General features: G+C 45.1%; 1 protein-coding gene and 1 long non-coding RNA gene across 6 annotated transcripts; one reads left to right on the top strand and one right to left on the bottom strand.

Annotated features, from left to right (window-relative positions):
* Nucleotides 1-19,532: 19,532 nt before the first annotated feature.
* On the bottom strand, nt 19,533-59,597 carry tp53inp1 (tumor protein p53 inducible nuclear protein 1). Of its 5 annotated transcripts, XM_085992626.1 has the most exons (5): nt 59,182-59,597; nt 46,375-46,651; nt 42,005-42,347; nt 24,069-24,203; nt 22,191-22,279 (listed from the first exon to the last, which is right to left on the bottom strand). In XM_085992626.1, exons 2-4 carry the CDS (start codon nt 46,490-46,492, stop codon nt 24,092-24,094), a joined length of 573 nt encoding a protein of 190 aa, XP_085848752.1. In that variant the 5' UTR covers nt 46,493-46,651; nt 59,182-59,597; the 3' UTR covers nt 22,191-22,279; nt 24,069-24,091. The 5 variants fall into 5 exon arrangements, with proteins under 5 accessions (XP_085848753.1, XP_085848749.1, XP_085848750.1 ...); XM_085992627.1 differs by lacking the exon at nt 24,069-24,203 and having other exon boundaries at nt 19,533-22,279; nt 42,005-42,152; nt 59,182-59,593; XM_085992623.1 differs by lacking the exon at nt 24,069-24,203 and having other exon boundaries at nt 19,533-22,279; nt 59,182-59,592.
* LOC147114737 (uncharacterized) lies at nt 58,287-63,066 on the top strand. The gene is made up of 2 exons (XR_015078981.1): nt 58,287-58,663; nt 58,814-63,066. It is a non-coding gene; the product is annotated as an uncharacterized LOC147114737 (long non-coding RNA).
* Nucleotides 63,067-72,089: the final 9,023 nt, after the last annotated feature.

Below are 72,089 nucleotides of genomic sequence, written 5' to 3'. Positions count from 1 at the left end.
CCAAGGCTTCTTTGGCAGCACCTCCCAAACCCGCGACCTCTTCCACGTAGAAAGACAAGGGCAGCAGGCGCATGGGAACACAACCACCTCCAAGTTCCCCTCCAAGTCACACACCATCCTGACTTGGAAGTATATTGCCGTTCCTTCATTGTCGCTGGGTCAAAATCCTGGAACACCCTGCCTAGCAGCACTGTGGGAGTACCTTCACCACACGGACTGTAGCGGTTCAAGAAGGCAGCTCACCACCACCTTCTCAAGGGCAATTAGGGATGGGCAATAAATGCTGGCCTTGCCAGCGACGCCCAAATCCCATGAACGAATTAAAAAAAACTACGGCTGTGAATTTATCGGGGCCCATAGTCTTTGCTGTATCCAATGTGCTCAGCTGTTTCTTGATATCACTTGGAATGAATCAAATTGGCGAAGGATCCCATATGCTTTTGAGCAGCCTTCTCAACTTGTCCTGCCATCTTCAAAGACTTGTGTACATACGCCTAAGTCTGTTCCTGCACCTCCTTTAAAATTCTACCATTTAGTTTATATTGCCTCTCGTCATTCTTCCTACCAAAATGTATCACTTCACACCTCTCTATCTTAAATTTCATCTGCCATGTGTCTGCCCATTTCACCAGTCTGTCTATGTCCTCCTGAAGTCTATTACTATCTTCATCATTGGTAGCGATATTATTCAGCAATTTTGTGATGACCAAAGAATTTAATCCTGTTTATTATACAAAGCATTTTTAGTAAAATCCACTTAACTGACCTAATTCTAGAACAGCAGGTAAGGCTGCCTTGCATTGGAGTTCCATGGGGTCTTCATAAGGGGCAGAGTCTCCACCTGGGCCAGATCCCATTTCAACTCACTGAAATTAGCCCTCCCCCAGTTAAGTAGTTTTACGCTTGATTGTACCTTGTCCTTTTCCATAACTATTCTAAACCTGATATTATGATCACTGATCCAAAAATGATCTCCCACTGAAACAGGCTCCACTTGCCCCAGAACTAGATCCAGCACTGTTTCCTTCCTCATTAGGCTGGAAACACACTGGCCAAGAAAGCTCTCTTGTACCCATTTCAGGAAATCCTCCCCCTCTTTGCCCTTTACACTGTTACTATCCCAGTCTATATTAGGATAATTGAAGTCCCCCATTATCACTACTCTGTAGTTCTTGTGTCTTTCTGTAATTTACCTGAAAATGTGCTCCTCAATCTCCTTTCCACTATTTACTGACTTGTAGTATATGCACAGTATCGTAATAGCTCCTCTATTGTTCCTTAAATCTAACCAATAGATCCTGTCTTTGACCCCTCAACTACATCATCCCTCTCCAGTACTATAATAGTTTATTTGATCAATACTGCCACCCAACTCCTTTTTTGGGGGGTAAGGTACTGACTTGGATAGAGAACTGGTTGGCAGACAGGAAGCAAAGAGTTGGAATAAACAGGTCTTTTTCCAAGTGGCAGGCAGTGACTAGTGGGGTACCGCAGGGATCGGTGCTAGAACCCCAGCTATCACAATATATATTAATGATCTAGACAAGGGAACTAGATCTAATATCTCCAAGTTTGCAGACGACACAAAGCTGGGTGGGCGTGTGTGCTGTGAGGAGGATGCAGAGAAACTCCAGTATGATTTGGACAGGTTGGGTGATTATACTGCATCTGCCATGCATCTGCCCAATGTGGATAAATGCGAGGTTATCCACCACTTTGGTGACAAAAAAAGGAAGGCAGATTATTATCTGAACGGCAATAGATTGGGAAAAGGGGAAATGCAACGAGACCTGAGTATCCTTGTGCACCAGTCACTGAAGGTAAGCATGCAGGTGCAGCAGGCGGTTAAGAAGGCAAATGGTATGTTGGCCTTCATAGCGAGAGGATTTGAGTACAGGAGCAAGGATGTCTTGCTGCAGTTGTACAGGGCCTTGGTGAGACCACACCTTGAGTATTGTGTGCAATTTTGGTTGCCTTATCTGAGGAAGGATGTTCTTGCCATGGAGGGAGTGCAGCGAAGATTCACCAGACTGATACCTGGGATGGCAGGAATAATGTATGAGGAGAGGTTGGGTCGATTAGGCTTATATTTGCTAAAGTTTAGAAGAATGAGAGGGGATCTCATTGAAACTTATACAATTCTAACAGGACTAGACAGACTAGATGCAGGAAGGATGTTCCCGATGGCGGGAGAGTCCAGAACCAGGGGTCACAAGCTAAGGATAAGGGGTAAGCCATTTAGGACTGAGATGAGGAGGAATTTCTTCACCCAGAGAGTGGTGAACCTGTGGAATTCTCTACCACAGAAGGCAGTTGAGGCCAATTCATTAAATATATTCAAGAAGGAGTTAGATATATTTCTTAAGGCTAAAGGGATCAAGGGGTATGGGGAGAAAGCAGGAACAGGGTACTGAATTTGGATGATCAGCCATGATCTCATTAAATGGCGGAGCAAGCTCGAGGGGCCGAATGGCCTACTCCTGCTCCTATCTTCTATGTTTCTATGTTTTTCCTTCCCTAACTTTCCTGAATACCTTGTAGTCATGGGAACACCACCACCTGCAAGTTTCCCTCCAAGTTACACATATCATCCTGACTTGGAAATATATGGCTCTTCCTTCATCGTCGCTGGGTCAAAATCCTGGAACTCCCTCCCTACCAACACTGTGGGAGCACCTTCACTGTTAGATCCGTGATTCTGAGAGTATGATGTTCTTCAATAACCACACGGATGCTGTAACTTAACAATCAACAGGTATTTACTGGAGTAGGGTAGTCTCAAGACTGGGGTACAGAGGCATACTCAAGGCTTATATACAGGTGTGGTCACTGCCGGTACTACAGAATACAGGAGCTGTAAAAGTAGTTCTCTCTTAAAGGTACATACACTACAATTCCTCCCCTTTTAGATTAGTAGTACCCATAATATTCAAATAACAATTAACACTTTAACATGTACATTAAACAACAATAGTCCATTTATAGATTCAGTCTTTGGGGCGGCTTCCTGATCCTTTCGGGATAGCGCCTTTCCTGAGGTTCTTGTTCTTGCTGCGGAGGCGATTCTGGCCCCGTTTCATCGGTTAGTTCATCGGGTTCCACTGCTACTGGTTCGGAGGTAGATGCTACCGGTATGTCGGGTTCATCCCCAGGTACGCAAGACATGGGGTTGACTCGTTCCTGTGACGCTAAGATCTGATCAACGTGGCATCTCACAATGGTCTCCCCGACATCCACTGTGTACATTAATGGCCCCTGCCGTGTGCATATGTAAGAATTTGCAATAATTTACAGTTCTGAAGATCTATTTTTTTGATGAAAGAATCCCTGGGCGTAGTGCTTTTAAATTTCCAGGGATAAAAATGGCTGTCGCACCACATGGCCGAAGACAAAGGGGCTTGGAATCAGCTTTCTGTGTCTGGAAGTAAGGTTCAATGGAGACAAAATGTTACCACAGGACAATGCTTTGTTTACAAAGCAATTGAATGCTATTAGCATTTGTGTGTATATCGAGTGGATACATCTAAACTGCAGAAGAGACTTTTGTATCTTGAATGGGATCCGTTTAAGAACTGAATGGGTCTAAATCACCTAGCATTCTGGACAGTAGAGCAGTTGTATTTCCCTTTTGTTTCAGCCCAGGGAGCTCCGGAAGACACATTAACCCAGTCCAACCACTCTGAGTTAGCCAATCACAGCTTTCTCTTGTGTATTGGACCCTTTGGGCGGGGAATTTTGCACACAGCCCTTGCAGGGCAGAACGGCAGGACCTCACCAGGTATAAAAGATAGCTGCTGAGAAGCTCTCTCTTTTTTTACTTCGCTGGACCACAGGTGAGCAGGGTGTTCTGACTCCTCGGCAAGGCAACCTAGCAGGAGTTTGGGGTGGTGATTTAAGGGAATTGCTAAGATTGTTTAAATAACATTGTAGTCATTTCATCCCTCGTTTTCCCCGTCTGCAACCCCCTGTTATATAGTTTTACTGTAATTACTGTGTTCGTGTGGTACAGTTTATTCTTTTGATTGTAGTTTATTTAGGTAATAAAACTTGATTTTTCTTTCATCCAAACCACTTGTTCCGTTTTAATATCATTAATGATAAGTTCCTCCACTCAGAACTGAAGGAGGGGTAGCGATTCAAAACCGCTGTTTGTAAATTGGTTTAGAGTGCAGCAGCAAAAGGCTGCTGGCCAGGTGAATTACCGTAAACCAGGTAAAAGGTTGGAATTGGTCAGAGCTCAGAGGCAAAGGCTGCTGGCCAGGTAAATTACCATAAACCAGTTAAAAGATGCCCCCCTTACACATATCGTTCCGCGTTGCCATTTCTCTGTTCGGTAGTCACGGGCCAAGACTGGTTGTCCTACATTGAAGCTCCTTGTCGGCTTCTCATTGATGTGCTGGAATTGTTTATCCTCAACAATTCTTCGCACATTTGGTCTAAGCAAGTCCAGACGAGATCGCAACCTTCGGTTAAAGAACATCATGGCCGGGGTCTGGTTGGTAACTGCATGTGTCGCGTTTTGGTAGGCTAATAAGAAATTGTCCACCTTATGCTGTAGTGGAATTTCATCGTCACACATGGCCTTTATCGCCTTCTTAAAGGTTTGTACGAACCTCTCAGCCAATCCATTTGTGGCTGGATGATACGGGGCGGATGTATAATGCCTTACCCCATTCCTTCTCATAAATTTTCAAAACTCTTCGGGCACAAACTGTGGTCCATTATCAGAGCAAATCTGCTCTGGCAAGCCGTTTCTGGCAAATATGGTCCGTAGGACTGCAATCATTTTCTCTGTAGTGGTTGAGGACATTTTTATCACCTCAGGCCACTTCGAATGAGCATCCACTGCTATTAAGAACATTGAGTCCATGAATGGACCAGCAAAATCAATATGCACCCGTTGCCATGGGGAGGAGGGCCACTCCCATGGGTGTAGAGGGGCATGTGGTGGTGCATTTTGGACCTTCTGGCATCCTGAGCAGCTCTTGGTTAGGTCTTCGATTTGTTGATCGATTCCCGGCCACCACACATAAGCCCTAGCAAGGCTTTTCATTTTCACTCCCCCCAGATAACCTTCATGTAGCTCATTTAGCACTCTCTCTCTTAACTTGGGTGGAATCACCACTCTGGATCCACACATCACTGTCCCCTGGCATACTGACAGCTGTTCTCTTCTGGATGAGAATGCTGGCAACATGAGTCGCCATGTGTTGGCCATCCCCTCACCGTCAAATCATATACCCGAGACAGCGTCGGATCATTGCGGGTCTCCTTCTCTATATCCGCGTTCGTTACTGGCAATCATTCAATTATTGACGAATAAAATATCTCGATACGGTCCACTGCTGGTGCTTCCTCCACAGTAGGCAGTGGCAGGCGCGATAGCCCATCAGCGTTTCCATGCTGTTTCGTGCCTTTATATTCTATTTCATATTGATTTGCCCCTAGAAACAGGGACCATCTTTGTAACCGTTGTGCCGTCATCACTGGAACGCCCTTCTTAGGATTAAAGATGGAGACAAGTGGTTGGTGGTCAGTCAGCAAGGTGAACTTCTGCCCATGCAGATAGTGGTTGAATTTTTTTACTCCCCATACTAGGCTGAGGGCCTCCCTGTCAATCTGGGCGTAGTTGCGCTCGGCTGAGGTTAGTGACCGAGACGCAAAGGCTACTGGCCTCTCCAACCCGTCTGGGAATTTGTGCGACAGCACCGCTCCAATACCATAGGGTGATGCATCACATGCCAAACGAATTGATAGTGCTGGGTTGAAATGGGCCAACACCTCTTTTGATGTGATCAATTCTTTACACTTCTGGAAAGCTCACCTACGTTCGTCATTCCACTTCCATGGTAACCCTGTTTGCAGTAGGGTGTTCAGTGGGTGTAATACCGTGGACAAATTTGGTAAGAACTTATGGCAGTAGTTTACCAGCCCAAGGAACGACCTCAGCTGTGACACATTTTCCGGTGCTGGAGCCTTGACTACTGCCTCAATCTTTTCAGGGGACTTATGTAACCCCTCTTCATCGATGACGTGGCCACAATACGAGATCTGCTTCTGGAAAAACTCGCACTTGTGGCGATTAGCTCGTAGCCCATATTCCTTTAATCTGGTGAGCACCTTCTCCAAGTTGGCGAGGTGATCACTGTCATTTTCGCCCGTGACCAGGATGTCGTCCAAATAACACTGGGTCCCTGGAATCCCTTGCAGGACTTGATCCATCGCCCTTTGCCAAATAGCCAGAGCCGATGCTACCCCGAACACCGGCCGGTTGTATTGATAAAGACCTTTATGAGTGTCAATCGTAAGGTATTGTTTCGAGGCTTCTTCTACCTCCATTTGCAAGTACGCCTGGGCTAGATCAATTTTGGTGAAGCGTTTACCTCCAGATAGCGAGGCAAAAATATCCTCAATTCGTGGAAGCGGCTATTGTACCGTGTGAAGGATTGGGTTCACTGTCACCTTAAAATCCCCACAGATGCGGACCTTCTTTGGTTCCCCAGGCGTATTACTCAACAACCTCTTCATTACAGGAATGATGGGTGTAGCCCACTCGCTCCAGTCTACTTTGGACAGTACTCCTGAACGTTCCAACCCTTCCAACTCTGCTTCGACAGCTGGTCTGATCCCATAAGGCACTGGTCTGGCCTTAAGAAACTTTGGGCTTGCATTTTCCTCTATTTTAATCGTTGCTGTTATGCCTTTTAGTGTTCCGAGTCCCTCCTGGAACACTTCTTTTGCATCAGTTAGCATTTTTGACAGTCGTCCAGGTGTGACGTCGTCATCCTTTTTGGCCTCAACCTTCAGTGCCTGTATGGAATGCCAATCTAATTGTATCTTCCGGATCCATTCACATCCTAGCAGTGGTGGTCCTCCATCTGGCAATACATATATATCCATTTTAGAAACATAGAAACATAGAAACATAGAAGATAGGAGCAGGAGCAGGCCATTCGGCCCTTCGAGCCTGCTCCGCCATTCAACGAGATCATGGCTGATCATCCAAACCCTACACCCGGTCCCTACACCGACAGCCATCCCACACAAGCCCTATCCCCGTAACCCCACGTATTTAATCCCCCCGAACACTAAGGGCCAATTTTTTATCATGACCAATCAACCTAACCCGCACATCTTTGGACTGTGGGAGGAAACCGGAGCACCTGGAGGAAACCCACGCAAACACGGGGAGAATGTGCAAACTCCACACAGACAGTCACCCGAGGCCGGATTTGAACCCGGGTCCCTGGCGCTGTGAGGCAACAGTGCTAACCACTATGCCACCGTGCTGCCGTTAGGTATTTCCTGGCCTTTATATATCACTTTCGCCCTTATTTTTCCTTTGGGGTAGACTTTTTGCCCCGTGTACGTCTTCAAGACAATCTCTGTAGCTTTCAAGGGTATATGTGAAAATAGCCGCTTGTAGTCCCTTTGGTTTATGACTGTTAGGGCTGATCCTGTGTCCAATTCCATTTTCACTTGGACTCCGTCTATCTTGAGTGTAACCCAGATAGTCTGGTGATCCTCCATTTTGGTTACCTTATGTAGTTTCAGATAACCCAGATCCTTGCTTCCGGAGTCTGTGTCACTTTTCTGTTCGTCTGAACTACTGTCCATCACCTGGTGTACTTTTTTGTACTTCTCATGTGGAGATTTCTTACTGTTGGTTTTCTTCCCAGACCTGCAGACTCTTGCTATGTGTCCTGCTTTTCCACACTGTCTGCACACTTGGTCCTTGAACCAACAATCCTTCTGGTCATGTGTTGTTCTGCCGCAGCGATAGCACTTCCCTGTTCCATAGGACATTTCATTGGTGCCATATTCTTGCAGTCTCCGTTGTATCTCTGCAGCGCCCCTTGCAGCTGCTTCATGTGATACTGCCATACTGAAAGCCTTGTCCAGCGTAAGATCCTTTTCTGATAGAAGCCGTTTCTGGGTTCCTTCACTTTGCAGCCCACACACAAACTTGTCCCTTAATGTATCTGCTACTCCCGCTCCAAACTGGCAGTGTTTCGATAGCTTGTGCAGTTCCGTTAGGTACTCAGCATTGCTTTCGTCTTTGTGTTGGTTCCTTTTATGGAACTTAAATCGTTCTGCTATCAGCAGCGGTGTGGGGTTTAAGTGGTCCTGTAGGATTTCTACTATTCTTTCGAAATTCTTGTTCACAGGCTTCTCTGGGGTTATTAGGTTTCGCAATAACCCATATGTTTTTGCACCCATGGAATTTAACAAAACCAGTGCTTTCCTAGCATCTGGCACTTCATTCGCCCTGCAGTACGCCTCAATACGTTCCACATATGTCGCCCAATCTTCGACTTCATTGTCGAACGTAGAGATACTGCCGCTCTTCGGCATCCCTGGGTGTGATTTCACTGTCAAAATTGGCATCTCCCGCGCTTCCTCTTCTTCTCCGCTGGCACAAAATGGCGTCTCCCGCGCTTTCCTTCCTTCCCGCGCTCGCCCTTCTTCTCTGCTGCGGCTTCTAAAAATGGTGTCTCCCGCACTCTTCCTTCTTCTCCGCGGCTCAATGGCGTCTCCCGCGCTCTCCCTTCTGCTCCCCGCGGACACTGTTCAGCCCTTGAGCCCTGGCTGTGCTCTGCGCATTTTTTTTTGTTTGTTTTTGTGCGCCTTTCCCGTTTCCGCCGCTCGGTCCTGAACCCGGCTGTTGCTTTACCCTCTCTCTCTCCATTTTGTTTTTCCTCGACGCCGCTCGGTTTTCAACCCCCGGCTGCGCCCTGTGCGCTTCACCCTCTGTCTTACCCCGTCGACGCTGCTCGGCTTTATCTCCGCCGTCGGTCGGCTCCAGCCGCCGCTGTCCGGGAAGGGTCTGCGCTGTACCTGTCGTCAGTCTATTGCTGATCGTCGTGGCTGGGGAACCAAGCCCGGCTCTCCACAGCCTCCCCTGCGATGTTCACTCTCTGCCGGACGACTGGGTGGTTGCTCGTGGTCGACGCCCGTGTTTCTGGCCTCGACTTTCTTCCACCGCCCTCCCGGAGTGAATCCTTGAAGGGAAATGCGGAGTTGCAGGTAGATTCGAATCGACACTCGTCGCCACTGTTAGATCCGTGATTCTGAGAGTATGATGTTCTTCAATAACCACACGGATGCTGTAACTTAACAATCAACAGGTATTTACTGGAGTAGGGTAGTCTCAAGACTGGGGTACAGAGGCATGCTCAAGGCTTATATACAGGTGTGGTCACTGCCGGTACTACAGTATACAGGAGCTGCAAAAGTAGTTCTCTCTTAAAGGTACATACACTACATTCACCACATGGACTGCAGCAGTACAAGAAGGTATCTCACCACCACCTTCGCAAGGACAATTAGGGATGGGCAATAAATGCTGGCCTTGCCAGCGACACCCACATCCCAGGAATGAATATTTAAAAAATGACATTCCCAATCCTCCTCTTCCTTGAGCCAGGTCTCTTTTATTGCCACTATATCATAGTGCCATGTGGCGACTATCCCTGCAACTCACCAACCTTATTTACCATGCTACATGCATTTGCCCACGTGCACTCTATACCCATCTTGCACTGCCATGCATTTTTTTCTGTCTGATCCCTCCTATTCCTGAACTATTATTTACTGTAGTACTATTTGTCACCCCCAGTCCTCTGTGCACTTCGTTTCTCCTCTCCAATATCCTGGAGCCCATCCCACTGTCAAATTAGTTTAAATTCTGCCCCACAGCACTAATTAATCTTCCCACAGGGACATTGGTCCCAGCTCCAAAAAGGTGCAAGCTGTCCACCTTGAACAGGTCCCTCCTGCTCCAGAACTTGTCCCAATGTACCAGGAATCTGAAACCCTCCCTCCTGCACCATTTCTCCAGCCACACATTAACCTGTCTTATCCTACTGTTCCTATTACTCATTAGCGAATGTCAATATTCCAGAGAATCTGATGATGTGGAATCTGTATGGGTAGAACTGAGAAATACCAAAGGGCAGAAAACATTAGTGGGAGTGGCGTATAGACCCCCAAACAGTAATGCAGAGGTTGGGGATGGCATTAAAAGGGAAATTAGAGAAGTGTGCAATAAGGGCACAGCAGTCATCATGGGTGACTTTAATCTACATATAGATTGGGCTAACCAAATTAGTAACAATACTGTGGAGGAGGAATTCCTGGAGTGTATACGGGATGGTTTCCTGGACCAATATGTCGAGGAACCAACTAGGGATCAGGCCATCTTAGACTGGGTATTATGCAATGAGAAAGGATTAATTAGCAATCTTGTTGTGCGAGGCCCCTTGGGTCGGAGTGATCATAATATGATAGAATTCTTCATTAAGATGGAGAGTGAAGTAGTTGACTCAGAGACTAAGGTCCTGAATTTAAATAAAGGGAACTATGATGGTATGAGACGTGAGTTGGGTAGGATGGATTGGGTAATGTCACTCAAATGGTTGACGGTGGATAGGCAATGGCAAACATTCAAAGATTGCATGGATGAACTACAGAATTTGTTTATCCCAGTTTGGCATAAAAATAAATCAAAAAAGGTGACTCAACCGTGGCTAACAAGGGAAATTAGGGATAACATAAGAGCCAAAGAGAGGACATATAAATTGGCCAGAAAAAGCAGAAAACCTGGGAGCAGTTTTGGATTCAGCAAAGGAGGACAAAGGGATTAATTAAGAGGGCGAAAATAGATTATGAGAGTAATCTTGCAGGAAACATAAAAACTTAATTTAAAAGCTTTTATAGATATGTGAAGAGAAAAAGATTGGTGAAGTCAAGCATAGGTCCCTTACAGTCAGAATCAGGGGAAGTTATAATGGGGAACAAAGAAATGGCAGACCAATTAAATACATATTTTGGTTCTGTCTTCACAAAGGAGGACACAAATAACCTCCCAGAGATGTCGGGGAACATAGGGACTAATGAGAGGGAGGAACTGAAAGAAATCAGTATTTGTAGGGAAATGGTGTTGGGGAAATTGATGGAATTGAAGACCGATAAATCCCCAGGGCCTGATAATCTACATCCCAGGGTACTTAAGGAAGTGGCCCTGGAGATAGTAGATGCATTGCTGATCATCTTCCAAAACTCGATAGACTCTGGAAGAGCACCCATGGATTGGAGGGTAGCTAATGTTACCCCACTATTCAAAAAGGGTGGTAGAGAAAAAGCAGGGAATTATAGACCGGTAAGCCTGACATCGGTAGTGGGGAAAATGCTAGAGTCCATTATAAAAGATGTAATAGCAGAGCACTTGGAAAGCAGTGACAGGATCGGACAAAGTCAACATGGATTTACAAAAGGTAAATCGTGCTTGACTAATCTACTGGAATTTTTTGAGGATGTAACTTGTAAAATAGATAAGGGAGAACCAGTGGATGTGGTGTATTTGGACTTTCAGAATGCTTTCTATAAGGTCCCGCATAAGAGATTAGCTTGCAAAATTAAGGTACATGGGATTGGGGGCAAGGTATTGACTTGGATAGAGAACTGGTTGACAGATAGAAAGCAAAGAGTTGGAATAAATGGGTCATTTTCCGAGTGGCAGGCAGTGACTAGTGGGGTACCGCAAGGATCGGTCCTAGAACCCCAGCTGTTCACAATATATATTAATGATCTGGATGAGGGAATTGGATGTAGTATCTCCAAATTTGCAGATGACACAAAGCTGGGTGGGAGGGTATGCTGTGAGGAGGATGTCGTGAAACTCCAGTATGATTTGGACAGGTTGGGTGATTGGGCAGAAACATAGCAAATGCACTATAATGTAGATAAATGTGAGGTTATCCACTTTGGTGGCAAAAACAGGAAGGCAGATTATTATTTGAATGGCAATAGATTGGGAGAAGGGGAAGTGCAAAGAGACCTGGGTGTTCTTGTGCACCAGTCGCTGAAGGTAAGCATGCAGGTGCAGCAGGTGATTAAGAAGGCAAATGATATGTTGGCCTTCGTAGCAAGAGGGTTCGAGTACAGGAACAAGGCTGTCTTGCTGCAGTTGTACAGGGCCTTGGTGAGACCACACCTTGAGTATTGTGTGCATGTTTTGGTCGCCTTATCTGAGGAAGGATGTTCTTGCCATGGAAGGAGTGCAGCGAAGATTCACCAGGCTGATACCTGGGATGGCAGGAATGACGTATGAGGAGAGATTGTGTCGATTGGGCTTGTACTCACTGGAGTTTAGAAGATTGAGAGGGGATCTCATTGAAACCTATAAAATTCTGTCAGGCCTGGACAGACTAGATGCAGGAAGGATGTTCCCGATGGCCGGGGAGTCCAGAACTAGGGGTCATAGTCTAAGAATAAGGGGTAAGCCATTTAGGACTGAGATGAGGAGGAATTTCTTCACCCAGAGAGTGGTGAACCTGTGCAATTCTCTGCCACAGAGGGCGGTGGAGGCCAGTTCATTAAATATATTCAAGAAGGAGTTGGATATTTTTCTTCAGGCTAAAGGGATCAAGGGATATGGGGAGAAGGCAGGGACAGGGTACTGAATTTGGATGATCAGCCATGATCTCATTGAATGGCGGAGCAGGCTCGAGGGGCCGAATGACCTTCTCCTGCTCCTATCTTCTATGTTTCTATGTTAATACTAGCTTTCAGGTGTTGCTATTTAATTTCCTCCCAAGCTCGTGCAACTCTGACGACGGGACCTCAACCCTTTTCCTTCCTAGGTCATTGGTTCCCACATGGACCATGATTTCTGGCTGTTTCCCTTCTCCCTCAAAATGTTCTGCATCCTCTCAGCAATCATACTTGTAGTATATGTGCCTTTAAGAGCCCCATGTGTACTGTAATGCCGGTAATGGCCACTCGGGCTATATAAGCCTGTATATTGTGTTGTATCTGTTAGTTCCCCTCCAGACTTTGTTTAGTAAACACCTATCAAACTAACTCCTGTCTTCAGTGTCTCTATCAACACACCGACACAACAGTGGCGATGAAGAGGAAACGGACTTACCTGCAATTCGGCAGCACCTCAAGGACATCGATTCCTCTGGCGTCCAGAAGAATCAAGAAAGTGAAAGAAGCTGTGGTTTCACCAGCTGGCCAAGCTGGTGGCAGGTACTGTGCTAATCCTTCCTGGGCGTCAGGCTGGGGCTCCAGCGGCTGGCTCTACAGCTGGGCCAAGCAGCGAAAGCGGAGGCAAGCAGTAACAGACGGGGAGGGAGCACTCGGGAGACGGCCGGCGCTGCAAGCAGGTCAGCGTTCAGACCTAGAGAGAAAAAGTCCGGCGGGAACGAGTCTCCAACGGTAAATAAAAAAAGAAAAAAAAAAGAACGGAAACCGCGGGAAACAGCGTCGTCATCGGCAGCAGTGGCGGGAAAGCGCCATATCTTTTCTGCAGAAAAGAAAAGCGCGGGAAACGCCATATCTTTTCTAAGATGCCTAAGTCTGGCAATATTCATTCTTTTGATAACGAGATAGAGGATTGGGCCACATATGTGGAAAGAGTGGAGGTATATTGCACTGCAAATGGAATAGAAGATGAAAAAAAAGCTTCAGTACTGCTAAATCTAATGGGCGCAAAGACATACGGGCTGTTACAAAATTTAATCATTCCAGCCAAACCAAAGGACAAGAATTTTAAAGAAATTGTTGATACCCTACAGGAGCACTTAAACCCAACACCGCTGCTGATCGCGGAACGATTCAAATTCTTCAAGAGAAATCAACACAAGAATGAAAGTAACGCTGATTACCTCACCGAATTAAGGAAGCTATCAAAACACTGCCAATTCGGGGCAGGACTAGCAGATTATCTTCGAGACAAATTCGTCTGCGGTCTCTTAAGTGAAGGAACACAGAAAAGGCTGCTTTCTGAAAAGGATTTAACACTGGACAAGGCTTTCAGTATGGCTGTATCATACGAAGCAGCTGCAAGAGGAGCTGCAGAGATACAACAAAAGACACAGGACTTTGGCACCCATGAAATGACACAGGGTTTCGAGAGATGTTATCGCTGCGGCAGATCCACCCATGACCAGAGGGACTGCTGGTTCAAGGACAAAGCATGCAGGCAATGCGGAAAGATTGGACACATTGCACGGGTATGCCGATCTGGACAAAATAAATCCACAGACAGGAAAAAAAAAATCAATAAAGAAGTACAGAAAGGTACAAATGATGACGGACAGTAGCTCCGAAGACCAGAAGAGCGATAGCGACTCCGAAAACAAGAGACTAAGCTGTCTCAAATTACATAATGTACTTGCCAAAGATGATTACCAGACCATTTGGGTTACCCTCACGATAGCAGGGTCCCCAGTTAAAATGGAGCTAGATACAGGATCAGCTCTGACCGTCATAAATCGACGGGATTATGAGCGGCTATTTCCGCATATACCTTTAAAAGACACATCCATTATCTTGAAAACATATACGGGGCAGAAAGTATACCCCAAAGGAAAAATAAGGGTGCCTGTTGTATACAACGGCAAGGAAATACAAAAGTTGTATTTATACATTCTACAAGATGGTGACCCACTGCTGTTGGGACGTGAATGGATCAGGAAAATACGTTTAGACTGGCACTCCATTCAAGCACTGACGGTGACCAGTAAGAAAAAAAACGATGATGACATCATACCTGAATGATTAAAAGACATCTTGGCCAACGCCAAAGAAGTGTTTCAAGAGAAACTAGGAACCTTGAAAGGCATCACCGCCTCAATAAAAGTGGAAGATGCAGCAATTCCCAAGTTTTTTAAAGCAAGACCGGTGCCATACGCAATTCGTCCAGCAGTTGAGGCAGAGCTGGAGAATTTGGAAAATGCAGGCGTATTATCCAAAATAGATTAGAGCGAGTGGGCAACACTCCAGTCATGAAGAAAGCATTGAATAATGATAAATCTGAAGAACAGAGAAAAATTAACATCTGTGGAGACTTCAAGGTGACGGTAAACCCGGTCCTTCACACGGTACAGTATCCTCTCCCGAGGATAGAAGATATTTTCGCCTCACTATCCGGAGGGAAACGTTTCACCAAAATTGACTTGGCACAGGCATAGCTACAGATGGAGGTTGAAGAGGCCTCTAAAAAATATCTCACGATAAATACACACAAAGGTCTGTACCAGTACAATCGACTGGTTTTCGGAGTAGCATCCGCTCCAGCTATCTGGCAAAGAGCTATGGAGCAAGTCCTCCAAGGGATTCCGGGGACTCAATGCTACCTAGACGACATCCTTGTAACAGGAGAAAACGACAACGAGCACCTTGCCAATTTGGAGCAGGTGCTCACTAGGCTGAGAGAACGGGGCCTACGAGCAAATCGCCCCAAATGCGAATTTTTCCAAAATCAAATATCATATTGTGGCCACATAATTAATAAGGAAGGGTTGCATAAGTCACCTGAAAAAATTGAAGCGGTCATAAAAGCCCCAGCACCTGAAAATGTTTCACAATTAAGGTCGTTCCTGGGATTAATAAATTACTATCATAAATTTTTACCAAACCTATCAACTCTTCTACACCCTCTTAATGAACTGCTACAAACAGGAGTAATTTGGAAATGGAGTGAAGACTGTAAACGTGCCTTCCATAAATGCAAAAACTTAATCACGTCCAAAGAAGTTTTGGCTCATTACAACCCATCACTGCCAATCAGACTAGCGTGCGATGCATCCCCTTACGGCATAGGAGTAGTATTATCGCATAAATTCCCTGATGGCTCGGAACGGCCGATAGCTTTTGCATCACGCTCATTGAACTCAGCTGAGCGTAACTATGCCCAAATCGACAGGGAAGCACTCAGCCTGGTATGGGGAGTGAAGAAATTCAACCATTACCTACACGGACAAAAGTTTACCTTGTTGACTGACCATCAACCCCTCATCTCCATATTCAACCCTAAAAAGGGTGTTCCCATTATGACAGCGCAAAGGCCACAGAGGTGGTCCCTTTTTCTAGGGGCACACCAATACAACATAGAATACAAAGGATCAAAACAGCATGGGAATGCTGACTGTTTATCGCACCTACCGTTGCCAACGGTAGAAGAGGCACCTACAGTAGACCCAGTGGAGATGTTCCACTCAACCATAGTGGAATGTCTACCAGTAACAAATTCTGCCATTGAAAAGGAAATGAGAAATGACCCGACTCTCTCACGAGTCTACGACTTAACGGTGAAGGGATGGCCAGCACATGGCGAACCACTGTTGCCAGCATTCTCGCAAAGAAGAGAACAGCTGTCAGTATGCCGAGGAACCTTGATGTGTGGATCCAGAGTGGTGATTCCACCCAAACTCCAGGATAAAGTGCTAAAGGAGCTTCACGAGGGGCATCTGGGTGGAGTGAAAATGAAGAACCTAGCCAGAGCGTTTGTATGGTGGCCAGGTATCGATGGAGACATAGAAGAAATGACCAAGAGCTGCCTAGGATGCCAGAAGGTCCAAAACGCTCCACCCCAAGCCCCTCTACATCCATGGGAGTGGCCCCCATCTCCCTGGCAAAGGGTGCACATCGACTTTGCTGGTCCATTTATGGACTCAATGTTCTTAATCGTGGTTGATGCACACTCCAAGTGGCCGGAGGTAATAAAGATGTCCTCCACCACCACGGAAAAAACCATCACAGTATTAAGGACCATATTTGCCAGGAATGGGCTGCCGGAACAGATCTGTTCTGATAATGGACCGCAATTTGTGTCCGAGGAATTCAGGAAGTTCTTAAAAAACAATGGGGTTAAGCACTACATGTCCGCCCCATACCATCCCGCCACCAATGGATTGGCTGAAAGGTTTGTCCAGACCTTCAAGAAGGCCATAAAGGCCATGGGTAATGAAGACATAAAACTTCAGCACAAGGTGGATAACTTCTTGTTCGCATACAGGAATGCAACACATATGGTTACAAACCAAACTCCCGCCATGATGTTCTTCAATAGAAGCCTAAGATGCCGGCTGGATTTGATCATGCCCAACATCAGAAGGGACGTGAAGAACCGGCAATTTCAAGGCATGAATGAAAGGCCAACTAGAACCTTCCAGATAGGTCAACAAGTTTTGGCCCGGGACTACCGTACCGAGAAATGGCAGCCTGGAACTATCTGCACACGACTAGGACCGCTGATGTATACCGTGGACATCGGAGAAAGCATAATAAGGCGCCATGCTGACCAAATCATAGAGTCATCCGAAAAGGGACAACCTACACCACAACTCTATACGCCTAACGATGAAGTAGAGATACCCATATCTACCTCCGATCCGGTGATACTGGAACCCGATGAACCAGACACTGGCATTCAAGCCGAATCAGCCTTGCCAAACGAACCTACTACACCACCGAGGCGTTATCCGGACCGAGTCAGGAAGCCTCCAGAGAGACTGACTTATAATTAATTAACTGCAGCAATGTGTATATTATTTTTCTTATAACATGTAATTAATAATTACTTAAAATATTATGTACTGGTTAGCTAAAAGGGGAGGAATTGTAGTGTATGTGCCTTTAAGAGCCCCATGTGTACTGTAATGCCGGTAATGGCCACTCGGGCTATATAAGCCTGTATGTTGTGTTGTATCCGTTAGTTCCCCTCCAGACTTTGTTTAGTAAACACCTATCAAACCAACTCCTGTCTTCAGTGTCTCTATCAACACACCGACACAATACTGAGACATAGGCCCCAATTTTCAGCTTGTGTGGGAAATGGTCGGATTTCCCCAAATATGGGGTTTCTGACACATAAAAAAGTGTCAGCCAGCTCCACGCAGTTTTCCCTCAATTGGCCAATTAATTCCCAGCATGTGGGAAGCCTTGCTAATTGTCCAATTCGAGTCAGAAATCCCCACAGTATGATGTCATCATTCGTGGTGCTTTCAAGATCCATAGCAAGCACTGCATCCTCTGAAGGCTTCCAAACAAGGCAGAGGAGGCTGCAGCAGCTGTGGCCAGTGCCAGACCCCGAGCTGCCTTCAAATTCGACGTTATTGGATGGGGTTAGGGCTCACAGGGAGGTCCTCTTCCCTAGGTCAGGGAGGAAGAGGCCTCCCACTGAGACCAATGCTGCATGGATGCAGGTGTCAGCAGATGCCAACTCGCTGGGAGTCACCAGAAGAACCTTGGCATTACATCTCTAACTCCTTTCTTTACTCCCCCACAGTACCATCCAGAGTTCCCGTCCTCACTGAAGAGGAGGAAGAGGCTATACAGCCAGACTCCTCAGAGGAAGCTCCAACCTCTGAGGGCACAGCATCAGCAGAAGTGCACCCAGCACAGACACTCACACCTCGGGGGGACCTTCGGGACATAGAGTAGTGTTGCCACCTGGTGTTTCACAGCACACAAGTGAGCCTCAGCAGATTCTGGAGACAGGGACAGCAGTGGAGAGTCCTCGTCGGAGGGCGCAGGACTCTGCCAGCTCAGCTCAGCTGCGCTGCATGTCGACCCTGTGCCTCTGGGTCCATCCGCAAGAGAAGAGGTGATGGATCTCCATGCAGAGATGCAGGAGTCTCTGGCAGGTTTTGTCTCCAGTGTCGCTGCGAGTGTGGAGCGAATGGAGGAGTCCATAGCGACCATGAGCAGAGCCTTTGTGGAGTCATTGGCGCATGAACGCATCACCATAGAAAGGTTGGCAACCTCCATGGAGGAGATAACTCACCAGGATACGGAAAACATGGTGAGTGCTAATAAGAGAATGACATCTCTTGAGGAGCGTTGGCCATCTGTTGAACAGAGAAACCAGATCTTCATGGAATTCCTTCTGAGTAGGACTGCCAGTGCAGAAACGGGTCCCCATGGCCCCCTAAAGCGCAGCAAGGTGCTCTCAAGCCACTTCCAAGCGCTGGCCCCTTCTGGCCTGTGCAGCTTCAGGTGAGTGAGCAGCAGCCTGGTGCTCCTGGTGCTCATCCTGCTGTTCCTGGTTCTGCTGCTGCCACCTCTGCTGCTGGAGATCCTGTAATGGCAAGAAGGGAAGGAAAAAAAGGCGTCCCATGCTTCTAGCAGATGCTTCCACTGAAGAAGCGCTGAGTGAGGGTGGCGAGAGGGGCTTCCCAGATCGCATTGGAGAAGTGTGTGAGGCTCCAACCTTCCACAGCTGTGCCTAAGCCTTGAAGAAGTAGCCCCAAACCTGCAACAACAAGGTCCTTCACCATACAAGTGCTGTTCCTTTAAATCGCAGCTTTCCCTGACCTGTAGCTGACAGCAAGCAAGCCGGCAAGCTTCACGCCAGGTCTCATCAGCAGGGTTCCCCGCAGGCGTGTTTGATGTGGGAAAAGCCCCAAAGTTGCAACGGCCCCGGAAAATCTTCTTCAACAAGGTAATTATTGGTCATTAGTGTGCCAACAACCAGTCCCGCCAGCGGCGGCCGGGACTGAAGCGAGTCGCGGGGAAACGGCGGTCCGAAAGTCGGACGGGGCAGGGAATCAGGCGGGGGGGGGGTTCCGACCCGCTTTTTCGGTGATTTTCGGCCCCCGGCCGCCTGAAAAGCCGCCCGACGGCGGCCAGAAAATTGACCCCATAGTGTCATATGATCTCACTGCGATCTCTTGTTTGTAGTTTTTGTTTTTTCTGCCCTTCAGTGTTTCTCCTATTAAAAAAAATGACAATACTCAAACTCAAATTATTACATTTATTGACGAATTAAACATTTCCACAGTCAATACAAGAAATCAATAACCAATTATTGGAACTTAAAACAAAAAGCACATTCCAGCTATGTGAAAGGACAGATAACTAGTTTTAAAATATCCTTCTTAAAATGTCATTTTAAAAAAGAATCACATTTTCACATAGTGCAAACTGCACTAGTTAACCTTTTGGATTCACTAATAAATACCTAGATCCTAAATTAGTAAATAAAATGATATCACTAATTCTACAAGTCTATAAAGTTGACACACTTATTTGGCAAAGTGCTGTATTTATTCTGTAAATTGGATTATGTTGCCGGTCAGCTGAGTGACCATAAAGTCCCAAAATGAGTTAAAACATCTCCAGGCTTTTTCTTGTCCATTATCTGGTACAACTGAATATAAAACTGTACAAAGTAACTCCACAAACAAGCTGTCTTCTGTGCATAGTTGGGTTGGTTTGTTATATTTACATCTGGCTCTTTCATATCTTCAAATTCTTCTTATGTAACACAAAACAATGTTTTCACATACTGAATTTACACTGGAAGGCACATAATTAACAAAACCAAACACGAATCCCTGTATGAAATATTCAGCAATCTAAGCTACAGCTTAGTATTTTTATATGTAACATACACTTTCTTACAGCAACATGTACAAGCTTTGTTCAAACTTTCAAGAAGGTTTTCTCCGTTTTAATCTCATCATCACCAACATAATCAACTCCTAATGCAACAATATATAAAGAAGCTTTTACATAAACACATTAAGTCAGTCAAATGTAATCAATCTGTACAACATCAAATACAGTCAACAACAATTTGGTTAGGATACATGTTAACCTTAATGTCCAATCACACTCGGCCACTATCAGTTTTCCATACAGCCTAAAACATCTGCAAATGTTTCACCAAGAACAAAGATCGAATTAGATTTTACCACAATGCTTTCAGTGATAAATATCTAACAAAATAACCATGCAAAGAAAAATATATAATCAGATTTTCTTCACCAGTGTTAAGTTTAATGCAGTTTTATAAAGCACTTTCAGAGATGGACTTGGTTATCAACTTGCAGTTTCCTAGACAACCTAAGAGGCATTAATGAGGCTTTTTACAGGATTTGCCAGACAGCATTGTCTTGAAATTTTCCTCTGTATGTTGTGAAAACAGTGATGTATGGCAATGTATTTGCAAATTTAAAAAGAAATCCTGAGGCAGGGTTGGATAATGTTCTAATACATTGAAGATTCCATTATATTTACTGTGATACAACATTGGGTTTTTCTTACTGGATGCAAAATCTAAATGTTTACTTTACTGAAATGCAGTTATTTATTCCTATTTTCCAATCTATTTCTTTAAGGTGCTTCTACAAAAGTAAAATCTTGCTGGACAAAAGCTTTACTAAGTATGGAACAATATACAGACATTTTTTCTTATTTTGCACATGCAGCAGCAGTTAGAAGTCAATTTAAGAAAAAAAGTCTGAATTGGGAAAAATGATGCCTCAGCGACTATCAGAATCCACACTTGCTCAACAGTCACATTTCTCCAAACAAGATTAAATTTCACAGGAACATCTTTGGAAAATGGGACAGAAATGTAGAATTAAATAGAAGCGTTTTATAACTAAAGCAGGTTCACTATTCTGTGATAAACATCACAGCCAACATAGTGTAGTAAAGGGAAAAAAGTAAACAAAAGCAATCCTTCATGTAAATGCACAGCACCGAGGTATCATCCAACATCAAAACATCTCAAAAATACAGCACATTTAGAAAGGGGAAAAAATGGATAACCTAGAAACACAATTTTATAGACATATGCAAATTGCTACCTAGAGGGAAGTCACGCATGTAGCTTCAAAGTTTGACTATTTACAAATATCCTGTAGCAATCATAATGATATATAACTGCCACCAATCCAAAAAGGCCCATTTTTTAAAAATGAAATATGCATTTACATAGGGCTTCCTTGCTGTCACATACAGATGTTTAGAAAAATTATACACTATATTGTCCCTGAGAATCTGTGTTTTGAAATAAGATGAGTTTCACTTCACACAACAAATCACAGCTGAAAGAGGCTTTCCATCTCCCAGGCAATATTTGTTAATGATCATGTTGACAGCATACATTTTTTGTAACAGTTGAATTTTGCACATGCGCGCGCACATACCCAAACATACATGCACAGACAAAATGGATCTTCATACTGAGATGGAAAACTTAACAAGCAAACCCTATATATTAGAAAGATTGCAAGGAAATTTCTAGATTTGAGAGTAAAATCCTATCAATCAGGACAAGGCATTTGGTGATACTGAGTTTAAGATTTTAAAGCACCCAGAAACTAGAATAGAAACCTTAAAATACTTATTCAATATGATTAATGATTCCTAATTTTGTTAAATATGGAGCCCTAAAAAAAGTTACATATAACAACATTGTTTAAAAAGTTAAAATTGCAATGACAATTAATAATTATACTGGCGCTGGCAAGGTTGGTGTAGAACGTGTCCACTGTGCTTAGTTTGTCGAGAGCGGCACTCCCTAGTAAGGTTTTGGCGGCGAATGTTGTTGCGGTTTATGAGGTGCTTTGCGCCATGCTCTTTTCCACGTCTAACATGACGAAGCTGATTGGCTTGTTCCACAAAACTGGTGTGGGCGGCTAGAGCAGCTGCATAGCAGCGAATATGGTGGCCTACCCGGTTAGGGGTTTCAGTTCTAGAATGAGAAGCAAAATATCAATGATATAACCTGTATTCATCTTGAGTTATCAAGCTAGCTCACTACGCAAAATCAAATTTAAAGTTGACATCAATATAATGCAGACTTTTCTATCAATTTCAGGTACCATTTTAAACCAACTATTTGATAAGCACAAAAATTAACTATTTACTGTGGCATTTAAAGTGCTAATGCTGGTGGCAGCCCCAAGTTTAAGAATTAGGAGGTGCTGTTACCACCACAGGCACCAAGGCACACATGAACTGTTGCCCCTCCCCACCTCCTCCCCATGCCTCGGAAGCAATATAAATGTTTACTGCACGAGTACCATTTCTCATCTTTTTGATCACAATCTCAGTGCTCGGCCCATCTGTACACACCAGCAATCCAGTGTCCTAATCTCTGGCATGTACAGTGCTTTTTCAGCCACTTTGAAGATCTGAAATGAAGTTATAACATTTTGGGCTAGAAATTCCGTCGGGGCACTAACTTTTGAAATCTCAGAAAAGTATCGCCAGCTGATAATCATTTTCTGGTCCCGGGAAATTGAGCTTTAGTGCTCCAAGAGGGAGCCAGGAGGGGGCTTTAGTGCTCCAAGAGGGAGCCAGGAGGGGGGATTTAGCAAGAGTTATGTGGGGAGGGGATCAGGGAGCAGGTGGTGGCTTTCATGGACAATAGGAGCTTAGAAATGGGGAGAAACTGCAGAAAACAAAGGTTCAAGGGTAGAGTGGGTGGGGGACGTGGACAGGAGGAAGCAGCAAAGGCAGCCACATGCTTGTTCTCATCCTCAGTTCCTGATCTAGGAAGAGAAGAGGGGGGAAAGAATCAGCAGTGTTCCTGCTTCTGATCCCTATCCAGTGGCTTATGCCGGAAAGTACACGTGTGGAAAATGGCCAGGTGATGCCCTCCAAAGTCAAATGATCTGCTGACACTCACTGTCTGAATTTACGCACAAGGAATGGATGAGGTACTGGTGGGAGCCTGGCCTAGGACTGCATAAGAGTCAGAAGTAGAGAAACAACTTGGGAGGAAAACCCATAACACATGATTTCAACTTGTCTGAAATGTTGTAACCTGCCTTGCTGACTGACCTGCTGCGTATTTCCAGCATTTTCTATTTTTGTCTGGTTTATTCACCATTCTCAGTTTAGCCAAAGGCAAGTAACCAAATAAAATAGGGTAGAAATGACTGTTGGCAAACTTATATGAATGTCGAACGCCCTTGTACCAAATTTGAAATAAACAGGTTAATGTCTCCTTGAAAATTGTGGAGACAGGAATCTGGCACAAACATGTTAAGCCTTTATATGATAATATAGCTGATAGCAAGTGCAACTCGATATTTAAACCTAACATTACTGGTCAAGGCTATTTAGTCAACAAGTCTGCCAAGTCCCCTGTGCTTGATTCCTTCTTTGCCAGTTAAAATAAATACTTTGCAAGATAAACCAGTAGATAGTACTAATAAGTCAACCATGCTCAATATAGCCATCAGATGACACATCTGTGCCTTGCAATTACTTCCCTTCCAAAGGTGTAGGAAGCACTGCAAAGCAGTGATATATTGTCCATTTTCAAAAAGGGAGACAGAGCTAATTACAGGCCAATTAGTTTAACAACTGTGGTAGTAAAAAATGTTGAGCTTTAAAGATGAAGGGGGAATAATTTGTGGCTGCCACGAGAGTTACCGGCAATTTGGATTATTGGCCGCTGAAAATGGGCACAGCGCTACCCAAGAAAAATTCGCGCGGGGGGGCTAAAGATTTTTAGCCCAGTGCTCACTTACTGTGTAACACCCTCCTGGTGGCATTAGCGCAGCTGTGGAACTCGAAGTTCCCGTCCTGAAGTGGCGTTCCAGCTTCTAACAGCCTCTGGGAGCGAGGCTGTGGAGTTCGCAAGGAATTGTGAGCAATTAAAAGGGCTACGAATAAAAGGGGCAATGCGTTCAGAACTAATAAAAATTAAAATAAAGTGAAAAAATGCAGTTATCAGCCCTTACAAAAAATTAACATTAAAAGGAAGTCCCAAATGGGAGTCTTCAGCACTTAAAGCTGAATTCCCTTCCGAACCTCAAAAAATGAGAAAAGTGCTTCAGCACTAACAAAAATGGCTCAGCAAGCCAGGGAAGTGGCACCCAGGGTCTTACATGCAGCACTCCAACTTTGTGCAGGGGGTCGCACAGCAAGAGAGGTCCTCTACCCGCAGGCCCTCCAGAAAGAATGCTGTGCGACTACATCACCGAGGCTGTCACTGCCAACAGTGTCGCCCCCACCACCTGGCTCCAGTGCCCAAAGAAGCTTCATGACCTTAGACCACTAGTCAAGGTCAGTGAATGCAACTTCAAAAGCCATCTCCTACCAACTGAATCACTAGCCTCACACGCTGCTCAATTCAGGACTCCCCCCCGCAACCACTCACCTACCAACAATCTGAATCAAACACGAGGCACATCTCCCTTTCCTAGCCTCACCTCACCCCCTTGGAGGAGACGGTGCAGACCTTTCTTGGTAGGGGCATGGCTGAGCCCTTGGCCATAAGCAGGGCAGAATGGATACAAGATGCTGGTATCCTCCTATGTTATCCTCCTTCTGTCATGTACCTCTTGCTTTCCTACCTCCCCCTCACTACAACTCCACTCTTATGCCTTCCTCATTTCACACACCCAAGAAATGCAGCCTGGCCAGCTAGTGGTTCGCCAAGAAAAGGGAGAGGAGAGGGAAGAAGAAGAAGAAACGCCGTCACTTGATTTGATACTCCCAGCCACTAGCTCCTCAAGTTCGACCAGCAAGGCCATTTACAGTGTCCCCCACTGAAAGTCAGCAGCCTTCCACCAGCCATGCTGTAGCCACTGGGGTAGCACTGCGTGACATCAGTAGGATAGGCAAAGGCACACACAAGACAGTCGCTAAGAGAATGCGTAAGATGATGAGTTGGTTTCTTGATGTCATATTGGATGGATAGATATATAAAGTTGGATTGGAAAGTTTGCTTTGTGGTGGCTTTTATTTCAGCATTGTGGCCAAGAGGGTGCTGTGATGGTTAGTAACAGAGGGAATGTAAGGGACTAATGTTGAAAGGGCAATTGGGGTTGTGGTCACTGGTACCGCAGGCGGATGATTCCATCCCGGATATCCCGGCCAGAAAGAGGCTGTCTGGGTTGCATCATTCCTTCAGCTACCTCCTCTTCCCTCTGCAAGCAGATGCTGCAAACCTGAAGTGACAGCATAAAATGCTGGAAATACTCAGCAGGTCAGGCAGCATCTTGACTTGAGATGTGAACTCTGTCTCTCTCTCCACGGATGTGGCCTGACCTGCTGAGTATTTTCAGCATTGTCTGTCTTCTCAGGGGTCTTCCTTTACCATTGGAGGCCTTGCAAGCATCCAGCAGCACTCCCTACACACTTAAAAAACTTTTAACATGTATTGCAGCAAACCACTACTACAGTAAAATCAAAAATGCCCGGTCTAAAAGCTTAATTGCAAACTTAACCTGAAAGATATGTGTCCCTTTAAGAGGTGCTGACAGCACCTCTGAGAGTCTGCTTGCATGCTGGGTTTACCTGGCATGCTTCGGACCCAGCGGTGAACTCTGTGCTAGGGTCAAAGTTTGCCGTGGTGACGTTAAGTCGGTGTGACGTCATCACTCTGCCATTTTTCTTTGCAGCGTGATACTTCTTAACGGCAGCACTACCGGGCCTAGGAAAATGAAGGAGACCGTGGGACCTGCCACCAGCTGGCGAAAGAGCGGCGGCCACCCTCTTTTCGCCATTTTTTGCCGGTAACGGGTGATGTTAAGCCCCCGAGTTTTTAGCCCCAAATTACTAAATATCCAGATGAAGAGAAAATAATTAGAAGCCGCCAACACAGATTTCAGAAAGGATAGGTTAAATAGGTGGTTTAAGGAAAGGGGAATAAAGGGATACGGATAGAGAGGAGGCACATGGGATTATGTCTATGGCTCGCATGAAAGATAAACACCAACAAACTAGTTTGGCCAAATGGATTCTTTTCAGGTTATCATTTTTATGTTTATCTATGACCAACTACCAATTTTTCAGCAAAATATCTCTGGTGAGGGAGATGTAATTTATATGCAGTGTGCTTTGCAAAGTAATTTTTAGTGGCAAAGGAAGCCATATATTGGAGGAGTTATCAGCATGACTGTCAATTATTTTTGAATTAAGTTTCACCATCTAGCCTGGAATATACACAACAAAAAGACAAAGGCCTAGAAATTGGGGGGTTTATCACCACCAGATTCAGGTGAACAAATGGCGGCCGCTGTTCTTCTGTCAGCTGCTGGCGAATCCCGCAGTGGCCACCATTTTTGGACGGCCGGCAGCGCTGCCAATATCAGCGATCGCTAAAATCATGTAGATGATGCAGATCGTGACATCAGTGAGTATGCAACGCTCACTTGACGTCCGATCTGGGAGTTTGGAGTTCGCTGTTCAACTTATTGGCATGCCTTAAGTGTGACAAGCTGAGCAAGCGCTGACAAGGAAGAAGGAGGCTCCAGTAGCGTTATTTAAAGGGATCACCAGCAACTACTTGAACCTGACATGTTTCTGCTGTTTGACTGGCTCTGTGCAACTTTCTGCAACTCCAGTAGCTTTATTACCTTCTTTCAAGATTCTAACCCAACAGGGAGTGATGTTGCAAGTGGAGAACGCCCTCATTCTTATTTAAAGGCTTCTGCTCACAACACTTTCTCAGTGTCATGGAGGCTCTACTGACAGTTTCTCTTGCACTTGAGTATCTTCGGGCGAGGGAGCGGAGGCAGCAAAGACGTAAAGATGCACGCAGAGGGAGGAGGAGGAGGCCCAGGACAGCTCTCAACAGGAGGCCTTACCCAACTAGGATCTTCAGAGGGCACTTCTCTTATATCCATTTAAGCGAGGAGCAGTGTATTAGGAGGCTACGCTTCACCAAGGAGGTGGTCACAGAACTCTGCCACCACCTGCAACCAGACCTGCAGAATGAGAGCAGGGCGAAAACAGCTTTCCCAGTGGCAGTCAAGGTCACCGTGGCCCTCAATTTCTTCACCAGCAGATCCTTCCAGTCTGCAGCAGGAGACATAGCTAACATCTCCCAGTTCGCCATCCATCGCTGCATCCGGGTGGTCACGGAGGCTCTCTACACCAGGAGAAGGGACTATGTTGTCTTCTCTCTGAGCAGAGAGAAGCAGGACGATTGTGTATGTGGCTCTGCCAGGATATCAGGCTTCCCCGTGGTACAGGGCGCCATCAACTGCAGACAGGTGGCTTTGCGGGCACCGTATAACAATCCTGAGATATTCCGTAACCACAAACGCTACCACTCACTTAATGTGCAGTTGGTGTGTGACCACGCACAGCGCTGCCTGATGGTCAATGCCCGCTATCCTGGCAGCAGCCATGATGCCTTCATCCTGCGCCAGTCTGGTGTGCCAACAATCTTTCAGCCACCACATCAAACTTGTGGATGGCTGCTCGGAGACAAGGGCTATCCACTCTGCACCTGGTGCATGACACCCTCCGCAAACCCACCACTCATGCCCTGCACTCCTATAATGAGAGCCATGCTTCCACCAGGAAACATCATCAAGCAATGGTTCCATTGCCTTGACTGCTCAGGAGCCCTCCAGTACTCGTCAGAGTCGGTGTCCCATTTCATGGTGGTCTGCTGCATGCTTCACAACTTGGCCATCATGAGGGCACAGGCATTGCCACCAGGGATTGCAGGACCACCTCAAGGAGGAGGACGAGGAGGAGGAAGAGGAAGAGGAGGTAGAGATAGAAGACGAGGATGAGGAGGCAGGGAGAAGGTAGGCAGCTAACTTCCCCCTTCTGGACGGGCTGTCCATGAACGCCTCATCAGACTCCGAATCCAATGAATGAAATCCCAGATCCCCGTTGCTCACCACTTTCCCATCATACCAATCCTGTGTCACGGAATATCACAGCGTCCTCCTGGGCACAAAGCAGAAATGAAAGCCACAAAAAATTCCAAACAAAATTAATACATTTATCCAAAGTCACTTCACACATATTTACACTTATGATATGAGCTAATTACCCTTGTGCAATCCCTTAGTGCCTGTTGTTCAGGTGCCCCTTCCTGATCTAGTACTCCTATGAAATGCTCCCCCAGCGGCTGCAGCATGGTTGGTGGAAGGCAGCTGAGTTTCCATGGGGGAGATTTCAGATGGCTTTGCAGGATGACCTCAAGCAGCTCTGGCCCTAGAAGGCCTGGCTGCAGACTGCACCAGCTTGGCATGGGCAGCAGCAGTCTGGGCTGGCTGGCTGACAGGCAGCGGCAAGGGCAATGGTGGAGTGGCAGTGGTGGGAAAAGGAATGCTATCATCCTGAGAGGGGACAGCAGGGTCCTGCTCCACTGAACCACTGCCATTCCCCTGGGGTGGTGCCTCAACATTCCTAGCAACCTGTCGGAGCACAGATTGCTGGGCTGCTGCGACACACTGCATGCCCTGGTCGACACTGGTAAACCCAGCCATGACGGCAGCAGTCTGAGCTTGGATGGTACAAAGCTGACATTGCATGACAGCGATTTGAGCTTGGCTGGCATCAAGCTGAGACTTCGTGAGGGCAGTCTGCGCTTCCGCTGCAGCACTAAGACTTTGGGTCGCGTCCGCCTGTGCTGCAATAGCAGCCGCGACATCGGCCATCGCACGCACTCTGATGTTTGGGTCGACACGGTCTCTCCTGGAATTTTCCATCATTTCCAGCCTAGAAATCCTGGGCTCCAAGCTCTGCGCAGAGCCCCATGGAATGTTGGAGGCGGACTCCTCTTTGCTCCTTGACATTGCCATGAGGCTTGCTGACAGGCTTGCCATTGCACCTAGCAATTCAGTGTGCATGTCCATCACCCTTCTTCTGAAGGCCGCCCCATCGAAGTCCTCAGCCGAGGCCTGTGCAGCAGAACTTGCGCAAAAACTTGCCCTCTGGGGAGCTGTCCCCCCAAGCTACCCTTTCCCCCTGGCCTTGCTGCAGCCCACTCATGCCCGGTGCCTCACCCTGTGCAGATCCCTCTTCTACACTAGCCTCTAAATTACGTGCAGTCCCATTTTATGAGCTGTTGTCTGTGAGTGGCAGATGCAGTGGTGCTGTGTCTTCTTCTTCTCCCCCCTCACTCTTGCGCATCGCCTCGGGGACAGGCTGCTCATTGTTATTGATTTTCTGAAAGCAGAAAGGCACAAGAGTCGGGTTATAGTGAGAGGGAGGCGGGAAAGAAAGATATGCGTGCATACAGCATCAGCAGCTTGAAAGTGAGAAGAGATTTTAGGATGAGGGGGAAGTGGGATGTGAGAAGGATTAGGAATGTTGTTGTCCCAAGGGCTTCAACCTCGCCGGTTGCCACGGCCTCTATGCTGCCCAATGATGTCCAGCACTCTGTCCTCTGGCTGACTGAGGTTGTGGATGGCAGCCTGCCCCCCGCATGTCTGGTGCTGCTCCCTCCAATTATGCGCGACCTTGGCCTGCAAGAGAAAGAGAAGTGTGTGAATGAGTGTGGTGCAGTGCGTTTGGGTGATGTACCTGCCATGCTTGAATAGCTGTCAGTGTGTGCAAGGGGTGAGATGTGGGTGATGCAGCAGTGGTAACGTTGTGAGGGTGAAGTGAAGCTATGATTGTGAGGTTCGAGTGGTAATAGGCAGAGATTGTTGGTAGGTGAGTGCTCGGGGTGTGTGAGGCTTGTGGTGCAGATGGAGGGATATGGTATTTGCTGAAGCCTTCACTCACCTTGACCTAGCGTGTGTGGTCATTAAACTTCTATCGGCACTGGATAGCCATCATATAGGCAGCTATCTCCTGCCAGAGCCTTCGAGAGGTGGGTGGTGAGGGCTTCCTGCCAGTGTGTGGGAAGAGGACAGCCCGCCTCCTCTCCACGGCCATGACCAGTGCCTCAAGAGCCGCGTCGAAGAATCTGTGGGCTCTTTCTCTTTGCTAACACTCCGTCATGGGTTTGCACTACCTTCTTTTTGCAGCTGCAGTTCTGACAATGAGGTGCTGTAGCATCAGTGCACCTCCCCTTTAAGTACTGAATAAAGCCCATAGCAAACATGACTGTTAATTAGACGGCACCCAATATTGGCCCACCTGTTGAGCGTTAAGCTGATCAGCAGCAGTTTAGCGCTGAAATTAAGACTATAATCATGTTAATGGGGACTGAGCATGAATTTTGCAAGCTACCTAGATCATTTTGACGTGGCACAGCTTAACATCGTTGGGCCTTAACTCTTCCCATTTTGTAGCGATATCCAATTTCTGGGCCAAAGATTTTATCTACTTCCCCCTCATTGCACAATCTCTTCTCACTTACAAGCTGCTGATGGTGTAAGCATGCACATCTTGATGTCCCCCCCCTTCCCCTCAACACAACCCGACCCTTGTGCCTTTCTCCTTTCAGATACCCAAGAGCTGCCAGCAACCCAGCCAGTGCACGACAAATAGAGGAGGAGAGTGATGGAGAAGAAGAGGCACCATCACTCGATCTGACATTCCCAGACACCAGCTCAGAAAATGGCACTTGAGGGTAGTATAGAGGTGGGATCTGCACGTGGTGAGTCACTGGGCAAACGTGGGCTGCAACCAGGGGGTTATGAGTAGCTGTGGAGAGGGGCTTGCAGGGTCTCAAAGCAATCCAGCAATCCATCCTCCATCACATGGTTGGAATGCTGAGACGCCCCCCCCACCCCCGGGGGAACGGCAGTGGCTCTGTGGAGCAAGAACCTGCTGTCCTCTCTCAGGATGACAGCATTCATACTGCTCGAGGTCATCTTGCAAGGCCGTGTCCCCCATTGAAAAGTCAGCAGCCTTCCACCAGCCATGCTGCCGACACAGGGGTAGCACTGTGTAGGAGCACTAGAATAGGCAAAGGAACATGAAAGACAGACACTAAGGGAATACACAAGGGTGATTAATTGACTTTAAGAACATAAGAACATAAGAAATAGGAGCAGGAGTAGGCCAATCGGCCCCTCGAGCCTGCTCCACCATTCAATAAGATCATGGCTGATCTGATCCTAACCTCAAATCTTCTATCACTCTGCATCCACCCAAACCCATGTGATCTCCCGGGAGAGGCGAAAAACCAGATAAAGACCCAATGGCCAATTTGGGAGAAAAAAATCTGGGAAATTCCTCTCCGACCCATCTAGGCGATCGAAATTCTTCCAGGAGATCACTCTGTCCCTATATTTTCTACAGTAATTACCTTCTGTAAAGGCGATCTCCACCCCAGCCAGGAACAGGAATAAAACCATCTCCTGAAATCTAACAGAATTAGAACACAGTAGGAGCAGAACAAGGCTACACGGCCCCTGGGCCCACTCCACTACCCACAGGGCCATGACCATTCCGAACCCAGACTCATGTCCAATTTCCTGCCCGCTCCCCGTAACCCTTAATTCCCTTTACTTCTAGGAAACTATCTATTTCTGTTTTAAATTTATTTAATGATGTAGCTTCCACAGCTTTCTGGGGCAGCAAATTCCACAAACCTACCACCCTCTGAGTGAAGAAGTTTCTCCTCATCTCAGTTTTGAATGAGCAGCCCCTTATTTTAAGATTATGCCCCCTAGTTCTAGTTTCACCCATCATTGGGAACATCCTCACCGCATCCACCCGATCAAGCCCCTTCACAATCTTATATGTTTCAATAAGATCGCCTCTCATTCTTCTGAACTCCAATGAGTAGAGTCCCAATCTACTCAACCTCTCCTCATATGACCACCCCCTCATCCCCGGGATTAACCGAGTGAACCTTCTTTGTACTGACTCGAGAGCAAGTATGTCTTTTCTTAAGTATGGACACCAAAACTGTATGCAGTATTCCAGGTGCGGCCTCACCAATACCTTGTACAACTGCAGCAATACCTCCCTGTTTTTATATTCCAACCCCCTAGCAATAAAAGCCAACATTCCATTGGCCTTCTTAATCACTTGCTGCACCTGCATACTAACTTTTTGAGTTCCGTGCACCAGGACCCCCAGATCCCTTTGTACTACAGTACTTTCCAGTTTCTTGCCATTAAGATAATAACTTGCTCTATGATTTTTCCTGCCAAAGTGCATAACCTCACACTTTCCAGTATTGTATTCCATCTGCCAAATCTCTGCCCACTTACTTAGCCTGTCTATGTCCCTTTGCAGGTTTTTTATGTCCTCCTCACTCACTACTTTCCGTCCCATCTTTGTATCATCTGCAAACTTTGATATGTTACACTCGGTCCCCTCCTCCAAATCGTTAATATAGATTGTAAAGAGTTGGGGACCCAGCACTGACCACTAGTTACTGGTTGCCAATCTGAGAACGAACCATTTATCCCAACTCTCTGCTTTCTGTTAGAGAGCCAATCCTCCACCCACGCCAGAATATTACCCCCAATCCCGTGATTTTTTATCTTGAGCAATAATCTTTTGTGTGGCACCTTGTCAAATGCCTTTTGGAAGTCTAAATACACTACGTCCACTGGTTCCCCTTTATCCACCCTGTATGTTACTTCCTCAAAAAACTCAAGCAAATTTGTTAAACATGACTTCCCCTTCATGAAACCATGCTGAGTTTGCCCTATTAAATTATGTTTATCCAAATGTCCCGTTACTGTCTCCTTAATAATGGACTCTAACATTTTACCAACCACAGATGTTAGGCTAACAGGTCTATAGTTTCCAGCCTTCTGCCTACTACCCTTTTTAAATAAGGGTGTTACATTAGCAGTTTTCCAATCTGCCGGGACCTTTGCTGAGTCCAGTGAGTTTTGGAAAATTATTACCAATGCATCCACAATCCCTACCGCTACTTCCCTCAAGACCCTGGGATGCAAGCCATCAGGTCCAGGGGATTTATCCGCCTTGAGTCCCATTATTTTACCAAGTACCACTTCCTTAGTGATTTTAATTGTATTTAGTTCCTCCCCCCCTAGAGCCCCCTGTTTGTCCAGTGTTGGGATATTCTTAGTGTCCTCTACTGTAAAGACTGATACAAAATAATTGTTCAGTGTTTTTGCCATCTCCATGTTTCCCACCATTAATTTCCCGGTCTCATCCTCTAAGGGGCCAACATTTACTTTAGCCACCCTTTTTCTTTTTATATAACTATAGAAACTTTTACTGTCTGTTTTTATATTTTTTGCTAATTTACTTTCATAATCTATCTTCCCTTTCTTAATCAATCTTTTTGTTATTTTTTGCTGTCTTTTAAAGACTTCCCAATCTTCCATCCTCCCACTAGATTTGGCTACCTTATATGCCCTTGTTTTTAGTCGGATACTATCCTTAATTACTTTACTTAGCCACGGATGGCTATCTTTTCTTTTACACCCTTTTTTCCCTCAGTGGAATATATTTTTTTTGGAAGTTGTAAAATAACTCCTTAAATGTACACCACTGGTCATGTACCGTCTTACCCTTTAATCTATTTTCCCAGTCCACTCTAATTAATTCCGCTCTCATACCTTCATAGTCTCCTTTATTCAAGCTCAGCACGCTTGTTTGAGATCCAACCTTCTCACCCTCTAATTGAATATGGAACTCAACCATGTTATGGTCACTCATTCCAAGGGGATCCTTTACTAGGACATTTTTAATTAATCCTGTCTCATTACACAGGACCAAATCTAAGGTTGCTTGCCCCCTGGTCGGTTCAGTTACATACTGCTCAAGAAACCCATCCCTAATACACTCAATGAACTCTTCCTCAAGGCTGCTCTGCCCAATTTGATTTGTCCAGTTAATATGATAATTAAAATCCCCCATAATTATAGCTATTCCCTTATTACAAGCCTCAACTATTTCCTGATTAATACTCCGTCCAACAGAGTTGCAACTGTTCGGAGGCCTATAGACTACACCCACTAGTGTTTTTTTCCCCTTATTATTCCTTACCTCCACCCAAACTGTTTCACTATCCTGCTCCTTTGACCCAATATCATTTCTCTGTATTATAGTGATTCCTTCCTTTATTAACATAGCCACCCCACCTCCTCTCCCTTCCTGCCTGTCCTTCCTGATTGTTAAATAACCTGGTATGTTTAATTCCCAGTCATGGTCACCCTGCAGCCATGTTTCTGTAATGGCCACAAGATCATACCCATATGTCATTATTTGTGCTGTTAACTCATTCATTTTGTTACGAATGCTACGTGCATTCAGATAAAGAACTTTTAAATATGTTTTGTAACACTTAGTTCCTGTTTTTTCCCTTTTTAGTACTTTACTTTTTACTCCATACCTTCTGTCCCTTCCTGACACATTCTGTTTTTTTAATTCCCCCACTGCTACCTAAGTCTATGACCTTCTCTGTTGTCATTTCTATTATTTGCTCTCTAGAAACCTCCCCCCCCACTAATTAGTTTAAAGCCCTCTCTACAGCCCTAGTTATATGATTCGCCAGGACTCTAGTCCCAGCACTGGCCAAGTGGAGTCCGTCCCAACAGAACAGCTCCCTCCTGTCCCAGTACTGGTGCCAGTGTCGCAAGAAGCAAAACCCATTTCTCCCACACCAGTCTTTGAGCCACGCATTTAACTCTTTAATTTTATTTATCCTAGCCAAATTCGCTCGTGGCTCAGGTAATAACCCAGAGATTATTACCCTTGAGGTTCTGTTTTTTAATTTGACCCCTAGCTGCTCATACTCCTTTAACAGAACCGTCTTCCTTGTCCTATCTACGTCGTTTGTACCAACATGGACCACGACAACTGGATCCTCCCCCTCCCACTGCAAGTTTCTTTCCAGCCCAAAAGAGATGTCCTTAACCCTGGCACCAGGCAGGCAACACAGCCTTCGGGACTCCCGCTCTTGACTGCAGAGAACCCTATCTATCCCCCTAATGATACTATCCCCTACCACTACAACATTTCTTTTTACTCCCTCCACTTGAATGGCCCCCTGTACCACGGTGCTGTGGCCAGGTTGCTCATCCTCCCTGCAGTCCCCGCTCCCGCCCTCACAGGGAGTAAGAACCTCGATCCTGCTGGACAAGAACAAGGGCTGCGTCTCCTTCAACACTACATCCTGGATCCCTGTACCTTCCTCACTCGTAGTCACACCGTCCTGTCCCTGACCACGGACTACATCTGCAGTAATTAACTTCATAGGTGTGACCATCTCCTGAAACATAGAGTCCAGGAACTTCTCCCCCTCCCTGATGTGTCGCAGTGTCCGAAGCTCGGTCTCAAGCTCCATAACATGGAACTTGAGTTCCTCTAGCAGCAAACACTTGTCGCAGATGTAATCACCGTTAGCCTCAATGGGGTTCACCGGCTCCCACATCTCGCAACAGTAACACATCACCTGCTCCATTCTATATAATTAATTTAATTTCTTATTATTAGTTATGAAGACCCTGCCCAGATATATATGATAATATCACACCACTATTCAATAGGACTGACCAACTTAAAGGTATGAAAAAGAGAAGGAAGAAAACCAACCAACCAGCTGATCACCAACCTCCTCCTTGAATACTGTCTGTGGAGCCTGTTTGGTTGACTCGTCTCGCTGCTCCGCCTCCACAGTGCTGTCTAAGCCTGGGAGTGGGGAATAAAACAGAGCAAAAAACACACCCTCACCTCCCACTTATCCGAACTCTCCCACTTAGCAAAACTCCAACAGCACTCAATGCACAAAGCACTCCGTGCACTGCACTAGCCCCTCCCCTTTTATACCCGGATTCTACTTCCTGTTTAAACTGCCCAAGAATTTAAAAAACCCTTAAAAAATTAAATTTACTTCAATGAAATAATCATTTATAAATTTTGTTTGAAATGTTTGTTTTGTGGTGGCGTTCATTTCAGCTTTGTGCCCAAAAGGACGCGGTGATGTTTCGTGACAGAGGGATGGTAAGATGGGGAAGTGTTGTGCAATGGGATCTGGGGTTTCATTCATTGGAACCGGAGTCTGATGAGGCGTTCATGGACAGCCCGTCCGGAACGGGGATTTGTTGCCTACCTCCTCCTCTTCCTCCTGAGGTGGTCGCAGAACCAGTGGTGGTTGCCCTCATGATGGCCAAGTTGTGTAGGATGCAGCAGACCACCATGAAATGGTACACCCACTCCGCCTTGTACTGGAGGGCTCCTCCTGAGCTCACAAGGCAGTGGAACCGTTGTCTTAGCACCCTAATGTTTTTCTCGATGAGGTTCCTCGCGGCAGTTGGCCACGAGTGGTGGGGTTGCGGAGGAGGGTCATCAGCCAGGTGTAGAGCGGATAGCCCTGGTCTCCGAGCAGCAACCCTCAGGTTCAACGTGGTGGCTGGAAGATTGCTTGTACAGCGGACTGGCGCAGGATGAAGGTATTCAGAGAGAAGACAATGAAGTCCCTTCTCCTGGAGTACAGACTCTCTGTGACCTCCCGGATACAGTGATGGACAGCAAACTGGGAGATGTTAGCTATGTCACCTGCTCCAGACTGGAAGGAACCAGAGGCAAAAAGATTCAGGGCCATGGTCACCTTGAGAGCCACTGGCAGCGCCGTCGTTGCCCTGTCCTGAGGCTGCAGGTCTGACTCCAAGAGGTGACAGAGTTCTGTGACCACCTCCTTGGTGGAGTGGCCCCTCCGGACACACTGCTCCTGGTTTAAGTACAGGTAGGAGAAGTGCTTTCTGAAGACCCTTGGTGGGTAAGGCCTCCTGCTGAGAGCTCTCCTGCCCTCCTCCTCCTCTCTCTGCAAGCAGCTTGTCCTCTTCTTTCCTGCCTCTACTCCATCTTCATGCCATGCTGTAGTGCGCAGGGGACTGCAAGTAGAGCTCCCATGACTGGAAACAAGTGATTGGCAGAAGAACCAAAGGCGACATGAGGAAAAACTTTTTTTAAGCAGTGAGTGGTTAGGATCTGCAATGCACTGCCTGAAAGGATGGTGGAGGCAGATTCAATTGTGTCTTTCAAAAGGGAATTGGATAAGTACCTGAAGGAAAAAAATTTGCAGGGCTACGGGGAAATGGCAGGGGAGTGGGACTAGCTGAATTGCTCTTGCAGAGAGCTGGCACGGGCTCGATGGGTTGAATGGCTTCCTTCTGTGCTGTAACTATTCTATGATCCTATGGTCTGACCAGATCTCTTGAATTCAGAAGTAAGGCCTTCTCTAATTGCAGCACCACTCCCTGTCACCTCACCAACTTCAAATAACTCCAGAAAGCTCCAAACAGTTCCACAAACTTAAACAGAGCCAGTAGAAATCAAAAGGTAAGTTACCAGAAAGTTGTTGATGATCCCTTTAAATATTGCAGGTGGGGGGGGGTGGGGCCCTCGTGCATGTTCAGCTGTGTGCGCTTTGGAAAAGGCATACAGTCGAGTGGCGACGTCCAACATAGCAGATCGTGTGTCAACTCAGCACTGCACACTGATTGACGTCACAATCTGCCTCATTTGCTTTTTTCTGCCAAACACAAGCAATGGCCGCGCTACCAACCTGCCTAAAATGGTGACCGCCACGGCCCGCGCCAAAAGTGGCCAGAAGCGAGCCGGCTACCAATTGTCTGCCAAAACCAGCCTTCAATGCCGGCAGTAAGAGGGGGACTTTCTTGGCCACAAAGTCTAGCATAGAATATATTAGGATTATGCAACCTTAAGTATTCGGAGGAGTTCAAATAATATAATTAAATCATTTCACAATATTCATGTTTAATCACAGGTAGTGATATTCATGAGGAATGCCCCTTATTACTGGTGGCTGAATCAAACCATCCCAATGGCCATACTGATTAATTACTGTCTGCAGAATATAGGTTAATTTTCTTTCACTGCATAACCATAACACATCGTCAATGTAAGCATGTCAAATAAATATAATGCTCCCAAGATCATGTCCTATTGAGACCTTCTCAAAGTTAGAAATCTGCAGACACTCTAACAGCAGTGCTATGTGCAGCTAGCTGAATCAAAGAACTTCCTTTCTAGAAACAGCTTGATTTTATAGCTCAGTTTGAACAGATTATGCAAGTGCCAATGACATTGCAGAGTGCTCTGACCAGAGGAATAAAAAACAGCTGCAAAAATATCACAGTAGCGTTACAGACAGAAGAAAAGTAACAAAAGGATAGCTGAACCATATGGATCCAATTCTCCCTTTAACAAACCCCTTGGGAGATCTTTTTCTTAAATTTTAAACATCAATGTTAAAAAAAACTTTTTTTTTTTTAAGCTGAACATATACATTAAAAAAGGCTCACACCATCTTATTTTATCTGAAATATTGTCTACTAAGGAATACTTCATTCTCACATTACACACTAATCATTCATAATGCAGCCATGTTCCTCTTGTATTTAGCAATAAGTAAAATAAGTTTATAAGTTTTAGAAGCTATCCTTTTAGTGTGATTGTCAAGTAGCCAGTTATTATTTACTCCACGAAGGTCTTTAATCTGATCAGGACCCCCATCTTAACTCTATATTTTCCCTACTCCTCCACAAACATATACCTTGGTTGTCAAACAAGAACATTTTATGAATAAAAAAATTAAAAAGGTAATAGCTTCAATGCAGTTCCTAGTGGGTGTAGTGTATGTACCTTTAAGAGAGAACTACTTTTACAGCTCCTGTATACTGTAGTACCGGCAGTGACCACACCTGTATATAAGCCTTGAGCATGCCTCTGTACTCCCAGTCTTGAGACTACCCTACTCCAGTAAACACCTGTTGATTGTTAAGTTACAGCCTCCGTGTAGTTCTTGGGAAACATCCTATTTTAAGAATCACGGATCTAACAGTGGGAATGGCCCTACATCACAAAACTGCCACTAATTTGCTACTCATTGGCAATCCTGCTCACAAGATTGCATGGTGTGGGTAATGGAAAACATGCCACATTGTTGCAGTAGGGACTTCTCCTCAGAGGACCTGAGGCACATTGTTAGGACAGAGCAAAAGGAGCTTCATTCTACACCAGGCTGCATTATAGCTTGCTGCTGACACTGATGCCTGAAGTGAGAAGAGTTGATGAACACAAAAATAAAGAAATGGTACCAAGGCTAATTGGTAGATCAATCTTCTACAGTCAAGAACAGGAGAATGAAGATCTGCAGCTGTGATGCCCCAAAAGTGAGCTCCCCATCTTAGATTTGAGGGCAGCAGAAGAGGAAAATGGAAGTTGCAGGCAGATGCTTAGCATTTCCCCATAAATGTACTTTGAAAATGTAAAACTAGGTACAGAATGTTTACCTTAGCATATTGTCTCTGCTCGTAAAGTCTTACTTTCGACCTCAATGTCCGAGTAAACTGACCGACCTTACTGCAAATTCCTTTTCCCAGATAGCAACACCAGTAAACTAATTTACTAAATGGCAGCTAGTCAGGAAAGGAAGTCATTGTTCTTCACCCACCTAGATTTGAGTTAGTGTTAAAGCTTGAAATAATGTAGATCAAAAAAAATGTCTTGGATATTTGAGAACTTACTTTTTGCTTTATGATACATGTCAAATTTTCTACCAATGCTAATAAAAATACAGCTGCACAATCAAGGTGCAGCTTTCATATTACTTTGTAATTTGCATTCCTTAACTGTTAGGTCAAGATGTGGGGAGGGGAATGAGGATGGGGAGCACAGCTAAAAATCTAGATATTGATCCACAGTGCAGTTTCAAGGTTGCAATAGATCTATTTTTAGAAGAAATATTAGGACCACAATACAATTTCCATTACTTAGGACTCTATTTCAGTTCTAGCAGTAATGCCAACCCCACCATCTCAGAAAGCATGTGACAAACTCTTAAAAATCATGAGATTTGGTAAGAAATCATGAGTTGGTATTTTTTGGTTTATAAACCTCATTAGTGGCTTTATTTAATCTCTAACAGGTCACAGCTCTTTACAAAAACTATATTACTGCATCTGAAAAAGCTTTACAACATTTTTTAAAAAATCCTACCCGTTATCACAACCCTTTGCAAATTGGGGTAAATTTTCATTAAAAATCGCGTGTCTTACGATTAATTCGAGCGAGTTAGCATTACTGGTGAAGCATTACCAAATGGAGCATAGAGAGTAGCACCAGTGTGCACTGGGGTATGGAGGTGTCACTGAATTGTTTTGGCACAAGTCCATGGCCAATGAACCCCAGGCAACGGATTCCCAACCTCACCCATTGGGGAAGTACTGGACGGAGAGAGCGGACGAGACAGGGAGAGGGCAAGACAGGGAGTTTCTATGAGACAGAGAGAGAGAAAAAGAGTGTGTGGAACCCCCCTTTCCCCATCCTCAGCCAAATCTGGGCTGAGCGGGTAGTTCTAGTTCACTGGGGTAGATTTTTGACTTTGTGCAATGGTGTAAAATGGGTGATAGGGAGTCAGGAGCTCATTTTACATCTCTCCCATTGACTTCAATGTAAATAAAAATGGGGCGAGATATAAAACGGGCTGCCAACTCGCTATCACCCGCTTCACACTATGGCACAGAGTCAAGATCAACTACACTGCTTGAAAGGACACAGGTAATGAGGGAGAGAAAATAAAAAGAAAAGAAAAATGAGAAGGATAGTGGCCGTTACATATACTGTATAATCACTTCTGTAAGCGAGCTTCCTCTCCCTTATAAACTGCTGGTGCCCATGGTTGCACAGAAACCTTTGCTACTGTAATAGCTTCTGGAACCCACTGAAGTCAATAAAACTGATTATCGGGCGGGGAGTGTAACAGGCGACCAGTGGGATACCACCCGTCTTGCACTGATTCCTACCTACTTTGTTCTCTGGTCCTCTAATGTGCTCTCTCACTCTCCGAGTACAAAATTCTTCAGTCTCTCCCAGCTCCCCTAATCTTTCAGATGGAGTCTCTCCGTCTCTGTACAAGAAACCTAATATTTACCTGAATATCACTCCAAGTATCATCACCAAGTTCACAATCCACCATGGATTAATCATTCTGGTACACCATTACAACCAACTGTAGCTCGCCTCATAGTGGACCACCACTCGGAGTTGCGTCTGCAGCCACAGAGAACGAGCTCAAGAAGGCATACCTCAAGTTGGCTAAGGAATACCATCCAGATAAAAATCCAAATGCGGGAGACAAGTTTAAAGAAATAAGCTTTGCATATGAAGTTTTATCAAATCCAGAGAAGCAGGAACTTTATGATCGGACAGCCCTTCACTCCTTCCCTTATCAACCTCGCTGATGTATTTACTCACTGAACTCCTTGACTCCAAATCTCTGACGGCATGCTGCCTGCCTCAGGTTTGGTCCTTGAGTGTCATGTGACCGCAGAGATCTGGTCCTCACCTGTGTGTCCAGAAATCTATTTTTGATTGGCTATTTTTCGCTCCTTCCTCCTATTGGCCCGTGGTATCTAATGGTTTCAATGCTCGCGCGGGGTCGGTTGGATTCAAATCTGAAGCTGTTTCCGGTGCAGCAGCAGCATGGCACGGTTCAAAATCCTCCCTTTGCTCCAAAAGGAGAATCATGACTTTTTACAGTTGACTCGCGAGATCGCGAGTTGGGGCAATTTTTTAAAATTAAAAATCGTGCGTCTCGCGATTAATTCGCGAGAGTTGGCATTACTGGTTCAAGTATTGTCTATGTTCATCACTCAACATGACAAGAGTCATCGATATCCATACTTCAAGAGCTTTGGTTAAATCAAAATCAAGTTTTCAAACTCTGTAATTTAAAACAATTTACACTACATATGCCCACTTTTAAAAAAGAAAGATAGTATTAGGGGTTCTATTCTTTCTAATGAAACTACCAATTTGTAGTTCATAAATATCAACATCACTGTTACTACAAACCTACCTGATAGTTTGATTTTCATATTCAACAGACCTGCTGTTCTCTCTCAAGTTGCTTCGGACATTGTGCACTGTATATACAGACATGCTGGGGTGTTCAATAAGAAGATTTTCCATTGGGCTGGTCTCCACCTGCACTGGGGCATGGCCACCTGCAGTGAAACAGGGAGGAGGGGTAATGAACCAGCTCTCCTCCAAAGCGCAGGAGTCAAGCTGAAGAAAGCAGGGGTCACTACAACTGCCAAGCAACTCAAGAGAAGAGGTTGAAGAGGAGAAAATGGCTGAATTTGGAGAGGTTGCCCTGTCTATGCCATTTGTTTCATCTCTAGAGCAATCAGTGCAAGCATCTAACAAGCAGTAAGCAACAGTCAAATTGTATTAGAAGTAGAAAATGGAAAATAAATGGGGCATGCAAGTAGTAAAGCATTAAAGTTTAAAAAAATGAAGCAGGTATTCGGGAAAGGGTGAGAAAAGGAATTACATTTATTAGTTTTATTTTTTAATCAACACTGCAGATTATATATATTTGTACAAAAAGAACTCATAATCAAGAAGAAACAGTGCATTAGGCTATACATCTACTGGATTTTCCGAACACCACATTGTGCCACATTTTAAAGGCTGATGAATATATATAAATTATGTATAAAATGCAAGGTATCAAAAGACTACAATAAACATCACTGTGTAATCGAAATACATCACACCTTTAAAATGTTCATAGAATTAAATCTAACCCTTGAACCCGCTTGAAGGACGGGACATTTCATAAGTTAAAAAGGTTCAAGCTAAAACTTTTTATTCAGCATTAGTGATGTTGAAGCACTAATTTTTTTAATAATAATTCCTACAGTAATTTCCATTTTATTATATAATTGCATTGACTTTTAAAATGAGGGGGGAAAGAGGAGAATCAATTTATAATCAGGAATTTTACTTATCAAATTTAAATTTTACAAATGCAACGAACCAAGCGAGAGTGTGTAAATCAACAGTGTACAGTAGTATAGGACTATGTCATACAGATTAATTTCAAGTTCGATCTCTGGTTTCTGCTATCAGATGATCTTAGTCATGTTGTGAAGTATGGAAATGCTACAATTGACCTCAGTATCCATCGGTTAGGGAGGGGAATCCTGATTATCATCCAATTACCATTGCTGGAAAGTATGTGTACCACTGGAAAGGGACAGGATAAGCCCTGGCTACATATATGCAAAATAGTATGCCATGGAAATAAGTTCTTGCTTTTCTTCTACAAGTGATGTAGTTTAAAAGATGTATTCTATATTTATTTTATTTTTGCTTAATTCTCGGGTGTTTTAATTGCATGTATTCTGTGGTAAGTCTTTGGAAAAGAGCAATAATTATTACGCAGTATGTAGTAGATGGAAAAATGTTGAAGTTATATAAATGAGGGCCATAAATTCAGCTGTACAATAAGGTGCAGCTGGACACAATTGCACCGAAGACAGATGTCTCAAATTTACAGCCAGTAGCTACTGGAAGCAGAAAATAACTTGGGAGAAATTGTTCTGATATATATAGGAGAATACTTAGTAGGGCACCATTGAAAAAATACAGAAATTATTCTGTGAATGAGTTATCAAAGCCTTAAAATCAAGTAGAATGTATTTTCAACTCCACATACCTATTCAGTATTTAATGCAAAATGCTTTAAAATTAGATTTTTCTTACCAATTCTTCTTTAATGAAGGTTACTTTAATGAAGCTGCTGCAAATAGACTGAGATTTTAGTTCTGTGATTCTACAGCAAGATCCAAAATAGTCCCTGCAGTACAGAAGCATCTCACATAAAAACTATACAGTGGCTCATAGGAATAGGAGTTGGCCATTCAGCCCCTTGAGTCTGTTCCGCCTTTCAATTAGATCATTGCTGATCTGTATCTCAACTCCATTTACCCGTCTTTGATCCATATTCCTTGATACCTTTACCTAACACAAGTCAATTGATCTCAGTCTTAAAAATTTAAATTGACCCAACATCCATAGCTTTTTGGGGAGCAAATTCCAGATTTCCACTACCTGTTGTGTGGAAAAAGTGCTTCCCAATTTCACTCTTAAATGGCCTGGCTCTAATTTTAAGATTATGCCCTCTGGTTCTGGATTCCCTCACCAGAGGAAATCGTTTCAATGCATCTACCTTTCTGACTATTAAAAAAAACCAAAAATGATAATATTGTGTTAGAATCTATGCCAAACCCAAGACCTAAAGAAAATTCCCAGCTCAGTGGTATAATGCATAGAGAATGCCATTTGATCTTGGCATGGCATCACATAGCAGCACTCAATTGTCTAACATGAGTGGCAAAGTTCAGAAGAGTTCCTGAGTCATTTGCAGATTATATAAAGACCCATGCTGTAGTCTATTTATACAATAACCAATTCATGTTGTTAAAGGGAAAATGGAGTATTATGGAATTGCCCCATAATTCCTAAGTGTTATAAAAAGAAACACCTGTGTACATTTTTGTGTTTTTCATTTGTACTTAGATTAATCTATTGAACTGGTGGTCAGAGGAAGTTTGGGGCAGATATTTTGCAGTGTGTTTTCCCTTATGAGAACGTTCTGCTCCAATGACATCATGAATGACGAACGCTAATATCAGCTAACCCTTCCTATATATGATGTCACTGGAGAGGAATGACATGGGCCCTGGAAATCCATGGGATGCAATCCTGGTGGTGCTCTCCAGTGCTAATCCAACTGGAGTTTGTGGGGGTAGTGGGAAGGCACCTAATTTGCATTGGGCGGGCAGGCAGGCACAAATACCACTGTGGTCTCTACTCCAGCACCTACTACACCATACAGTTAGAAAATCCAGCGTCTTGGCGTCATTAGGGGCGAGAGTTCCCTAGGTCCCGCCTCCCGACCCTCAGACCCCAGTCATGACCTCTTTAGCACCCTGTGTGAGGAGGCCGATCAAGACATTTGAAAAAGACAATTTTTACTGTTGGGAGTCTAGACCACTTGTGACGTAATAAACTCACTACGCACTTGGTTTGAGTATAAAGCAAGGCTTTAATCAACTTGTTTCAGAACATGGAGGACTAGATGTACTTCACTAGTTCCTGTCTTACAAAATATCCCTGGCAAGCTGGGCTCATGCCTGAGTATTTATACTCCTTGGACGGCGCCACCAGCTTGCCATCCAGTGTTATTTCATGGGTAGTTTCTTTATGATGAGGAGATTTATAACAACTTGCCTGACCCATTTACAGCCATCTGGAAGCTGATATGTCTCATCTCACTGGGCATACCAGCGTCCAATCCTACAGCGAATCCTGAAAGTGAATCCTGAATAAAATGAGGATGTGAGAACTCCCAGCGTAGCGAGTCCCTCACTCTGGCTCCATCCCCTGATGACATTTGCCTTGTAAGGGGTGGATGGAGGTTCTGCCCTTACAAGGCAGGTTGGAAAGTCCTGGAAACACAAGAGACCAGGCGCAACTGGGTCCCTGTTCTTTTTCAATGAGTTCTGCCGGTGTCCTGCCATGAAAAGAAACAGCTTGTGGGTGATTACTTGATTGGCGTAATGGTAGTTAGTCAAGTCTACTTGGTCTGTGGCACTTCAAGAAATGTTACTTCTTGTTATTTTTTTAGTTGTTTTTATATGGTTTCCACATTTTAAGTATCTTCCCCCTAACTCAATTTTCTCACCTTCTCTCCAGAAACTGAGGACTCGTATTGGCATACAGTTCCACTGGTACCAGAACTTCTTTGGTATCTTGTCCACATAGCTATCCTTCAAGTACAGGCTTAGCCATTATAACCGAGCCTGATCCTGGCTTCGTTTTCTGTCCACATCTGCACTTTCCAATAGGTGTTACCTATCAGGAGATTTTTTTTTGCCCTTCCCAGCCCAGAGACCCCCCCCCCACCCCAGGCAAATTGTTGAAACCCCTCCCACACTTGACTAAGAATAATTAATTTAGCACAGGTTGGTGATCAAATTCTGACTTTTCTAGTTTATATGACTCAAACACGTCATATGATGCACTTAGCCATTATGGTGTTCAGTTTAACTGAAGATTTAAGAAATACCCAAGCTGTGATTCTAGAGTAATAGCAGTTATGTGAAACCTGGTCATACGGTACAGCTTGATGTGGCTAAGCTCACAAAAACGTCTTGTGAAAAGATACATCAAAATGCTACAAAAACTTCAGTCATTAGATGATGATTTATGATATGAAAAAAGTATTCATATCAATATTGGTCAGTTATGTTTAAATCCACAGGGTGTCTTAATAATGAGTATAAAGAGGCAGTCTAATGTTGAAGTCATCACCAATATAACATATCGTAGGTCATTTATGCACATTAACTTGTGTCCTGGATTAAGTTATCTTACCTATATAATCAACCAGAATCCATTCATCATCCTCCTTTTCATTAATCTCAGGCTCCTGACTTTCATTTTCAGCATGGTCAATTGCTCCAAACAACATACTTGAGAAGCGTTGGTACATAGCTTGGTGAAAGTCAGGTACTTCTACTGTTGTACAATGGTGATTGACTGAATGGAGCAACTAATCACTTTAGTGGCAGAAGGAAGTAGATCAGTGAGTGCTCAAAATGCATATAATTCCAAAATTCCACACGGTGAAGATATACAAATTTTCATGCATCTGTGTGGAAACAAAGTTATAAAAATATTTTAAAAATGGAAAAAAATGAAACAGGATAACATGAAAAAGAAATATACAGTAATACTCCACAATCTAAAAAAGCCTATTGTAAACCAAGTACATCTTATTTAAGCAACAACTCTAATGTTAAAATTCAAAGTCTTTAACTTGAAAACTTCTGAATTTCTTCACTGCAAATCTTCTTTCAGCTCTTTCTTAGGGTTCTCAGATGATAAAGCCATACAGATCAGAAAAGTCCCAGGTTCCATCGCCTGTCTGGGCGGAGTTGGCTGGTCTTTGTTGGAGTTGCAGTACGAGGACTACAACTGGGTCCAGCATTCCTGAGCTAGAGAGTGGGGTGAAATAATCAGCCAGATGTTCTTCTGATTGAAGAGCAGTGACCCCCTACTGGAAGGTGCACTTGTGAATATCAGGTGAGATCAGGATTGGGCTCATCTGTGATGACCTCATGGCCAAGAATGCTGACACTCATTGCCTAGGTTTACATGTCTAGAATAGTCAGTTGTGTAATGTATCAGAAAATGGCCAGCACCCATGAAACCACGCCCCAGCATGAGTGAGCATCTTCAGGGAAAAAAAGGGAGAAAAATCACAGGTCAATGTTTTTTTATTCAGAACAATATATTATTTGCTTAATAATCTTTGGGGACTGGGGATTATTTATGTAGAACTTTCCCTCATGAGATTAAGTGAGTGAAGTAGATTCTATGACTGTACATGACTTATAACAGCTGAAAGGTTCCTGGTTTTGACAATTTATATTTAATGGAAACTGCAAGGCTGATCTGCCAGAAACACTGGCTGAGGAAGATGTGGAATAGAAAATTATTCAGAATTATGCAGTCTGTTTCAGGTATAGTACCACTTCCTTCTGGTTGTGCTGGATGGAAAACTGCACAATGTTCTATAGGCCAAGGACCAAAAAGAAATGGCAATCAATCGTAACTGATTAGAAACAGTGCGACATAAGAACATTAAGAATTAGGAGCAGGAATAGGCCATACGGCCCCTCGAGCCTGCTCCGCCATTCAATAAGATCATGGCTGATCTTCGACCTCAACTTCACTTTCCCACCCGATCCCCATATCCCTTGATTCCTGTTGTACAAGATGAACATACTAAAAACATAAGGATGGTGAGAACGTGGCATACAATTCTTTTAAGAAGTGTTTGCATTAAAATGACTGGATCAGGCAAAATATCCACTTGTTCATCCCAAAGGAATTCAAATTAAAGCCAAGCAATTAGTCAGAATTTTTTTTTATTCATTCAAGGGATGTGGGCATCGCTGGCAAGGTCAGCATTTATTGGCCATCCCGAATTGCCCTCGAGAAGGTGATGGTGAGCTGCCTTCTTGAACCGTGTGGTGAAGGTACTCCCACAGTGCTGTTAGGGAGGGAGTTCCAGGATTTTGACCCAGTGACGATGAAGGAACAGCGATATATTTCCAAGTCAGCATGGTGTGAGACTTGGAGGGGAACTTGCAGGTGGTGGTGTTCCCATGCACCTGCAGCCTTTGTCCTCCTAGGTGCAGAGGTCATGGGTTAGGGAGATGCTGTCGAAGAAGCCTTGGCAAGTTGCTGCAGTGCATCTTGTAGATGGTACACACTGCAGCCACGGTACGCCGGTGGTGGAGGGAGTGAATGTTTAAGGTGGTGGATGGGATGCCAATCAAGCGGGCTGCTTTGTCTTGGATGGTGTCGAGCTTCTTGAGGGTTGTTGGAGCTGCACTCATCCAGACAAGTGGAGAGTATTCCATCACACTCCTGACTTGTGCCTTGTAGATAGTGGAAAAGCTTTGTGGAGTCAGGAGGTGAGACACTCACCACAGAATACCCAGCCTCTGACCTTCTCTTGTAGCCATAGTATTTGTGTAGCTGGTCCAGTTAAGTTTCTGGTCAATGGTCACCCCTCAGGATGTCGATGGTGGGGGATTCAATGATGGTAATGCCATTGAATGTCAAAGGGAGGTGGTTAGACTTTCTCGGCTGGATTTTGCAGCGGGGGCAGGGGGGCGTCAGCGGGCGTGATTGGTGGCAGGTTGGGTGGGAAAAATTTTTGTTCCCCCAGTGGGTCGGGGCCCTGGTGTGAACCCGCCGCCACACGCCTTTACCAAATGTTGGTTCTGTCAGCGCTGAGCAGAGACAACACGCAGCGGCGGGGGATGCAATTAAAATCGTTAATAGCTTGTTTACAGCCATTTATCAATGTTTTTTTTCCCAGCTTTTTGGATTTGACAGGTTGCCCACCGGTTTCCCGCTGTGCCTAGACCTCGTCTGTGAAACTGAGGTGGGAGGTCAGTGGCCATTGAATCAGTTGATGAGTTGACAGCTTCAAATGCCATGTCAAGACTCCCAGCTGATTGACATATGTTCCTTTAACCACTAGCTTCTCTAAACTGCATTTCCTCTACAGATTCAGGATGCTGCAAGTCTTTACACAAGTCTCCATCCAGTCTGACCACATTACCTCTCTCACCATTGACAGATCGCTTCTATCATCTCTACTTCACCTGCAATCTATTCCATCAGCATGGGTGCCCTTGAAACTCTCACCTTGGACCTCAGGACCCCACTATAACCAGCCCAACACTAGCATCACCAGGCTCACCAGCAGCACCAACATCATAACCTACTCCTCAATCACCTGATGCTGCACAGGTCACAGGGCATCAGCACCCGAGCACATTGCTGCCCGGGAAGCCAGGGATGGCCTCACCATGGCCAGATTTACTTCACTTGACGCTGTACACCCTGGCTGCCACATGATGCCTTGATGTCAAGGGCAGTCACTCTCACCTCACGAATTCAGCTCTTTTGTCCTACAGCTAGGAACACTGATGGTAGCTAGCAAGGATTAATGCAATAGCAATATTAGGAAACTACTGTGCTTTAGATGAAAGTTTAAAAGGTCCTGTTTGCTATATTTAGAAGCCTTTCAGTCAGGCTCACTTCCTGGTATGGCTAGCTCTGAAAACTCTTGTTCAAAATACCAATATGTTGCCTGCCCCCTTACACTGGGAAGTATCTGTGCTACAACAGAAACTTTATGATAGCTTTTAGGCTTCTATTTGCTCAAACTGTAACACACTTGTGAGTGGAACAATAATATAACCATATATTTTTGCATTCCTCGGTGTACAAACACAGTAATGTGTCTTCTAGGATACTTTGCTATGGTAACACGGTCTCTTTACAGAAGAATGACAGTAAAAAGAAACAGCTTCCACTTGAAAGAAAAGGCTAAGAATAAAAAAAGCTCCCTACCAAAAAATGTTGAATACAGAAGAAAGCACAAGGAACGCTAAAGTCTTGTGAAAAAAGATGATGGCTAAAATGAAGGAAACTGGAAAAATATTGTCTTAAAATACAAGCTATGCAAATTTATGGGTCAAATTGGTCTTCTACAATGTCCATCAGGACTAATAAATCAAACATTTCAAAACAGAGATGCAGGTGAGAAGCAATGGCCTGGAAATTTGATTAAGCCCGAAAACGGGCGGTGCTACCACGGGACAAGGTTAACGGCGGCCTGCAGAACGAGCACTGGCAGCACCGGTATTTTAGTGCTACCTGCTGATTTAAATAAGCGAAGTGCAGAAGCTCAGGCAGTCACCTTATTAACAGTACATTTCCAAGTGAAAGACTGTGGCATAGATGTCCTTAAAGCGTTGCATGAGAAATCCTGAGATTATGGCCAAAATATGAGCTGAACGCAGAAAATTTAATGGACTGCAAGCAATTTAAAGGAAGTAGTGCCATTATATGGAAGAGAGATCTTGCTAAAGCAGCAAGGATGCAAGAGATATCAGTGACTGAGTACTGGCCACTTGCTAAATTTGTTACAATAGGGCAATGATCACAAGATATATACTATAGAAATACCAAACTATCCTTCCAAGCTTATTTTACAATTATGGTTGTACAAGAACTGTATAGGCACCTATGTATATATTTTCCAATAAGAACAAAAAAACCTCTATAAATCTTAATATTTCTTTCTTTAGTGGGTTCATCAGCATTTTCTTGATGTAAACTGGATCTTGATGAAAAAAAAATTAAATTAAGCAACAACGAAAAAAAGGCCAGCTCGATCTGGATCATATTAAAGAATTTTTGCAATAAACCAAAAGACAATTAAAGTCAGTTATTTGGGTGCAACTTATTTAAAAGTAGCAAGGTAAATGTGAATTGAAATAAATGTTTTAAAAAAGGGTAACATGAACCTCGTAAAGGTCAAGGGTGGGACCAACAAGCCCAGGGAACCCTGGATGTCAAGGGATGTACAAGAATGGATTAAGGAAAAAAGGGAGGCTTTTGGCAGATACAAAGGACTAAAAACAGTGGAAGCCCTACAGGAGTATAGACAGTGCAGGGGAGTACTTAAAAAAGAAATTAGGAGAGCGAAGAGGGGGCATGAAAAAACACTGGTGGGCAAAATAAAGGAAAATCCCAAGGTGTTTTATAAGTATATTAAGGGCAAGAGGATAACCAGGGAAAGAGCAGGATCCATTAGGGACCAAAGTGGCAATCTGTGTGTAGAGCCGGAAGATGTAGGTGAGGTTTTAAATGAATATTTTGCATCTGTGTTCACTATGGAGAAGGACGATGTAGGCATAGAAATCAGGCAGGGGGATTGTGATATACTTGAACAAATTAGTATTGAGAGGAGGTACTAGCGGTTTTAGCAGACTTAAAAGTGGATAAATTCCCCAGGCCCAGATGAGATGTATCTCAGGCTGCTGTGTGAGGCAAGGGAGGAGATTGCAGGGGCTCTGACACAAATTTTCAGAACCTCTCTGGCCACAGGGGAGGTGCCAGAGGACTGGAGGACAGCTAACGTAGTACCATTATTCAAGAAGGGTAGTAGGGATAAACCAGGGAATTACAGGCCAGTGAGCCTAACATTGGAAATTATTGGAAAAAATTCTGAGGGACAGAATTAGTCTCCACTTGGAGAGGCAAGGATTAATCAAGGATAGTCAGCATGGCATTGTCAGGGGGAGATCATGTCTAACCAATTGTGACTAGGTGTGTGGATGAGGGTAGTGCAGTTGATGTAGTCTACATGGACTTCAGTAAGGCTTTTGACAAAGTCCCACATGGGGGACTGGTCAAGAAGGTAAGAGCCCATGGGATCCAGGGCAATTTGGCACATTGGATCCAAAATTGGCTTAGTGGCAGGAGGCAGAAGGTTGTTTTTGTGACTGGAAGCATGTGTCCAGTGGTGTACCGCAGGGATTGGTGCTGGGTGCTTTGCTGTTTGTAGTGTACATTAATGATTTAGATATGAATAATGTAGGAGTTATGATCAGTAAGTTCGCAGATGACACGAAAATTGGTGGAGTGGTAAATAGCGAGGAGGGAAGCCTCAGGCTACAGGATGATATAGATGGGTTGGTTAGATGGGCAGAACAGTGGCAAATGGAATTTAACCCTGAAAAGTGTGAGGTGATGCATTTTAGGAGGACTAACAATGCAAGGGAATACACAATGAATGGTAGGACCCTAGGAAGGACAGAGGATCAGTGGGCCCTTGGTGTGCGTGTACATAGATCCCTGAAGGCAGGACAGGTCGATAAGGTGGTTAAAAAGGCATATGGGATACTTATATTCTATGCCTCGGCTAATGAAGGCAAGAGCAGGGAGGTTATGATGGAGCTGTACAAAGCGCTAGTTAGGCCACAGCTGGAATACTGTGTGCAGTTCTGGTCGCCACACTATAAGAAGGATGTGATTGCATTGGAGAGGGTGCAGAGGAGATTCACCAGGATGTTACCTGGGCTGGAGCGCTTCAGCTATGAAGAGAGACTGGACAGGCTGGGGTTGTTTTCCTTAGAGCAGAGAAGGCTGAGAGGGGACCTGATTGAGGTGTACAAGATTATGAGGGGCATAGATAGGGTAGATAGAAAGGAACTTTTCCCCTTAGAAGAGGGGTCAATAACCAGGGGGCATAGTATCAAGATAAGGGGCAGGAGGTTTAGAGGGGATTTGAGGAAAAGCTTTTTCACCCAGAGGGTGGTTAGAATCTGTAACTCACTGCCTGAAAGGGTGGTAGAGGCAGGAACCCTCACAATATTCAAGAAGCATTTAGATGAGCACTTGAAACGCCATAGCATACAAGGCTACAGACCAAGTGCTGGAAAATGGGATTAGAAAAGACAGGGCTTGATGGCCGGCACGGACACGATGGGCCGAAGGGCCTCTTTCTGTGCTGTATAACTCTATGGGCTAAAAATTCGGTGGCCCCGCGTTTGGGGCGCAAAACTCGCCTGGGCGCCGGAATTTGCGCTCCGGGCGGAGCCGCTTGCGCCCTCCCGATATTCAGTTTCAGCGCCCCAAGAAGGACGCGGGGCACTGCTCGAGGCACCCAGCGTCCCGCTTGGGGCGCTCAAACTGAATATCGCAGCACTACGTGACGCTGTGCCACACGCTGCGGCACGGCGCGCTGCGGTACTGCAGGCCTTCCTCCCCTTCTTAAGGGGGAGGGGCCTGCACCAGCGCAATCACCGATCGTGAGTGCCGGCAAAAGAGCCCGGCACCGAGGAGAAGTGCCGGGCTCTCGGGACACAGCCGGCACTGCCCGGGGGGGGGGGGGGGGGTGAATCAGGAGGCCGGGGAGGGTGGTGCGAGGAGGTGCTGGCAGGCGGCCACCGAAAAAAATGGCCGCCCCGCACCTCCCCCTTAATTTGCGCCACTACCGCCACAGGTAGGCCCCCCTGTACCGGTCGTGATTTGCGACCGGCGTTACGGGGGGGGGGGCGCGACCCAATATCGCGTTCGGGGCGGTAGCGGGGCGCTGCACACACCGATGACATAATCGGTGGCGGCGTAGCGCTACAGGCTAACGCCGCCATTAGTGCCCCGCTAAATTTTGCGGGAGACGTGGCCAGTGGTGCTAAAGCCACTGAGTGCCCTCTTTAGGCGCTAACTGGTGGCGCAGCCCACCGAATTTCTAGGCCATATATGACTCTAGGCTACGAGTTTACTGGTGTAAATCGTTCAGAAGAGAAGTCAATTAAATGTTTTAATAATAACAGACTTTTGAAAAACTCTGAGAATATGCAGTTAAATTTTCCTTAATTCTTGGCCTTTTAAAAACAGACTTAAAAACTTTACATATTGGCCTAGAAATTGCGGTCAGAGGTGTACCGCAGGAGTACGCCTCGACCCACAAAATATTTACGAATTTACTTCCAGGCGCCCAGGCTGCGAAGAGTTGCGGTCTCGGGCCTCCAGGCATACGGCAGCATAAAGGCCCATGGATCCCAGGGACGCAGGTGGTTCAGAAGCATCCCTGGGATCACGTGGGCCCAGTCCTCCAATGAAAAAAGAGGATTCCATTGCAATCATTTACGAAGGGAATCTCCCAATGATTATACATTTGTATAGAATTCTAATAAATATAAATGTATTGGATTGCAATTTTATTCATAAGTCCCTTCATTGATCTAACTTCAATAAAAATTTGATTTTTTGATAAATAATTTTAAACACCTTAATCCGGGCCAATATTTGCATAAACTAATTAAAGTGTATGTGCATAATTTTGGAGTTTTAAATGTTTTATTTAAGCCTTTTATATACCCTTACGCTGATGAAAGCAGGCCCTATGCTTGCTTTTACCAGCCGTAAGAGTTGCATGGGCAATTACTGGGCAGCTGTTGGGCAAATAGCCCAACGTTACGCCAGCGATACTCATTTTACAGTTGGTTCGGATGATCTGTCAAGGTGTACCTTGACAGATCGCAAGTTTTGGATTTCGCACATGCGCAAGCACATGCAGAAAACCGGAACTTCCGGGGCCTTTGAAATGGATTACGATGCCGTACTCTGACAGTATGCCATCACAGAGACTGCAATTTCTGCCCTATTATTTTATCAGTTCCTAAACTAGGAAACCCAATTAATAAAATTTAAGGAAATGCAGCTTGGATTTTTTCCTGAGATTCTTACAACTGTAGTACAGTATAGTTTATTTTAAAAGTATTTACCACCTGTAGGGGGAAAAATTCAGTTGTTTGCGCCTCCCGTTAGCGCCTTAAGAGGGCGCTAATGGGGCACAAAGCAACTAGTGCCCGGGTGCGGCAATGTTTGCACCGCTCGCAAAATTAACTAGACATTTTGCGGCGGTGCTAAACACTACCGCCATGATCTCCTGCACCGGCAGATCGTGACGTCAGTCGAGTGCGCAACGCCCCGGACCGGATATTGAGGGGCGTCCCTTGCCTTACCGCCTGCCGCTGGCAACGACAGGTTGAGGGGAGCGTTTTGCAGTCCGAAAGGGACTGGGGGAGCGCTATTTAAAGGTGACCGCTTCCTGCCTTTTTTTGTTGGTGACATTTTTGCACCACGCATTCTGAGAGAGACTTCTGGAGAGATTCAACGCTGTGTGAAGGAGTTTTGGGTACTGAGCAGCACTTTGCAGGTTCATTTTGATTTGCCCTTCCTTGCTTCGCCAGCGCTCTGAGGTAGTGCCTCGCTCCTCGGCCTTTGCGACTTAAGACAGGTGTGAAGTGCCTGATTTAGCGCTCCAATCACATCCAGGGGCAATAAAAGCCAAGTTTGCCGTCGGAGGCGATAATTAGCGCCAGGCGCTAAACTTTGCGCTCGGCCGATAATGGCGCCCCAAAAGGGGCGATACTGAATTTTTCCCCTGTATTGTTTGACTGACCAGGGGGAGATTTGGTGCATCTCATTGGAAGCAGCTTTCACTCCAGTTACATAGTTTGAGCTCTCCATAGTTACCAGTTATCTCAGCAGTTGTTTACTGTACAGTTTATAGCTCACCGCCGCTTTCTCCCAGCTCTATGCACTGTCAATGGTTGTACGAACGAGCGTGCTTTGGAGAGGGCGGTAAGACTGGGGCCATGTCCAAAATGACGAAGCGTGCGTCAATTCGGTGTTGCACGCTCCTGGCAATTAAAATACTTGCGGCGAGCGCAGGCAACGGCAGCGCTGTCGACCTGCTCAATATGGTGGCTGCCGCACCGGAAGTGGGTGGAAGTGAGGCGGCCGCCATTTTTTCTCCAAAACCGGCCTTAACGGCCAGTGCAAATGGTTCGAATTTCTAGGCCAATGTTTCTGATTTTATGTACCACTGAAAAATATTTCAACGGGTGGTACCAATAAAGGACTAACTAGAGCAACAGGAAAGGCTGGATCTGTCTTTGAGACTGGTCTCTAATATCTAATTTCTTCTGAGGAATGCAAGCTGAACCTTCCATTGCATCCAAAAAGGAATGATTTTAGACTTTAAGCTTGGTGATTTTAGTCAGTTTGAAATAAATATATCCAGCAATTTGGTTCATCAGACATGACAGACGCTGGTGGGCTCCACAACAAAGTTTGTGAGGATGCAAAAATGACTGTTCCAGCCTCCATCATACCAATGTTCTGCAATACCCTCAATTGGGTTTCTCTGATGTATACAAAAATCCTGTTACAGTAGATAAGGGCAGATGGTACGATTGGATGTCACACCTTCGGTTGCTCTCCTGTGTCACTTTGTGGATATTTACAAGTTGGTATAGGCCTGGAAGGGGCTCAGGAATCATGTCGGCCGAGGAGCAGGTCAGGGAGATAGTATGTGGCACTGCAGTGGGTGAGAAATAGCTTAAAAAAGAACTTGGCTGCGGAGATGCCTAAATATATATTTCACCAAGTGATATCCAACTTTACCTAATACTGTATTCTCTTCTCAATGTGTGGTATCCTATACACTGGAGAGACCAAATGGGGTGACTGCTTTGCAAACATCTCATTCTTCTGGAACACCTTCTTACCCTTCTCCTTGGCACATGTAGACCTCTAGTATGGACACCAACTTTAGCAACTTCATAATAGCTGTCTTCCTTCCCTTTCCCGTCTGCTTCTCCCATTCACCTTATTTTCATCCTTTTTTTGTTTCTTGTATCTCTTCACTGCCTTACTGAGGTGATCATTGCCCATCATCCAGCACCTTTCCCCTCACTTCTTTTCAGCTTTAGAAATAAACTTGTTCACAGGCTACACTGCCTCAGATACCTATCAATGTTGCTTGTTGTTCTCCCCCTCTTTGTTTTGTTCAGTCTTATAAAAGGCTCGCTCATTTTCTGGTTTCCAATTCTGACAAAGGGTCTACACCTGAAACAGTGATTGATCTTTTCTCTGTTCAGAAGTTGTGCATATGCAGTATTCTACATTTCTATTTCAAATTTCAGCTGCAGCATATTTTTTCTTTTTACATCTTGTAACTTATTCGGGGTCATTATTGGCTCAGTGATAGCACTTCTGTGTGTTCAAGCCACACACCAGAGATTTGAACACATAATCCAGGCTGACACCTTGGTGCATTACTTAGGGAGTGTTGCCTTTCGGATGAGATGTTCAACTGAGGCCCCATCTGCCCTCTTGGGTGGACATAAAAGACTCCATAGTACTATTCGAAGAAGAGCAGGGGCGCTATCCCAGTGTCCAGCCAATATTTATCCCTCAACCAACATCACTAAAACAGATTATCTGGTCATTTATCTCATTGCTGTTTGTGGGACCTTGCTGTGCGTAAATTGGCTGTTGTGTTTCCCTACATTACAACAGCGACTACACATCAAAAGTACTTTGTTGGCAGTGAAGTGTTATGGGACATCCTGAAGTCATGAAGGCAAGTCCTTTCCTTTATTAATTTAGAGACCAGTCTCAAACTTATTAACACTAATGCTAAATGGGTACAGCAAGAACAAGTCTAACTTTACTTCATGGCAAAGTGCCTAGCAGAGGTTGTGGTATTCACAATAAGGGAGGCAAAGCTAAAAGAGTCATGTCTAACAATCCCTGGAGCCTTAAAATAGCACCATTTAAATAAATCAAAATCTGCGATTAATTATTTTGCAACACTTACAATAATAACATCACAAATATTAGCCTATAGAAATAAACATCTCAAGAAATTACAGTTCATACTAGAAAAGGATACTCTGAAGTAAATTCATAAACAGAAAGTCTCAACTCTGAGATGTGGTAGTTATCTGTAACACACTACAGACTTGTGTGTTATTCTGTAAAAGTTATTTCTTGTTACTTTTCTCACCTTTCTGGTGGGAGTTTATAATGAACACCAACAGATAGCAGGCTCCTTCTTGTGAGTGAAGGATGATCAACACATGGAATGGACTTCTGGTTAAGTGGCAAAAATCCTGGATTCATTCAAGAAACCATTGGATGTTGTAGGATCAATCTGGCTACAATGAACTGAATGGTTTTCCTTATCTGATCTTATCTTGTGATTTGACCTGCAGTATTATACTGTGTCATTTAATAAGCAGTGAACGTGCATTTAATAACTTATACAAGGGAATATCATTGCTACTATATATTGTGAGCAATTTCCAAATGCTCTCGATTAAATTTGTTTACTATATTATACTGAGAATCTGTGACCAGTAATTATTTTGTAATTTAGCTTGGTTGTCAACTTTGTACCATATGTGGTCTTACATCCTGTGAAGTACTACAGTAACTAGTGGTAATTCTATTTCCAAAATTAAAAAAAAGCCAGATGTCTACCAGAGGATTACTGGCATTAATCCAATATTGGGTTCATCTGATGGAACAAACTTTTCGAGCAATTACTGCAACGTCTGACTAGATTACTGCGCGAAGTAAATCCACTGTCAGTCAGTCATTCAGTAGCATCTGTGTAACCACTTGTAAGACGTCCAGTAGCACGTTTGACTAAGGATGGAAGCAGCCCCAGGTTGCCATGGCACAACCATTGCAAAGTCCCAAGAACCGAAGCCAGATCCGATGGTGACATCAGTGGAAGATGGTGCTGCACCAGGAACCGCCTGCCCTTCATCGAGTCTCTCCACCGCGAGCACCCAGAATCTGGAAGAGCTCTGTTTCGAGTGTGCTTGGAAAAGAAATCCGTCTCTACACTGTAGATTATCAGATTAGCCGTTTTAATGGCCCAATTCTTTGTTCGTCGAGAAGATTTCCATTACAGCACCACTTGGTAAGAAATAAGTCACATTCTACCATAAATAATCATAATATATATATATATATATATTAAAAATAACTAGAATTTATTTCGACAGTATGCAGATGTAAAACAAAACACAATTGAACTATTTATTCAGTAAATATTTTAAATTGTTTTCAGAATCCGAGGAGGGGAAAAAAGCAACACTGATCAACCGGTCATCAAACATTTCATGCAGGAAAACAAACATCCGCACAAGCTATCGCGAGCAACAGCAACACGACAGCAAAATGTTTCTAACCTCATCTTCTCCAGAAAGCGCACAGCCCAGTTGAAGACTGTTTAGTTACGCCTTTAAAAGCTAACGTAAGCATTTTAAAGCGCCCAGCTGGACGTCTGGCTGTAAGAAAAGATCGAGTAAACCGACACCCGAGATGATGAACGATACCACACATAAAGGGCTCGGTGGTCGCATTTAAAAACGTCAACATGACCAGATTAACACGACGCGGCACTTTAACACTAAAGAAAAAAAAGAATCGACCTACAAATACACTTTATCCGGAGTAACCGTTCATGTTGCTCGATTGCAGTTCTCCCTTCGCTTTGTCTTTCCTCTCCTTTCTCGCACCTTCTCTCGGCTAACGCAAGAGAATCGAGTTCAGAAGAAAAATTAGACCAGACACAAGGAAAGTTCATGCCACTTGCCTGACTTTAGGTATTGCACTTTTTTGACCCCTCTTTTGTATGTAAACAAAATTTTCAGCGCGGGCTCGATTTTTAAGGACTTAAAAAAAAAAACTGTGAGGTAGAAAAAAAGAAAGAGAGAGGATAAAATGAGAGTATCTCTTTGTTGCTGTTGTGTTTGGAGAGCGTCCGCGGGTGAATGTCCTGGTCCGTGCCGCCCGCTCTCACCTCCCTGTATTGTTATTGTTGTGGAACTCCAACAGCTGATCGCCGCCGCGCGTCACAATGCCCCGCCTCGCACCCGACCCTCTCCTGTCCAATCAAAAGAGCGTCGGCATCTGGGGACGTTCTGTCACTAACGCACGTGATCTGGTGTGGGGAGCCAGGAAGAAGTCGGAGGGAGTCTAGTGGCTGCTTAGGTGTACAGCAAGCAAACCTGCTCAGCAGGGTTTGCGGTCGACCCTGTCAGGAAAGTCTGCACGTAACATTTATCTGGAAATGTTTTGAAATTTTTTTTTAATGTGTGCATTTAAAAAAATACACATCATTCCGGCAATGCATTTTTTGGAGGGGAGGCGGCGATCAAAATTCATAATTGTATTGTCTATGGAAAATAGTTTACATTTTATTTAAATATTATTTAAATATGGATCGTCATAACGTTGAGGAAGTCTCATGAGAAGGCGTGCGAAACATATCATGTAACTGGAAACAAAGGAAGTATAAATTCTGTTTTTATACATTAAAACCATGACGTGTATTCTGTTTCTACGCGGAATATAACATTTTTAACACACAATAAAATATTTTGAGGCCTTAGATTACCTGCCCTACATACTTTTGATACCCTCTCTTCGAAGGTGAAGTGTAAATTTTTGCAAACGGCAACAGGTACCATCGCAACATGACAAAATACTAATTATTTTCATTGTGTAGCGTAGTATAAGAAAGACTACTATTCCTTTGCCTTTTTTCTCTTCCCTTCCTCGAAAATAATCGAGTTAATAACAAAAGCCACCTCCCTGATCTGTTTAGCAAAACAAACAGTGCATAAAACTACACACAAATTCCTAAAACCATCAAATGCATTATAGCTGATCAGCAATATAAACCATATACTAAACAAACTCACCTGGCCAAAGCGGCCCTGTTCAGTAATAATTTTTGAAATGAGAGGGATAAAAAGTTACCGTTTACAATCCCAGTAATAATGACATTATTATATAGGAACAGAATACCTATATTATAGCAAAGAATAGAGGCGTAGGTAGTACATTCAAAATTGTACACACTCCTGCCAAAGTCTATGCCATGCAGCACTCTAGAGAGGCCCATGGATATTCCCTCCATTGCCCCTGTAGAAAATTTCGAATTTTATATTTAAAATTCTGATTAATTTTAGGACACTTTATAGTTTTTTTATCCAAAAAAACATTTTTACATCAGTCTATGTGAGGTTGCTTACTACAATATCGAAAAACACATTTTTGTTTACATATAATTATATAGAATAAATACAGGCCATTTGGGCCAGCTAGTCTGTGCTGATGGTTATACTCCACACAAATCTCCTCCCATTCTACCTTGGCCTATCAGCATATCTTTCTATTCCTTTTACTCTCATGCACTTGTCTAGTTTCCTTTTGAAAACATCTAAGCTATTTGCCTCAACTACTTCCTGTGGTAGTGAGTTCCACATTCTAACCACTCTCTTGAGTAAATACATTTCTCTTAATTTCCCTATTGGATTTATTAGTAACTATCTTGTATTTATAGCCCCTAGTTCTTGTATTTATGGCAGCTAGTTTCTTGTATTTCCGTTTATAGGGGCAGAGAGCACTGTTAATCAGCTAAAAATGAGCATGGGCACACTATTGGTAAACCTAATTTGAAGTTAAAGACTGTGATGGAAAAATTCGGTATCGCCCCGTTTGGGGCGCAATTATTGGCCGGGCGCAAAGTTTAGCGCCTGGCGCTAATTATCGCCTCCGACTGCAACCTTGGTTTCTATCGCCCCCTGGAGGTGATTGGAGCACTAAATCAGGAGCCACACACCTCTCTTAAGGCGCTAACGCTGAGGAGTGAGGTGCTACCTCAGAGCGCTGTCGAAGCTCATGTGATGTCAGTCAGCAATGGAACACAGACACACTGGTGCCGCCCAGTTCTTAAAGGGGAGGGTCGATCTTGCTCTTCATCTACACTCTGCTCATTGCAGCCTTGAATCTTGGCCTGGAGAGACCTGTACATCAAATCTGCTGGAAAGAACAATAGAGAGGCCCAGGGAAAGAGCTCAGAGTGGAGCTCCCATAGTCTCTTCTAAATCGATGCAAGGTCAAATCAAAATGAACCTGCAAAGTGCTGCTCAGTACCCAAAACTCCTTCACACAGCATTGAATCTCTCCAGAAGTCTCTCTCAGAATGCGTGGTGCAAAAATGTCACCGACAAAAAAAGGCAGGAAGCGGATGCCTTTAAATAGCGCTCCCCCAGTCCCTTCCCAGCTGCAAAACGTTCCCTCAACCTGTCGTTGCTAGCGGCAGATGGAAAGGCAGGGGGCGCCACTCAATATCCGGTCTGGAATGCTACCGGGGCGTTGCACTCTCGACTGATGTCACGATCTGCGGGCGCAGGAGATCGTGGCGTAGTGTTTAGTGCTGTCGCAAAATGTCCGGTCAATTTCGCGAGCGGCGCAAACCTCGCCACACCCGGGTGCTAGTTGCTTTGCACCCCATTAGCGCCCTCTTTAACAGGAGGCGCATAGCAACCTAATTTTCCCCCCTAAATGTATTACAAATTTGCTTGAACAATATTATTGTAGTAATGTCCCTGTGTTTGGTTTTATAAGGACAACTTTATTAAAATTTATAATTTTCCTGCTTTATCACTAGCTCTAAAGAAATGAGCTTATCCTCCTATATTTGGTCTCCAAGGCTTGTTCAACCAAAGAATACAGTCTGACATACTTTAAAAAAAATATGAAACTTAGCATTTAGTCTCCAAGCACTCGGTTTAGTACAAAAACAAAATACTGCGGATGCTGGAAATCGGAAATAAAAACAGAAAATTACAGAAATTCTCAGCAGGTCAGGCAGCATCTGTAGAGGGAGAAACAGAGTTAACGTTTCAGGTCAATAACCCTTTGTTTAGTAACTGTATACGTATAACACAAGGTATAAACCAAATGTTGAGACCGTTTTTCAGATTGTACAAACTCCAATCCATCATTAACACATCTTTGTAATTAACACACAGATTCACTTTAAATTTCACTTTAAATAATAAAAATGATTTTCAGCCAATTATTTCATCCCTTATGTTATGGTCATCAAGTAGGTAATCATGGATAAAAGCAGTTAAGCACAGACATCATGATTCGATTATCAATTTGGTTGTAAAACCAACTAGCACTGACCACATTTTAACATTAAAAGGCATTTGATTTCCTTTATGAGGTGCTTTTACTAGGGAATTACATTTATCTTGATTTAATGTTTCAGTCTTTCAGATCTAAATAAAGAAATTCGATCCAACAAAATAATATTTTATTAAGAAGCAGACTGACCCACGGCAGAATCAAAATGTGTCCAGTGATTAAGTGTTATAAGTTGATTTGCGGATTGTGAGAAAATGTTCTATTAACTCAGATTTTTAAGTGTCATTATAACCTCGTTACCTTTTTAATTTACCTGGATGTACAAAATATTTACCATATGGATCCATTGTACCAATAAACATTAATACTGGCTTAGGTTCCTGTGATGGTCTGTTCCTAATCCCTGTTTTGGGTCTTAGACTGAGCTACATTACTCTTTCCATGCTCTCACCCTTGTTCTGAAGTTCTGTCTTTCTTCTTGCCCCCATGCCTCACCTTCTAGGTTCAATTTTCTTTTCTGTTGTCTGCTTTCAGTGCTCTCACTTTGCTTCCTGATGAGAAAACATTCGCCTTGCGCTCAGTGGAATGGCTGCACAAAGGGAAAAGAAATGTTTACCTTGCTATGGTAGAGAGTGCTAAACAAATATGAGTAATGCCTAATCTTGGACACAGTAGTATTGCAAAACTAAAAACCTATAATAAACAGTGTTTGATACAAACATCCGATTAGTATGTACAAGCCAGAGATAAAATACAATGTTGCAATTAAAGGGTTCATTATTAAGAATGAAGTAATAACAATTACCATATCAATACATTGTTTCCAAGACACAATATGCAGACGAGATGCTAATCAGGTGTAAAAAAGCATTACATTTCTTTTGTTAAATTTCCTGCAATAGCATATACAGTACTCCGATATATACGCAATATTTTTAAATGAAAAATTTTATATATAAAAAGTTTCGTGCAAATTTAATTTTAACAGTATGTATCATCAAGCTCAGTGTCTAAAACCCTGTGTTAAGTAACATACAGGAAATAACAATACATAAATAATAAATTGTGTACCATATCTAAACATCTAAGGTTTCTTGGCCAAAAGATTTTGTGCAATGCATGCCCATCCACACAAGCATTCTCTCTCTGCAAAAGATTGCACCTTGATTTTAAACAAGTAGACTCACCAGATTTTGTTTGAGATTATCCATACCCCAAAACAAAAGCATAGATTTAATAAATAAATGATGGTGAATACCAACACTGACCAACAATTCACAAGACTTTTTTTTTTAGTTTGCTTGATGTCTGAGTTGTGTGGAAGCCTATCGCTATATTTAACAGGTTCCAGATCAAACCATTCAAAAAATATACATAATTAGAGTGTACATTTGTCTGATATTTATTGCACCTGCTCCATAAAGGGAAGGAGAGCAACCAGTTATGGTGGTCCATGTAAGAGCCAATGATGTAGGTAAAGTCAGGCCTGAAGTCCTGCAAAATGAGTTTAGGAGATTAGGAAACATGCTTACGAGCTGGATTTGCGCTAGAATAGGGACAGGAAGATTAGGGAAATCAATGCATGGCTAAAGAGTGATGTCAGGAAGAGGAATTCCACAGTGTTGGGCACTTGCACCAGTTCTGGGGCAGATGGGAGCTACTTTGTAAGGATGGGCTACATCTGAACAGGCAGGGTGTTAATGTACCAGCAAAATGGTTAAATAGGGAAGTGATGAGGTTTTGAAATTAGGAAGGGGGGTGCTGGGAAACTATAAAAAAAATAGGATTAGCTAATAGAGAAAGGAGAAATGGATGAGGATAATATGAAGAAAACAATTCAGCAAGAGGGATATAGAGTAGAGGAATAAAATCAAATAAACGGGGAAAAGGCCGAAGTGAAGGTATGCGTAGCTTAGACAAAAAGTTATGGGAAAAGGAACAGTGTTTTTTTTTTTTAAAGCGAAAGAAATGGTTAAAATGCATGTATTGAAATGCACAGTGTGTGGAAATTAACTAGGCAGAACTGGAAGCAATTATTTTTCAGGAAAATCTAAGCTTGATAGAATTAACAGAACTGGCTGCAAACTAGACAAGAATAGAAAATAAACATATTCGAATATAATATATTTAGGGATTAAAATGTTAAGAAAGGAGGCAGAATGGCAATATTGGTAAAAGGGGAATACATGTCATAGTGAGGGTTGATGTTGATGAGGAAGGTGTAGTGACAGAGTCAGTATGGGTGGAGCTCAAATATTAAAAAAGGGCTTGTTACATTAGTGGGGGGTATTATAGATCTCCAAATTGTGGAAAAGAAATGGAAGAAGAAATCTGTAGTCAGATTAGAGAGATGAGTAGGAATAACAAAATTATTATTCTGGAGACTTTAATTATCCACTTATCGATTGAGACAGAGAGCAAGTAAAGAAGAAAAGGGAATAGAATTCCTAAAATGTGTGCATAACTCCTTCCTCAAGCAGTATGTTAGTAGGCCTACAAGGGCAGAGGCATTTTTAGATCTGGTTATGAGTATGTTTGCAAATAGATCAGGTAGATGAGCTAAATGTGGGTGAGCTCCCCGAGAGTATGATCACAATATAAGGTTTAAGATTCAAATAGAAAGGGAATTAGTCAGTACAAAAAAAAAGCACCAGATCTAATAGGACAGATATTAGAAAGATAAAGAGTGAGGCTGAGGTAAGATGGAAGGAGAAATGTGGCATACAGGACTGTAGAGCAACTCACGAGTTCTGACGAAAGGTCACCGACCTGAAACGTTAACTCTGTTTCTCTCTCCACAGATGCTGACTGACCTGCTGAGTATTTCCAGTATTTTCTGTTTTTATTATCAGAGGACACTGCTTTTTTTTGACGGGGCCACTGCTTTTTTTGACTAGGGCCACTGCTTTTTTTGATATATGTAAATGACCTGGATATTGGAATACAAAGTAGAATTTCTAGGTTTGCCGATGGCACCGGACTTGGGGATGTGGCGGACGGTGGGGGTGGTGCCGGTTGACCGCAGCAGTGCATAGAGGGGCTGGCAGAGTGGGCAGATGGGTGGCGGATGGAGTTTGGTGCGGAGAGGTGTGGGCTGATGCATTTTGGTTGGGGGAACAGGGAGAGGCAGTGTACAATTGATGTGCCAAATAACGGCCTGAATCCAAGAGGTTAAAGCTTAAAACTAAAGGCTTTTATTAAGTAAGAACATGGCATCAAGTTAACACAGGGCAACCATCATTCATCACCGACCCAGCCCTTATGAGTAAGACCCAGCTCTTATAAGTAAGACTCACACCAATCCGGAGGATCCAGAGGGGCGGGGCTAGGGAGGAGCATTAGTGGTTACATCTGTAGAACATTCCAGACATTAACAAGTACAACAACAACAGACAATACAAATGCCAGAACACAGAGTTATTTCATCACATCATTTAATGGCACAGTTTTGGGGTATGTACGGGGACAGAGGGACCTGGGAGTTAGTGTATGTGGGTCCCTGGGGGTGGCAGGACATGTTGGGAGGGTGGTTGGCAGAGAGTGTGGGATCTTGGGTTTCATGAATGGAGGTGTTGAGTGCAGGGATTGGGAGGTTGTGCTGGGCCTTTGTGGAGCACTGGTTGGGCCACGGCTGGGGTGTTGCGTCCAGTTCTGGTTGCCGTGCTTTGGGAGGGATGTGGGGGCCCTTGAGAGGGTGCAGAGGAGATTTACCGGAGTGGTTCCGGGGATGGGGGGTCTTGGCTACAGGGACAGGTTGGAGAGGCTGGATTTGTTTTCATTGGAGTGGAGGAGGTTGAGGGATGATTTGATAAAGGTGTACAAGATTATGGCGGGTTTGGATGGGCTATTCCCGCTGGTTGATGGTGCGGGGACTGGGGGACACAGATTTAAGGTTTTGGGCAAGAGATGCAGGGGGGATGTGGGGAAAAAAAGTTTTGCGTGACGGGTGGTAGGGACCTGGAGCTCGTTGCCGATGGAAGTGGTGGAAGTGGACACACGCAATGTTTTTTTGGGGGGGGATTGGATAGGCCCTTGGGGGAAATGGACTTGCAGGGCTGTGGGGATGGAGTGGGGGAGTGGGACTGATATGATTGCTCTGAGGAGAGCTGGTACGGACTCGATGGGCCGAGTGGCTTCCTGCTGTGCCATTATGACTCTATGACTCTGATGCGCCATCAATTACTCAAAAGACTGAGGTTAAGCGAGTAACAACCAGGCTTTTATTAACTAAAGAATGAAGGTCTAGTCTCGAGTGGTCGACCCATCCAGAATACTAAGGGAGTGGGAGGTAGTCACTTATATACCTGGAATAGTGGGAGGAGTCAGCCAAGGCATGTCCAGACCTGTACCTAGTGGAATACACATACACATACAGACAGGTATAACAGTGGTTTACCACATTCACCCCTTGTTTAAAAATGAGTCCGGCGGGGTGAAGTGTATTTAAAAGTTCGTGTATTGGAGTCTCTCCGGAGGTCTTGTCTGCCGCTGTGAGCGACGTGGCGACGGCAGGGGTGGTGGAGCTTCCGGCGTCGCGTCCCGTGTAGGCTGGGGCACTGGAGTGTAGTCCTCGTGGGTGACGGTCCAAGGCGAGCCGGCTGCTGGGGTTGGATATCGGGTCGGGGGGGGGGGGGGGGCGGTGGTAATGGGTAGTGGGTTACAGCGGTCCCCGAGGGTGTCGTGGGGGGGGTGGTAATGGGTAGTGGGTTACAGTGGTCCCCGAGGGTGTGAGGTCTCGTATGGAGACTGTGTCCTCCCGCCCTTCCGGGTACGCAATGTAAGCGTACTAGGGGTTGGCGTGGAGGAGGTCGACCCTCTCGACCAGGGGGTCCATTTTATTGGTCCTCACGTGTCTTCTCAGTACTACTGGCCCTGGGGACGTCAGCCATGGTGGTAACGCTGTCCCCGATGTGGACTTCCTTGGGAAGACAAACATTTTCTCGTGAGGGGTGGCATTGGTGGCAGTGCAGAGCAGTGACCGAATCGAGTGGAGCGCATCGGGGAGCACCTCCTGCCAGCGGGAGGTCGGAAGGCCCCTAGACTTTAAGGCTAGTAGGGTGGCCTTCCAAACTGTTGCATTCTCTCTTTCCACCTGTCCGTTCCCCCGGGGGTTGTAACTGGTGGTCCTGCTTGTGGCTATACCCCTAGCGAGCAGGTACTGGCGGAGTTCGTCGCTCATAAACGATGAGCCCCGGTCGCTATGGATATAGCTGGGGAAACTGAACAGGGTGAAGAGGCTGTTCAGACATTTAATGACCGTGGCACTGGTCATGTCCGGGCAGGGGATAGCGAACGGGAAACGGGAGTACTCGTCAATGATGTTGAGGAAGTACACATTGCGGTCGGAGGAGGGGAGAGGCCCTTTAAAATCGACGCTCAGGCGTTCGAAAGGGCGAGTGGCTTTTATCAGGTGGGCTCTGTCTGGTCTATAGAAGTGCTGTTTGCACTCAGCGCTGACTTGGCAGTTCTTGGTCATGGTCCTGACCTCCTCAATGGAGTAAGGCAGGTTGCGGGCCTTGATGAAGTGGAAGAACCTGGTGACCCCTGGGTGGCAGAGGTCATTGTGGAGGGCCCTCAGCCTATCGATCTGCGTGCTGGCGCAGGTGCCACGCGATAGGGCATCTGGGGGTTCATTGAGCTTCCCAGGCCGGTACAAGATCTCGTAATTGTAGGTGGAAAGTTCGATTCTCCACCTCAAGATCTTGTCATTTTTGATTTTGCCCCTCTGCTTGTTGTTGAACATAAAAGCAACTGAACGCTGGTCAGTGAGCAGGGTAAATCGTTTTCCGGCCAGGCAGTGCCTCCAATGACGCACAGCCTCCACAATAGCCTGGGCCTCCTTCTCGACCGCGGAGTGTCTGGTCTCCGGGCCCTGGAGGGTTCGTGAGAAGAATGCCACAGATCTCCCCGCCTGATTAAGGGTGGCGGCCAGAGCGAAGTCGGACGCATCGCTTTCCACCTGGAAGGGGATGGATTCGTCCACTGCGTGCATGGTGGCTTTGGCAATGTCCTCCTTGATACGGTGGAAGGCCGAGCGGGCCTCTGCCATCAGGGGAAAAGAGGTGGATTTGATCAGCGGACGGGCTTTGTCTGCATAGTAGGGGACCCACTGGGCGTAGTAGGAAAAAAACCCTAGGCACCTCTTCAGAGCTTTTAGGCAGTGGGGCAGTGGGAGTTCCATAAGGGGACGCATCCGGTCTGGGTCGGGACCGATGACCCCGTGTTCCACAACACAGCCAAGGATGGCGAGGCGGTCTGTGCGGAATATACACTTCTCCTTGTTATATGTCAGGTTCAGGAGTTGGGCGGTGCGGAGGAATTTCTCGAGGTTTGCGTCATGGTCCTGCAAGTCATGGCCGCAGATGGTCACATTGTCTAGGTAAGGGAAAGTGGCCAGCAGCGCGTTTTGATCGACCATCCGGTCCATCTCCCTTTGGAAGACGGAGACCCCGTTGGTAACGCCAAAGGGAACCCTAAGGAAGTGATAGAGGCGGCCGTTTGCCTCAAAAGCAGTATACTGGCGGTCTTCGGGGCGGATGGGGAGCTGGTGGTACGCTGATTTCAGGTCAATGGTCGAAAAGACGCGGTACTGTGCGATCTGGTTGACCATGTCAGCTATGCGGGGGAGTGGGTAGGCGTCCAGCAGGGTGTAGCGGTTTATTGTTTGGCTGTAGTCGATGACCAGGCGTTGTTTCTCGCCGGTCTTAACGGCCACAATCTGGGCTCGCCAGGGGCTGGAGCTGCCCTCAATAATCCCTCCTTCAGGAGCCACTCCACTTCGGTTTTGATGAAAACCCTGTCCCCGGCACTGTATCGCCTGCTCTTTGTGGCGATGGGCTTACAGTCGGGGGTGAGGTTAGCAAACAGTGGGGGGGGTGGGACTCTGAGTGTGGAGAGGTTGCATCTGGTGCGCGGCGGGCAATTTGGAGGCTGCTGGCTGCGGACTGTGAGTGGGGGGAGGGGGCCACCGTACGCCATCGTAACGCTTTTGAGGTGGCACTGGAAATCCAACCACAGTAGATCGGCAGCGCAAAGTTGGGGCAGGACCAGGAGTTTAAAATTATTGAACACAGTCCCGTCTACTACTAGTGTCACCACGCAGTAGCCGCCAATGTCCGCTGACTGGGACTCGGCGGCCATAGAAATCCGCTGGTGCGCAGGCAGGACTGGGAGAGAGCAACGCCGCACCGTGTCGGGGTGGATGAAGCTCTCTGTGCTCCCGGAGTCAAAAAAGCAGTTTATTGCATGGCCGTTTACCTTAACGTCCATTTTGGACCGAGCTAGTTGGTGCGGTCTCGTTTGGTCCAGCGTAACAGAGGCCAGCGTAGGGGTCGGTGTGTCGCTGCGGGTATCAGATGGGGGGGGGGTTGGCGGCCTGCTGCGTCCCGGCTGGTGTCCAAGATGGCGGCGTCCATGATTCCCATGTGGCTGGAGTCGTCCAAGATGGCTGCTGCTGCGGTGGTTCGCACATGGCTGGGGAGGCCCAAGATGGCGGCCCGCACGGCCCACACACGGCGCTGTTGGGGGCCCAAGATGGCGGCTCGCACGGCCCACACGCGGCGCTGCTGGCGTTCGGGGTGGCTTTGGCCTTGCAGACGCTAGCGTAGTGTCCCGTTTTCCCGCAGCCCGAGCAGGTCGCATTCTTCGCCGGGCAGCGCGCTCTGGGGTGTTTGGCCTGGCCACAGAAGTAGCATTTCTGGCCTTGGGATACTGCTGTCTGGCTTTGGGACACTGCTGCGGTGGTTGGGCCGTTGTTGGGCTGTGGCTGGGGTGGCACGGTGCTATGGGGCTGTCCTACCGTGTCCCAGGTTGTCGTTCCCCGCGGCGTCCACGGTGCAGAGGAGTAGGCATCCATGCCCCGGTAGGCTGCGTCCAGCGTTAGTGCGATTTCGGAGGCTTTGTCGAGGGTGAGGTCACTCTGCTCCAGCAGTCGCTGTCGGGTGTAGTTGGACCTGTGGCCCGCTACGAAGGCATCCCGGATCAGTTCCTCCGTGTACTTAGTGGGCGTTACCGCCTTACACCCACAGGCCCGGCCAAGCACGGACAGTGCTTGGAGGTATTCCTCAGTCGATTCCCCAGGTTGATGCTTGCGACTCCCCAGGAGGTGCCTGGCGTAAACTTCGTTCACAGGGCGCGTGTACTGGGTCTTGAGGAGCTGGAGGGCGGCTGTGTACGAGGTCGCGTCCCGGATGACTGAGTACACTCGGTGGTTCACCTTGGAGATCAGGACAGACAGTTTGTTCGCATCCGTTACGACCGCAGTGGAGGCAGTCAGGAATGCCTCGAAGCACATGAGCCAGTGAGCAAACTTGGTGGAAGCGTCCGCTTCCCGACTGTCCAGGTCCAGGCATGCTAGTGTGAGGATCTTCTCCATTATAAAAAATTTAGTTAACAAAATTGATGCGCCATCAATTACTTAGAAGACTGAGGTTAAGCGAGTAACAACCAGGCTTTTATTAACTAAAGAATGAAGGTCTAGTCTCGAGTGGTCGACCCGTCCAGAATACTAAGGGACTGGGAGGTAGTCACTTATATACCTGGAATAGTGGGAGGAGTCAGCCGAGGCATGTCCAGACCTGTACCTAGTGGAATACACATACACATACAGACAGGTATAACAGTGGTTTACCACAGACTCTATTTCAGATTTCCAGCATCTGCAGTATTTTGCTTTGTAGAGCTTATGCCTTTAAAATAAGAAATTGCAATGGTGCAGAATAAGTATATTCCATTCAAAAAGATGGAAACTACTTGTAGATTTTGGAGGCCATGCATAAAGAGATTAGAAACCAATTAAAATTGAAGACAAGGACTACAAGAATAACAATATTGAAAAAGCTAAAGGAGAAGATGAGAAAGTAATAAAAGTTATTAAAAATGGGATAAAGAAGCTAAGAGGGAGTACGAGGAACAAAATTTAAAAAAAAACCCATCAAAATGAACAGTAGGGTATTTTGTAAATATATCAATAAAAAAGAGAATTGTTAAAAGCAAGTTGTGACCTTTGAGAGGAGGATTGTCAATTTGTAGAGAATTATCATAAAATGGCAGAGGTATATAATAAATACTTCGCATAGGTATTTACCAAGAGAAGGATATTGGAGAGGAGATGAGTCCTGAAGTAGTTGAGAGTGAGATGAGCAATATTACGATAGATAAAAGGAAAATTTTAGGTAAATTCCTTAAGCTGAGGGAAAGCAAAGCGCCAGGGCCTGACAAGAAACATCCTAGGATCCTGAAGGAGTTGAGACAGGAAATTGCAGAGACCTTAACACTTATATTTCAGGGCTCTATTGAGTGTGGGTGTGTACTGGAGGACTGCAGAGTAGCCAGTGTAGTACTCATTTTTAAAAAGGAAGACAGAGCCAAAATGGATTGTTACAGTCAGTTAGTTTACC

The sequence above is a fragment of the Somniosus microcephalus genome, chromosome 7, assembly GCF_052327205.1.
Source record: "Somniosus microcephalus isolate GS21.2 chromosome 7, FLI_Smic_1.0, whole genome shotgun sequence".
Taxonomy (NCBI): domain Eukaryota; kingdom Metazoa; phylum Chordata; class Chondrichthyes; order Squaliformes; family Somniosidae; genus Somniosus; species Somniosus microcephalus.
This window is presented reverse-complemented; position numbering and strand designations above follow the sequence as displayed.

Excerpts from the sequence above, each read along its gene's own strand:
- tp53inp1 (XM_085992623.1), bottom strand. The coding sequence starts at position 46,492 with ATGTACCAACGCTTCTCAAGTATGTTGTTTGGAGCAATTGACCATGCT. Across the intron at positions 42,348-46,374 it reads GATTCTGGTTGATTATATAG|ATGCTTGCACTGATTGCTCT; the intron begins GTAAGATAACTT and ends ACTGCTTGTTAG. Across the intron at positions 22,280-42,004 it reads TATGAAAATCAAACTATCAG|AACTGAAACCCCTAACCGGG; the intron begins GTAGGTTTGTAG and ends TTCTCATTCTAG.